Source organism: Taudactylus pleione, unplaced genomic scaffold (genome assembly GCF_031769625.1).
Source record: "Taudactylus pleione unplaced genomic scaffold, aTauple2 ptg000546l, whole genome shotgun sequence".
Taxonomy (NCBI): Eukaryota; Metazoa; Chordata; class Amphibia; order Anura; family Myobatrachidae; genus Taudactylus; species Taudactylus pleione.
In genome coordinates this window covers 960,786-1,032,874 of record NW_028284948.1, presented here as the reverse complement: position 1 = coordinate 1,032,874, position 72,089 = coordinate 960,786, and the positions used below count along the sequence as shown (strand labels likewise).

Below are 72,089 nucleotides of genomic sequence, written 5' to 3'. Positions count from 1 at the left end.
AAGACACCCTGCGAGAAATACATACTCCATGGCTAACTAGGTGGGGTACCACATACTCACAAGTTAGTGACTGGACAGAGAAAAGGACAGCTTAGTTCCATGAGTCGGCAGCGTGGCCACTATAAAATAAGACTTATGACCTTGAGTACAGGACAATATTGGATAAAAACAAAATCACAGGAGATGTTTGGTGAGCACAGGGTGGGACTATAATGTCTAATTAAATGCTTACACTCTATATGCCAGTATTGGAGGCTGTTCTATTTTCATTAATGTGCAGATGTGAGAGAATTATAATTATATTGTGCTTTAGCAATTACTGTTATTTTTATCCAATACTGGGCCTGATTCAAATGTGGACATTAATGCAATCGCAGATGTGATCCCGTACACAGTTGCCATGAGAAAATATGCTATTGCTGTAGCCGCTGGGAAATGTATTGAGACGCCCACGAGCAGCTTTGCAGATCCAAACAACTGTGTACAAATATTCAGCGTCCGTCCGTCGCAGATCCTTCAATAATCCACCATCTGAGTCACCCTATGGTTCTGCAGAATGGGCGAGGGAATTGAGACGCAGGCGCCATATTTTCTACGTATGAGATTACAGGTGTAGGCAAATATATGCCCTGAAAAATGGTCATGACACACCTGTGGTTTTGCCACCACTTACTGTAACCACCCCCAAACGGTCCCTGAATGTCAATCACTATGCAAAGAAACTGTGAGCGGCATCACTAAAGTATCTTGGCGCACGTGTGGTGCGACCGTGATGCATGCGCAGTCGGCTGGTAATTGCTGTGTAAATATTGACATTGCGACCACATCTGAATGATGTCATTAATGAAGGTTACAACTATATCATACTTTGGGCTCCATTTAAGACTGACACTAATTGCTGTCAGCATATTTTGTTAGTGTCAGTGTTTTACATAAAATATTCCATCACTTACCTGTCCTGCATGGTCCAGCAGTGTCACCCCCATTAGCCAATAACCTCATCGCTGCCAGCGTCTACTTATACACATAGAGCTCAAACCGTCTGCTTATACGCATAGATTGTCTGCTTATACGCATAGAGCTCAAACCGGGTGGGGACTTCAGAAAAAGTGGTAAGCATAAAGAAGCTATGACTCTTTCTAAAATGGAGCCCTAAATACTTAGGGAGTGCTACAGTTTCTTCTTTTACCCCCTTTCTCACTCACTATCTTGTCCCTCTCTCTCTCCTGTACCTGTCTCTCTCTCTTTTCTGTTTCTCTCACCATGGACATGCGCGCCATCAACGTGCAGATGCTTTCTTCACTGGCTGGATATAAGGTCAAATAGTAGATTTGGGATGACAGAAGGGATGATTGGGTTATGCAAGGTAAGTGGGTGAGTGGATGGTCTGGGCAAACTTAGCATAGACTCTTAATGCCTAGGGACGGATAGTCCTTCAGCCATGGGTCCCCAGAGGTTTCTTTCACAAGGGATTTTTCCTCTCCTTAGTGCTGAAGGATGACTCTTCATGAATCATGAGGCTTCCACCATCTTGTTTCTCTTTTAGGACAAGTTTGCAAGAATTCTGGACCAATCTTGATCCAAAATGCCCTATTTTATCATGCAGAGTAAATAAAAAGTTACATTTTACTTGAAATAAAAGCTTAAATCTATTTTTTAAATATATTTTGCTTGAAGTTGTCTTTATTTTTCTAAATAAATGCTCTCAAAAGAAGAGCCAGTAGTATGGCCTAGTGAGGTGAATTAGAGCAGAGTTGGTAATGGAAAGGATAAATGGAAAATAATATGGTGGTGAGGAGGCAGAGAACATGAATGGAAAGTAATATGGTGGTGTGGAGTCTAGAGGATGAATGGAAAGTAATTGGTGGTGGGGAGGCTGAGAGGATGAATGGAAAGTAATACAGTGATGGGGAGGCTGAGAGGATGAATGGAAAGTAATACGGTGGTGGGGAGGCTGAGAGGATGAATGGAAAGTAATACGGTAGTGGGAAGGCTGAGAGGATGAATGGAAAGTAATACGTTGATGGGGAGGCTGAGAGGATGAATAGAAATAAATACAGTAGTGGGAAGGCTGAGAGGATGAATGGAAAGTAACATGGTGGTGCGGAGGCTGAGAGGATGAAAGTTCATCTTAGATAAAATATAGGAAAAGGTGCGAGTTCTGCAGGCTTAACACCATACGGGCAGACACATTTCCGTTTTTGTAGCGATCTCCCCATTACCTCCCTCAAACACTGACTACCTGTCACTCAACTTGCGAGTGGATCCTCTGGGCAAGCGTAATTGCAATTGATGCGCATGCGCAGTGTAGCTTTCGGGCATGCAAAATGGCTAAAAGACACTCGGTCTCGGTAAATATCAGCATTGCATAAACTTTGGAATCAGGCCTATAGGTAATAAACTAGCACTGTCAATCTTCAGCAACTAGATCCAGCAGGATATTATATTCTACTAAAAAGCTTTGTCAGTTTACTCTGCAAAGCTATAATGGAAGCCATTGCATGATACTATGTTTAATGGTAACTATATGCTGCGAGTCTCCTCCTAATTCAATAAATACCCCCAAATTGTATTTAAAAACAAAGTAATGTGCATTTAGGAACATGCTTTATTCTGCTTATGAAAACAGGAAACAAAAAAAACAAAAAAACAACTTAAGAGGAACTCAAAAAGATAAAAATGACTTATCTTTTGAATTTCACAAATGCTCTCGTCTTTAAAGATAAACCTCAATAATTTTAATTTAAAAATAGGTGTTTATATCCTTCTCTACCGGTGCACAGGCAGGGGTCTATGTATTATAGGTAGGAGATCCCTAAATCCAGCAATAAATGTATTTGTTTTTACTAGAGATAAGACTTCTACCCATTTACAAAGCTCCAAAGTCAGCAAATGTTATCGCTGGGTCTTGGCAGCTATAGCTTATGGTTATGTTGGCCCCCTCTAGCGACAGCATCCCTATGCAAAATCATTGCTACTGTACGAGTTCGCTCACGATTTCCTTTGAATCCTCCCTAACAGCTCCTTGGCACTCCAGGATATGATGTGCAGCAAAGATCTGTCGTGCACAATCTAATGATTTGCATATCATGCAAGCATCTGTGTTAAAAAAAAATGATTCACAGATGCACGCACAGATCAGATCCTAGCATCTCTGCTAAAAAAAAATGTAAACAAGTGTAAAAAAAAAACAAAAACGTGGGGAGCTGGGGACCTCCGTCTCTCCTCACTGATAAAGGGAGGAGGTGTGGCCATGATCCGAAGATGTCCCAGCAGGCTCAGCATGGCTCCTCCCAGCATCAGTCAGTGAGGAGAAATGGAGCTGAATGGGAGAGAATATGTGCCTGCCCTATGCAGCACACTGCTGATGGAGGACGCGACTACGGAGAAGAGGTAGGTCGCGGAGGGGGAGGTGATAGTTTGGTGGGGGTTGTGGAGGGCTATTGACCTAGGAGGCCCGTGAAAATGTTGCTATGGGGCTCCCCTAGGTCTAGTTACACCCCTGCCCAAAGCAGTTAGTAAGATGTACATGTTAATTAAAACACACATTGTCTTTAAACACAGCTTGACAATGGAGTAAGGTGCCATCAGGGAGATTTACTAATAATCGAGTCTGATCGAGATGACAATCTCTGGTGAGTTTAGGCATGTTTTTCATCTCGCAAATTTACTAAAGGCAAACTCTGGTGAGTTTGGGAGAGAGTTCTCTCTTTTCACTCGTAAAACTCGGGTCTTATCACCATCGGGCAAACTCGGAAGTACTTGTAACCTAAAAGATACAGCTCACAAATTTACCAAAAATCAAGATGACAATCTCGGGTGAAACGACAACAACAAACTCTCTGCCAAATTGAAGTTTTAAATACTCACCTCTGGAGCTGCGAGTTTGCCAGAAACATACATCAGTGTGATTTGTGTATGTTTCTGTCTCTAAATATTAAAAATAGTGTTTTTTTTTTTTTTTTTTAAATTACGTAGCCCCCCCCAAAAGCCATAACCAGCCCCAGACTTGTCAGCCAGTCATGGATGCAAAAATTATGGGGAACAAAACAAGTAGGGTATTTTAGAAACCAGCACCAGCCTGCAGGGCCAATGTTGGCTTTACATATGGGGGGAAAAAATTGCATAGGGGTCCCCCTATTTTTAAAACCAGCACCGGACCCAAACTGACCCTGCCACAGTCAGGAGACCCTATTACCGGGCCTCCATGGTGAAAGCATTCTCACCCCAAGCCGGTCAGGCCAAGCCGGGGATCTCAGGGGAGGAGGCTTGGACTGAAGCCCAGCATTCTTCCCCGCACCCCTGGAGCGGTGGGTACGGGGGTAATAAAGTGTTAAATAGTAGTAAACTATTGTATTTTACAGTGGAACTACAGGTGCCAGAATGCCTACCCTTTGGCACTTGTGGAACTACAAGTGTCAGCAGGTGACTAGCACCTGTACCCCCACTGTAAAATAAATAGTTTAAAAAAGACAACAAACACACCATAGATAGTATAAATTTATTACACACCTACCTCAATCACACATACTTACCTTCTGCCAGATGTTTGCGTCCACTTGTCCCATGTAGAATCCGTTTGGATATACCTGAAAAAAAGATCTTATACTCACCTCCATCCTCGTGCTGGTCTCCATAGCATCCAGGGGGGTCTTTACAAAAAAACAAACCGGCACCCGATCCATATACTTACCATTAGCAGTGTATGTGTGTGACCACATACACCACTATCCGTCTCCCGACTGATCAGTGAGAACTGTCAGTTATGGGTGAAGTGACTAGCAACAGTATATTCTATTATATTTTATTGTTGTTTTTTACTACATTAAATGCTGTGTACTTTCACTATCTCTAGCTCACAGGTTCTGAAACTCGGTCCTCAGGACCCCAAACAGTGCATGTTTTCCATGTCTCCACACTGAATCAAGTGAAATAATTAGCTCCACCTGTGGACCTATTAAAATTTGTCATTGAGTAATGATTACACCTGTGCACCTGCTAGGTGACCTGCAAAACGTGGGGTCCTGAGGACCGAGTTTGAGAACCACTGCTCTAGCCCATAGTGTGTATGATACATCACTACGTCAAATGGTATTACGCCCACTGTATTTTACATATGACTCTAGAATCATCAGTCTTATAATTCTTAAAATACAGTAGACAACACCAGTACAGCACCAGGGGGAGCGCATTAGAATATTATTGTTTATTGTATTACTATTTACCCTTAGAGGGATTGGCACCCTCATATCTAAGTGCTGTATACCCCGTCAGATATAATCCAGTGCGCAGGAATACCGAATCTCTTATTGTAAAGTAGTGTAGAAGCAGCCTGGAGCTGAGCATTGTAGTGCGCCAGGTGACTGGTTGGCAGATGTTAGCACAATGCCCCCTCACTATAGCAGTGCTGGTGTAGTATACTTGTTGCAGTTTCACAGATGGAGAGACTAGATATCACTCAGTGTACCGGGCTGCTAGATTTATGTTGCCGGCCTTGTGAGGCATGTGCAGTAGCATGTCAAAGGTCTAACCTCGAGCCCTGGCAGATCCTAGAGACCACCGGCTCAGTTATCTGTCCGCAGCATTACTATGCCAATGTTTTCGCAGTTGGATTATTGGACGTCTGCACATGAATGAGTCGCATTGCGTATGTGCCAAAATACATTACTATAGTCGCAAGAAGCAACTCTTTATTCGCAGAGTGATTCACAGTTAAGGACCGTTTGGTGGGCTTTTCAGGGCTGTTGCTGCCTACATGTGATCCCATATGCACAAAACATGGATCCAACGTCTCAGTGCAGGTGGCCATTCTGAGTGACTATAGAGTCACTTGGGAGGCTGATTATCGAAGGGTCTGCCTATGCGGAGGGGAAACGTGTGCAGTCTCCGTCCGGAGCCACCTCCTCCCTCTCCAGCGGCTGGCAGCACACTGAGAGCTGCGCCGCAGCAGTAGTCTACTGCCACGCCATTTTCCCGGCAATTTCCCCACCGTGCATGTGGCAAACACAGTGAAAATGGGTGCGACAGCCATTTTGCAGGCAATTTTCACAGCGTTAATACCGCCTATGTGGGACTCCGGAGAGGAAAGTCTTAAAAATATGGGTGCAGGGTGTGCGGTGCGGGCCTCCCTGGACCCAGGGGCCCGTGTGCTCTGCACACCCTACACCCATTATAGATACACCCCTGTGTGTATGAGTGTGCGTATTAATGTGGAATTGCTTGGATTTGCAACGGTGCCTGTGGGCTTCTGGCATCTGCAACATTAGTATATTTTCACATATTCTATGCCTACACATACAATAGTTGCTTACTCTCCTGGAACAGCCGAAAGCCTTCCAAATATTGGGTGGCGCTCCTGGCCACCCGGAAAAGTGGTCGTCTCCCATCCACATAACCCCGGACCACCGCACCCCCACACCGTGGGGGCCAAATACACAATTTGCGGTGAATCGCGTCATTAAGGCCCCACCCTCTGCTTCCCAATGGCAGTAATCTAAGCAGAGGCGGGGCCATGATTAAGCAATCTCATGGTTGCGCCCCCTGCTCCGCCCCTAATGCAGAATAATGTCCCAGGCCATAGCCCCATATGCCACGTCCCTAATAGGAAGCCAATTGCTTCTCAACTGCCCAACAAACTTTTATTGGTAAATTGCATCAATAGATTTTCTATCGCTGCAATAAGTGGTGATCTAAACTTTTTACGGCCCACACATTGTATTAAGCATATCCGAATGTCTCTCATTTTAATAAACAAAAACAACAACAAAAGTACCAAAAACACTGTGTTCTTCAGAAATGTGTTATAAGGAAGTACAACATAAGTTGATTTATGCAATGTGTCTTCCTTTGTACACAAGATAAAAACACTATACAAAAATATGATGGTAATGATTATCAGCTTAGGCAATGAACTATCAGAGAATCTTGTCACTTCTAAAATTAATTTATGGTTTGAAGTAATAATAAAAATATTATTATTATTATTATTATTATTATTATTATTAATAAAAAACACATACATCGGCCCCCACAGGTTAAAAAAACAAAAAACATACATTGGATCCCACAAGCTAAAACATTACACATTGGCTTCGGTAAGAAAAAACAAACACATTTGCATTCAAAGAAAAAAATAAAATAAAATAATTTTTATTGCACCTCAGCCGGACTCATCACTGCAGCCCGAGTTAGGTGGATGGGAAAGGCATGGAGACATAAACACTGGTGACTCGGCAGGCATGGACACATACACACTAGTGACTGGGAGGGAGACATGTAGACATACAGACTGGGGCCTGTGGAAGCCATGGAGACATGCACACTGATGACTGAAGGAAGGGGGTATGTAGCCATATACACAGGTCAACCTGGGTGGGGGGAATGGAGACATACAAGCTGGTGACTGGGGTAGAAGGAGGACATGATGATATACACGCTGGAGCCTGAGGGTGGAAGTGGAGACATAGAGACTGCTGGAGACTGGGAGGTGAGTGTGCCATGGAGACATACACACTTGGGCCTGAGGAGCTACATGGTACATACACACTGGTGACTGGTGGGAGTCATGGAGACATACACACTGATGACCGGAGGTATGGGGGACATACACACGGGTGACTTGGGGGGACATGGAGACATACACACTTGTGGCTTTGGGGGACATATACACTGGGGTCTAAGGAAGGACATGGAGACATACAAAAAGGGGACCAGGAGGCTGGTGACTGGATGATGTACAATGTGAAGAACATGGAGCAGGAGGGTAGGGTGAGAGGTGCTCAGACAGAAACTGAGCTCAGAGGGGAGGAGGAGCACAATGTCTTACTGTAGTGTGTGGCTAGCTGGAGGTCCTGAATGGAGGAGCTCCATAATTTTCTGCTGTCCCGCCATCAGGTGATGGGCACAATACATCACCTGACACCCACCCCTCTAACTCTCCGTCACTGCTTGCGGCTCTGCCCACACCACGTCTCCGACTGGAAGCAGAAATATCAGCCTGCTTCAGAGGATGATCCCCCATGGGCAACTTTGTTTGTAGTGCAGTGAGTGCTGGACCCGCTGGCCGTCGCACTGCATCTACTATGGGTTGGTGCCCTTGTGCCAGGGCCGGCTTTAGGGATAGCCGCGCCCTGTGCCATGCCAGGTTCAGTGTGGTCTCAAGTGGTGCACGTGGGGGGGCGTGGCCTGATTACCATAGGCCATGTCTCCTAAGTGACGATATTTGGGTGCATGCCCTCCCATGTAACGTCAGGGTGGGGGCAAGCCCAGCACTCCGTCACTAGTTGGGCTTCCCCCAGCCCTCTCCTGGCACTGAATGAACGCACAGCATCCATTCAGCTACTCCGGGGATCCAGCTGTGTGGCAGTGGGGGTGCCCAACCTCCTGACCAGACGACCCGCGGAATACTTCGGCCCACGGGTGGAGCAGCGGGACATTGCTGTTCCGCTGAAATTGGGATGTTGGGAGGGGTGCACCCTCTATGGGGTAGCGCCCCAGTTTTCCTTTTGTGCTCTATTGTGTGATGGAGTGTACGAGCGCTGAGATGCCCACTTTCAGGCTGTGTGGTCTATGTTTTTGCAAAGTAGGGATGTGCAGGCTCGGATAGGTTCGAGTTTACACGCCGAGTTCGGATTTTTCCCTCCAAAAAAAGGGAACTCAGAAAGAGGCAAAATGTCATCTTGCATGGACAAACATCATCATTCCTGGACAAAGTCCACAGTTCAAGTTTTAGAGATATCCATGGTTGAGCACAGGTGGTTAAATAAAATTGACTGAGGTACTAATTAAGTCACCTGTCTTCAACCATGGATATATCTAAAACCTGAACTGTTGGGGAGCCTTGAGAACTGCGTTTGGGAACTTCTGTACTATATATCACAGGTTCTCAAACTCGGTCCTCAGGACCCCAAACAGTGCATGTTTTTCAGGTTTTCTCACAGAATCACAACTGAAATATTTAGCTCCACCTGTGGAATTTTTAAAATGTGTCGGTGAGTAATGAACACACCTGTGCACTTGCTAGGTGACCTGGAAAATGTGAGCTGTGTGGGGTCCTGAGGACCGAGTTTGAGAACCTCTGTTATATATTATTTTCTGACAGCTTGGTATGCCCTATAGCAGTGGTTCTCAAACTCGGTCCTCAGGACGCCTATCATTAGCCCCACTACTAAATCCTGACACACGGCTTACCGAACGAAGGTAAGCCAGGTGTCTTAACATGTAGCCGCGGGGGGGAGGGATAGCATTAGGGACCCCGGGGGGACTTAGGGTTAGGCACCACCCCTCAGGAGGATTAGGGTAGGGAAAGGGGGGATTACGGTTAGGCACCCCCCTAGGGAGGGTTAGGTTTAGGCACTAACGGGGGGAGGTTAGGGTTAAGCGCTAAAGGGGGAGGTTAGGGTTAGGCACCCCTAAGGGAGGGGAGGGTTAGACTACTTACCTGATGCTGTCGGGATTCTGACCCATTGGGCTGCCGCTGTATTTGATCCGGTATTACATACAGATTCCAAATGGGGGAGCTTGCAGCCCCTTAAGAACCAAAGACAAATCCCATGGTGCTACTGGTGGAACGAAAGGAGGCTGAACTCGCAGAACTCCTTAAAAAAAATTTCTAACATCTGGTAATGAAGCAATCTTCCTCAGGAACCAGACTGCTAGTGCAGAATCTGCACTCTCAAAGTGGCCAGGCGGAGAACACGATCTAAACCGGCCTGGAGAAAAGCCAGTACCCTGGAAATCCTAAACACCTTAGGATCATACTTTCTGTGGGAAAACCATTGACCAAAAGAATGCCAAACAGTGTAATAGATGCGAGCAGAGGCAGGGTTTCGTGCCCTAAGCATCATTTGAATTACAGAACTAGAAAAACCTTTTGTTCTTAAGATGGAAGATTCAAGAGCCATACTGGTCAAAGCCAGACGAGGCAAGTCCGGTAGCCGGCAGGGACCCTGTGTTAGCAGAACCTGCCATAGAGGAAGAGGATACAGACTGTCTATGGATAGATTCTGTATGTCGGTGAACCAATGACGTCTGGGCCAAGCAGGAGCCACCAGTATTACTGTTCAGCCTTCCTGCTTGAATTTCCTGAGCACTCTTGGGAGGAGGGAAATCGGAGGAAAGAGATATGCCAGCTTGAAGTCCCATCTTACTGCCAGTGCATCCACAAAGGCAGCTGATGGGTCTCTGGACCTTTGTTCAGATGGTCCTTCTTCAGCCACCACAGGAGGGAGTGACGAACCTCTGGATTGAGAAGGATCCTCTGGGACCTTATTAGATAATACTGTCTGTTCCACCTGGAGAGAATCAATCTTTGCAGAGGCCTGGAATGGAACTGAGCATACCCCACCATGTCAAAGGTGGATACCACTTGTGTAGCAGCTTGCGTGTTCGCAATTATAGGGCCGCTATCTTGTCCTCTGGCAGAAACACTCTCTGTGCCCGAGAATCCAGAAGAGCTCCAAGATGTACCATCTGCTGTGTTGGAAAAAGTGATGATTTCTTCCAATTGATGATCCAGCCATGCTTTTGTAGGCAGGCTATGGTCAGTTGAAGTTGGTTTTGTAAAACAATCGGAGTCTGCGCCTATATCAGAAGGTCAGCTAGATATGGTAGCATTCTGACTCCCTGATGCCTGAGATAGGCCGTCATGACTGCCATTATTTTGGTAAATACCCGAGGAGCTGTAGATAGGCCAAAGGGTAGAACCTGAAATTGGTAATGTTGCTGAAGGACAGCAAACCGTAAAAATTGTTGGTGGGATGGCATAATAGGAACATGCAGATATGCATCCTGAATGTCCAGGGAAAACAATCCCCAGGCTCCATTGCCAAAATAATTAACCGGAGAGTTTCCATATGAAACTTGGGTACATGGATAAACTTGTTGAGGGTTTTTAGATATAGAATAGGGCGATGAACCCCATTCAGTTTCTGAACCAAGAATAGATTGGAATAATAATCCCTTTCTTGTTGCGACACAGGAACCGGGATTATTACCCCCTCCTGCAGCAGGGAGTGAATGGCTTCCCAAGAGACCTCTTCTTAGACCCAGGCATCGGTTGTTGTCTGATGCCAGTAATCCGCAAACTGAAGAAGTTGGCCTTCCCCCTGGGATCCCCCAGGTCGAGGGTTTGTCGTCCGGTTTAGAAGCTGAACGTCTTGCCGGCCCGGACCTCTTAGTTTGTTCCCTAAACGGCTTAGAGGAAGACTGTTCCCTTGCTCATCCCTGAGGACGGAAGGACCGAAAAGAAACCTACCTAGACTTTATTGTAGATGAAGTATTGCAAAGAGAAAAGATTATTCCTATGTGGGGCACTCACGGACCAATGAGGCGGGAGCACAATCACACAGATTGGGAGAAAGGGGGACAATAACAGATGGGGAGGAGCAAAATAAAAGACAGTGAAGTGAACCCAGTGACCCCTTCACAGTGTGCAATTCTGAAAATATTAGGGGGGGGCGGCAGTCCCTTAGTTTTCCAGGGGTGCTCGGACCCTAGATACACCCCTGGGGCCAATGTATGTGCATTTTATTTCTCTCGGGCCAATGGATGTGCGTTTTATTCCTGTGGAGGCCAATGTAGAGAGTTTTATTCCTGTGAAGGCCAATGTATGTGTGTTTTATTGCTGTGGAGGAATATGTATGTGTTTTTTTATGTGGGAGCCAATGTGTATGTTTTTTTTATAGGTTGCACACGCCGTATTGCCGGATGGTGTGCCTTGGCAATTTTAAAATCTTCATAGTGTGCCTCGAGTTGAAAAAGGTTGAAAATCACTGCTCTAGCGTCAACTTAATCACCAAGAGTTCTTGGTCTCCAATGGGGTAATTCCTCTCTGCAAGTAGGAATCTTCGAGAGAAGAAGCCGCAGGGGTGTAACTTGCCAACATCAGATCATTGCGAGAGAATAGCTCCCACCCCCTCCATAGAGGAATCTACTTCAAGGATGAAGGGACGGGTCACGTCAGGCTGTTTCAACACTGGCGCTGAGATGAAAGCTTGCTTCAGCTGGTGGAAAGCTGAAATAGCCTCAGGAGACCACACACGGGGGTTAGCACCTTTTCGGGTGAGAACTGTAATAGGAGCCACCATCGAAGAAAAGCCCTTGATGAACTTGCGGTAGTAGTTGGCGAATCCCAAAAAACACTGAATGGATTGCAAGGTGGTAGGCAAAGACCAGTCGAGAACGGCTTGCAACTTCTGTGGATCCATTTGTAGACCGGTTCCAGAGAGAATATATCCTAGGAAGGGAATGGTTGAGGTCTCGAAGGTGCATTTCTCTAACTTACAGAAAAGCAGGTTTTTTCTTAGGCGAAGCAAAACTTCCTTGACTTGGGATCGATGCGTCTGAAGGTCTTGGGAAAAGATTAAAATATTATCCAAGTAAACTACGACAGACTTGTACAAAAGGTCCCGGAAGATCTCATTTGCGAAATGTTGGAAGACTGCCGGGGCATTGCTGAGGCCGAAGGGCATCACTAGATATTCATAGTGCCCATCCCTGGTGTTGAACGCAGTCTTCCATTCATCTTCTTCACGTATACGATTCAGATTATACGCACCCCTTAGGTCAAGTTTGGTGAACGCAGAAGCACCTTTCACTCTATCGAACAGTTCTGTAATAAATGGGAGTGGATAACGATTGTTGATGGTAATGTCGTTGAGTCCACGATAATCGATGCAGGGACGAAGGGCGTCTTTTTTTTCTTCACGAAAAAGAAACCTGCTCCTGCGGGCGAGCTGGAGGGACGGATAAACCATTTCTCCAAGTTCTCTGTAATATACTCTGACATGGATTGGATCTCTGGAAGCGAGAGGGGATAGACTCATCCACGCGGCGGAGTTTTCACAGGCACCAAGTCAATAGGACAGTCCCATTCACGATGTGGGGGGAGAGTGTCAGCTCCTTGTTTACTGAAGACGTCCGAGAAGTCCTGATAAGTCTCAGGAAGAACTTCTAGAGCTTTCATACAGGCATTTCGGATAGGAATAATTTGAGGAAGACAGTCCTGAAAACAGAATGGACTCCAGGAGACAATTTGCAAGGACGTCCAATCGATACGAGGGTTATGTCTTTGAAGCCATGGGAGGCCCAGAATCATTTCATGAGAGGCTTTAGGAATGACAAGGAGGGACATGGTTTCCACGTGAAGCGCCCCAACTTTGAGCTTCAAAGGTTTGGTGCGATGAGTAATTCTCCCACCGATGATTCGACTACTATCTATAAACAGTTAAAGAGACTGGTTGTGGTAGCCACTCGGTGGATATGCGATGTCTGTGAATGCAGTCCGAAGTGAGGAAATTCCCGGCAGCTCCTGAGTCAAGCAAGGCGAGAACACTTAGAAAGACTTGGTTCACTTCCAACAAGACAATGAGAGTAGGGTCAGTTTCCTTGTGTGATTCCATAGATACTCCTAACCTAACCCCTCTGTCATAGGTTAGGAGGGGACGTTTCCCGGAGGGGAAGGACAAGACCTAAGGTAGTGGTGCGAACAAGCACAGTACAGGCAGGGATTTTCTAGATGTCTCATTTGACGTTCTTCAGCAGAGAGTCGAGAATGATTCACTTGCATAGGTTCATCAGGAGTAGAGGGCGAAGCAACTCGAGGAACAGAACGATTTTTAGGGTGGTTGAAATGGCTTCTTTCCATGGCTCGCTCTCTGTGACGCAGGTCGACTTTATTACACAAAGAAATCAAGGTGTCCAATGATGAAGGCAGCTCACGGGAAGCTAGGTCATCCTTAATTCTCTCTGACAACCCATTCCAAAAGGCTGCAAGTAGGGCATCCTCATTCCAGGTCAGCTCTGAGGCTACAGTGTGAAACTGAATCACATATTGGCTGACAGTCCTGCTTCCTTGACGGAGACGTAACACATAATTTGAAGCGGAGGTCGTTCTCCCTGGTTCCTCAAAGATTCTTCGGAAGGTGGTTACGAACTAAGTATAGTTGGAAAGAATTGGGTCAGCTTTCTCCCAGAGAGGAGAGACCCAGTCCAAGGCTCGACCGGTCAGTAGTGATATGATGTATGCTACTCGAGTTCTGGAAGTAGGGAAGCTCTCCGCCTGTAACTCTAAATGAATCTCGCATTGATTTAAAAATCCACGACAGAGCTTTGGATTCCCATCGAATTTATTGGGAAGAGGTAGTTTAAGATGAGGCACTGGGGCAGAGGCCACCATGAGAGTGGTTACAGAAGTAAGATTACTGGACTGGGGGTCCGCTCTAGATATTCCTGAGAGGAGAGCTTGAACATTATCCAGACGAGTAGATATATCCTGAATATATTGTATCAACTGCACTTGAGCAGACTCTTGTCTACCCAGGCGATTCAGTAGATCCCGGACAGATCCAGGTCCAGGGCTCTGGGTACCAGACTGATCCATATGGCCAGTACAAACTGTCACGGCTCGAGATATCGGAAGGGGTGGACCCAAACTGGGTTGAGATGCAGAGACACCAGGACCAGGGGAGAGTTGGAATTTAGATGGTTTAATGTAATTCCTTTGCATACAGTAAAATGAGGACTAACGTGATATAATTATAGTCCTTAGTGCCGAGATGCACAACTGAAGACACTGTAACCAAAAGATAAAAGTCTCTGAGGTTCAGGGGGTACTGTGGAGAGGAACTGTAGAATTGAAGAAGGATAGCAATACTGGAGGGTAGTGTAATATAAATCCTGGATGGAGTACGCAGAATTGGTATATGAACTTGAGTCAGACTCCGGGACGGAGTACGCTGGATGGGATGAGCACACTTGAGTAGGACTCCGGGATGGAGAGTGCTGGATTGGGTGAAGCACTTTCAATAGTACTCCAGGACGGAGTGTGCTGGATTGGGTGAAGCACTTTGAATAGGACTCCGGGATGGAGTGTGCTGGATTGGGTGAAGCACTTTCAATAGTACTCCAGGACGGAGTGTGCTGGATTGGGTGAAGCACTTTGAATAGGACTCCGGGATGGAGTGTGCTGGATTGGGTGAAGCACTTTCAATAGTACTCCGGGATGGAGTGTGCTGGATTGGGTGAAGCACTTTCAATAGTACTCCAGGACGGAGTGTGCTGGATTGGGTGAAGCACTTTGAATAGGACTCCGGGATGGAGTGTGCTGGATTGGGTGAAGCACTTTCAATAGTACTCCAGGACGGAGTGTGCTGGATTGGGTGAAGCACTTTGAATAGGACTCCGGGATGGAGTGTGCTGGATTGGGTGCAGGAGTATACAGGAACTTAAGGCAGGCAAACTGGCAAGGAAACCAGCGGAGCTCAGGAACATAGGTCTTGCTGTAGCAAAGAGCACTATTGTACTGGCAATGAAAGAGTGAGGGAATGGCTTTTATACCCATGGTCGGATGGTGATTGGCTGGAGCAACTGGAGAGTGCTGCTGACTGGATGGATCTGGACCACCTGACTTGATCATAGATGGCCGCGCCCATGATCCGGAGGTCTGACACACTGAAGTGCATGGGAGTGTGGCTGGGACATCTAGGCAACAGCGGGGATGCAGGAAACCACCTTCAGGCAAAGGCCCCACTCGGGATTCCACTGATAGGAGCAACCGGCGACTCAGCAAGGCACGATGACATAAGCGCATGGAGAGATGCAGAGGTCTCAGCCGGAGGTCTTTAGCACAGTTTGTGACAGTGCTACTATAGATGCTGCTGATTCCTTAGAAGCTAAAATTCCAGCATCCACTGCAACTCCTCCCAGATAGGACGCTGCTTCCCGTATGTGGGAGATATTCATCATCTGTTCTATGGTAGCACTTGGTAGAGAATTTTATAAAATGCCTCAATCCATTCTTCAACAGCCTTGGCTACCCAGGCTGTAGCTATAGCTGGACGGGTAACAGCTCCAGATGATGAGAATATTGCCTTAAGACAGGCTTCAATCTTTTTATCTGTGGAATCCCTCAGAGAAGATGCTGATGGAATAGGCAATGTAGCATTTCTGATTAAATGCGTTACATGAGCATCCACTTAACACATACAGAAGGTGGGAACGGATACAATTATTTTTTCCTCCTATCTACATAAAACCGCTTATCAGGGTTACCCCATGTCTCCTCAATAAGCTCAGAGAGCTGTTCAGACACAGGGAACTCAGTTTTGACCACCTTTCGGTGATTATTAAACACCAGAGTCTTTGTACAATGAATATCTACGACTGATTTAACCGCCCTCACCAAAGTAGTAACAGCCACAGTAGATGGATGATCCTCCTCCCCAGAAGTAGATCCTGGAGAGGAATCCTGTGCATCATCAGATTCCTCTGATGAGGCGTCTGAATACATATGATGGGCAGACTGAGACAAATACAACTTGCCTTTAGGCGCTTTAGTCACTACTGGTCTGTTATTAACATTAGATGGTGCCATACTCTGACCAGCATGGCCATCAACATCCCTCATCGCGGAATGCATATGAGGTGAAAACATATGTGGACACCCCATCCAAGGAGGCATCGATGGAGTAGCCAAATGATCTACCACCTGCATCATAACTTGGGACAAAGACGTAATCCAAGACGTAACTCTTGTCCAACAACAGGTAAACCGGACTGGTAAGGTGGTACTTTATAACAGTCAACACACAAACCCTCCTTTATGTCCTGTGAGGCCATATAAGCCTTAGATTAAACCAGCACAGGTGGTTCCCCCTCCTGTTTACCTTTATCTTTTGACATATTCAAAGTAAAGGCACAATCGCAAGGTTATGCAACAGCCTTCACAAAAGCTCAATAAATGTGAAGTACTTCAGAAAGAAATAACAGTGATAGTTATAATTGACAGATATAAAAACAGTATCAGTCAGCAGCTAGCAAACAGTCACATACAATGCACATGTAATATAATTACAATTGGCTCTAAATCAGCTACAGCAACGCAAAGGAATGGTAGGACATAGAGCACCGTATACCTTAACCAAGAGAGAAGTATACAGGGAGACTGACCCAAACCCTCCTGAGACCACAGCTACCGGGTGCACTGTGTGGACCGTGAGCGTCTCATAAACTGCTGCTGATCCCCGATTTCAGACAATAGGGCCCCAGCTGGTGTAGTAAGGATGCATACAATCACTGGTCATTACAGCAACAGCTTCTGGTGCGTCTCTGACACCAGAAGCAAGGACTGCCATGCGTAAGTCCCCATAAGCAAGGAATCGGCCTTACCTGACATCTCCGAGCATCCGGTGCAATCCAAGTTGCAGCCTCGCTGCTAAGCTCAGCCACGACCCACCGAAATCACCAGCACAATTACTGATGTTGTGACCCAGCGGAGGTAGATGGAGTCGCAGTTCTCGCAGTACATGCGTCTTAATACAGACGCCTTGTACTGCCAACTCAAAAAACTTTAAATACAACAAAACATAAAATAAAAGCTTAGGACTGCTCTAAGCAGTCCTCCTGTTACAAAGGTGCGTCTGAGTCCTGCCGCACTAAACAACAAAACTGAAGTCCTACGGCTAGAGGCAGGGTATATATGAAGGAGGACCCTGGGCATTCTGGGAGGGAAAGCTTTAACTGTTTGGTGCTTGGTCTTCCAACCATAATATTCCCATGGTATCCATGTGGATCCCTATGGACCCCGAAGAAATACATATACCACACACTAATTTACCATCATAGACTCCCTGGATGGACTTGAATTAGGAACTTTAATCTATTGCAAAATAATTATCATAAGGTCTATCATATGACTTATTTTCGGTAGACATCACTGAAGCATTGAATTTGTTTATTTAGTCTGTTGAACAATGTTTATTAATAAATTATTGTAATATAATTGCAGTCCTTTAATAGTGTGATTAATTACAGAGAAATTGGTAGTTTCCAGTTCATTGGCGAAGAGACGTTATTATTTTTATTGTTATGCATTTAATTGAGGTGCTTTCTCAGACATTCGAACAATCCTGTGCTACAATATTGGATCAAGTTTTCTCTTGCAGCCACATCCAGGGTGGCTTACTACAGTGCCAAGTGTCTTCTACTTCCCGATAACATTACATATAGTGGAAATGGGAACAGAAGGGTCTATGATTATTTCTAGCCATGAGATTGTCCAGTCATGGCTACAATCTCCTGTCTGATCTACGCTGACAGTTCTCTGGTTTCCTATCTATTCTCCATGTTTAATGTGGTACACATAGTAACAAAGGGCACTGCTGCCCCCTGTACTGGCCCACAACACCCCCGTCACATGTGAAGACATATCGGCACAGAACATGGGGCAACTGTCCAGGCACCCCAGAAGCCTGAGACAGGTATTACCAGGGCAACGAGTGCCATCCCTTCATCCCTGACTTCTGGGCTGTATACCTAGTTGCACATCACTAGTTCTGACCTTAGACACAAATCATGAAAGTTACTGCTTTTCTAGATTGATTTCAGTTCCAATTATTGTAATAGAGAGATCCTACAAGAAATCAGTTTATAACTACAGGTTGAGTCTCCCATATGCAAAATGCTTCGGACCAGGGGTATTTTGGAATATTTGCATATCCTAATGAAATATCTTGGGAATGGGACCCCAATATACACACAATGCATTTATGTGTTATATACACCTTATACCCACAGCCTGCAGGTAATTTTATACAATATTTTCAACAATTTGTGGCTCAAACAAAGATTGTGTACAGGAATTAAATTCATTTATGTTTCATATACACCTTATACACACAGCCTGTAGGTAATTTTACACATTATTTTTAATAATTTGTGCATTAGACAAAGTTTGTGTACATTGAACCATCAAAAATCAAAGGTTTAATTATCTCAGTCATGCCAAAAAAATTCCGTATATATTCCGGAATATTTTAATATGGGAGACTCAACCCTGTACTTATAAAAACCTACTTGCAATCTAATTTTGAAGGAAGCGTGTGTGTGGAATAAGCGTAAAAATTTTTACAATTTCAACCATTTTCTAGAAGGAATGATGTATTAGAAAAAAAAAAAAAAAAAAACTGATATAGTGGCAATATGTCTGGCAAAGCCTGTTATAGTAACATGATGGTTTCTCAAGCAGAAGCCCAAGAACCAACAGATTATTCAGGAGCTTGTTTGCTCTTCTCACAGCTGAAAACAGGTTTGGGGATGATGTGGCGAAAAGGGGGGGAGAAAAAAAGAAAAAATTACCAAATCTATAAGGGGCGTGAAAAAAAACGCAGCTTCCGATTGGTCTCCCTACTACCAACCCTTTGCCATCAATTCACGATGAATGAAATAGATTTGCAAGGTCTGTTATAGGGAATCACCAGGTAAAATAGCTACATGGGGCTGCTTGCAGAGCTCCTGCTAGGGATTGAAAGAGGAAACCTATGCAAACATGGTAAAAACATGCATACAAAGTAAAGATACGAGTTCCCTGGTCGGGAATAAAACTCATGACCCAAATGATATGAAGCAGCAATGCTAACCACTGTATACTATGGTTATACACAAACAATGCAAATGATACAGTAGTGGTCTTTAAAAAATATATTGCATGACACAGAAGTGAAATGAAGACCTACGCATTGGGATGTAAAACACTGTTCCAGATCTTTTTTTTAATTTCATTATGAAGTCAAAAAAATACAATCTATCCTGCTCAATAACCGTAATTGTTTGGAGTATGCCTCTGTATTGGACTTCTGATTGCATCAGTGTGGCCAGATAAGTACGTAGCAAATGTAATAGCCAGGGTTGGTTTTGCCTTTTAAAAAAAGTGCAAAATTTCACGGCTAAATTGATGAAATGTTTGCATTTGCAGCAACTGACCGGCTATTACACTTGGTCCAAGATAGGTAAGAGACAACTTGTGTGGATTACCCTGCAACAGTATTGACACATCGTCACACGTCTATCAACTTTTTAGATATGTTAACATTGCCCATATTAAAAGATATCTGGCTGAAATATGGTATGTTTACAGTCCTTGATTTGAAAAGGAGGGGTAAGATAGCACAACACAAATGGCACAGTATGATATAAGGATTTTTTTTCACAGCATGTGCATCAGATGGGCCAGATTCTTATACAGTGGTTGCAAACATTTTGTTGGCTGAACCAATAATTAGGACAATGTAGTCCAGCGTTTTCCAAGCTCAGTCCTTGTGACCCCCTAACAGTACAGGTTTTAAGGCAGTGATTATCAACCAATGTGTAGCGACAGGTACAGCCTGGCCTGCCTGGGCTAGGTGGCGCAGAAAGACACTGGCCTGGCACAGAAAAGACACAGCCTGGGCACTCATATAGCGTGAGGCAGCTACAGCAGGAGCCCGCTAAAGAAGTCCAAGTATGACTGAGGAAACCTGGCCCGGTGAGTGTGGCATTGAACTGGCAGCACTGTGTGACATCGTGATCTAATGGGCACTACAAAGTGGCCAAATGAGAACTAAGTGCACTGCAAAGTGGCATAACATGAACTAAGGACACTGTAGAGTGGCATAAAATGAGCTAAGGGGCACTGGAAAGAAAATCTCTCCTTAAAAAAAAAAAAAACATGGCATTTAGTTTAATGTGCCGCGAGTTGAAAAAGGTTGACAATATGTTATAAAGATAGCCATGCTTGAGTACAGATGGTTACATCAAAATGACTGATATAATAAATTAAGTAACCTGTACTTATGCACTGGTAGCCTTAAAGTCTGAACTGCTAGGAGGGACATCAGGACCAAGTTTGGTAAACAATAGAGATTAGTGTAATTAGGAATCCCACAAGTTTCCAATGAAGAGATGGCCTGAAAATGGTTTAAGCCCACAAAATAGTGGTCGTCACATTACATAGACCAGGGGTCCTCGAGAGCTACTAACAGTGCATGTTTTCCAGGTCTCCTCACAGAATCACAAGCGAAATAATTAGCTCCACCTGTGGATCTTCTCAAATGTGTTAGTGAGTAATGAATAAACCTGTGCACCTGCTAGGTGGTTTGGAAAACATGAACTGTTAGTAGCTCTCGAGGACCGAGGTAGGCTATCTCTGGCATAGACTCTAACTTTACTTAAACACTCATTTGTCATTACTAAACATCCATAAATCTTTAAAAATTCTACAATTCTGAACAGTTAAAAATAATAAAGAAGGCAAAGGCTCAGAGAATCAATTTGCACCTATAATTTAATGTTCCTGGGACATTTTCAGTAGCCCTTGTACTGAACTTTAAAATACATCCTCCTTGGAGAATGACAGACACTCTGGAATAAATGGTGAATACAGGCATCCAACGCTTTGTACTCTGCCCCAGTACTGGACACTACAGGACATTCTTCAATTCCAGAAGCTAAAAAAAAAAAGGTTACATAAAAAGGCATGTACAAGAGCAACTCTGGGTAAAGAAAGACAGTAGGATGCCATTTACTAGTAGCACATGAAGGTTCTTGCGGAGTAATTTTAAATCATGTACAAAATGCAGCAATAAAATCCTCATCCTCAGAGGAAGGCCCCAAGCTGGACAGATGGTATGTTATAAGCAGAGTGGATTCAAGATAAGGGTGCAGGAGGGCGCACTCCTTGTGCTGTGAGTGCTACCGATCACCCATCCAAATGGTACAGGAAGGCACTTGGGTTAACATTACTATCCAGTTTCCGGACGGGGCTGTAAATGGCATACAGTTCGTGTTTGCTTTCCTCATTGGCAGTGTTGCTAGTTTAGCAAATTTATAACACTGTTCACAGATCTACAAGAAGCCTGAAAAATAAAATACATACCCTTGAACCTTTGCAGAAAGAAGGAAGTGGGTTTAGGTTTTCAATGACAGAGGGTTGCAAGTCACTGCAAAGCATTGAAGTATATGCAGAAAGAGCAATGCACTGCAGCCTTCTCTGGCATAAGGGCTGATTAAAACATTTTGTAGGAAGTTATTGCATTTCAAACAAACACTGATGTTGCCGTCAATGTCCAGTGAAAGTAAACGCTTGTCAGATATGCTGGATGAGTTTGGTTTTACTGTACAGGTCTATCCTCACAGTCAATTTTCCTAAGGTGTTTATACACTAGTTGGCGTGACTGGGACGGAGTACAGCTTGACAAAGCAACATGAGCTCAAAGGAGGGATCTGGTATTCTGGACAATGACCCAACAAGATGCTACAAGGAGGCAGCACCTGATATTCAGTCCATATACTGTATAAAAAGAAGGAAATGTGGCACAAGTGGGAGAACCTGTCCACACACAGTCATCATGTTGGATATACTTGGTCCCAATGGGTGTGTCACTGCAGTGGCTTTATCACAGAGCAGGAGCTCAGGTCCTAGTGTTCATTTCTGCGCTTTGGTCCAAGATATGAGGTCAGATGAAATATTACATGGCTGCGGTTTCTATCTGTACATACAGTTGCCTTACGCCAACCTTAAAAAAATGTAAAAAAAAAAAGCATAGAAGAGAAAAAAAATGTAAACATATTTAGTAAATAAACAAAAAAACAAAAAATTTGGAGCATTTTTATTAATACAGCTGAGGGTTCTCTCCTTCTTGTGCATAGCTAATGTTTTCTAATTTGTGCTCGTCACATTCCAGCATCATTGATTTTTTTATTTTTTAATGCAGTATCCACATAAATTACACCTTGGGGTATATTTACTAAAGTCCAGGTTTTTAGAAGTGGAGATGTTGCCCATAGCAACCAATCAGATTCTAGCCATTATCTTCTAGAAGATACTAGATAAATGTTAAGTAGAATCTGATTGGTTGCTATGGGCAACATCTCCACTTCTAAAACCGTGCACTTTAGTAAATATACCCACTTGTATTTTTCAGAAGACTTTGGGCCGGTTAGCGGTGAAAATTAAAATTTTTTTCGCCATCAGCGAAAACGGCAAACAGGTGAAAATGGAGAAAAGTTTTCTCCATCCCAGACCATGAGAAAAAATAAATAAAAAGAGAAATCCCTATTTTTGGCAAAAAGTTTGGGGATTTCTTTCAGAACCCTTTGGACACTCTCTCTAATGAAAAATTACCCCAACATTTTTTCGTAAGTGTCGTACTTTGGCAAAAAACGACGTTCAAAATTTGGGTGATAACAAAAACCTTTTTGTTGAAAATGGTTTTAAAGTATTGTGTCTGTTTGTTCGGAGAGGGAATGGATGAGTCAAGTGTTTTAAACAATGCATGCGTTCGCAGCAGTTCTTTTTACGGTTTTTAAAATTGCGTTTTTAAGACACAAAATATACCCATTTTTATGTACCCCCAATTTACGCGGAACAGTAATTTCCTGGAAAAAAATAGCTTTCTATAATTTTCAGAGATTTATTTTTTTCCCACCCAAAATTTGCGCAGTCGTTTTTTTCCAAAGTACGCAGCTTACGAAAAAAATTTGGGATCATTTATCATTAGGTGGGGAGGGGGATGTCCAAAGGGTTCTGAAAGAAATCCCCACATTTTTAGCCAAAAATAGGAATTTTGCATTTTTTATTCTCTTTTTTTTCTCCAGTTATTTTCTCCGTTTTCACCATTTTTTTGGCGAAAATGTCACAGTTTTCTTTTTGTTGAAAAATGGTTTTCGCCGCTAATTGAGTATGGCCCTTTGTATTTTAGGAAAATACCATTAGTTTTTTACTAATTTTAACATATCAAAACAAATGTAACCCAAATGGCCAAAAAGTGTACGTTATTTAAATTTCAAGAAATTTCAGTAGTATGAACACCACAACTTGTTTTGCCAGCAAACAGTAGGATTCTATGCGCAGGTTGATAAATTAAAGTGCACATGAAATGCAAATGAAATTATTTTAACATTTTTGTTGTCTTGATTTAAATGCTTCATATGTGTAGCGAGAATGTGAAAGCCCAACAAAGCCTGCCATATTACAAACCAGACAACCTACCGCAGAGGTTCCCAAACGTGGTCCTCAAAGCTCCCCGACAGTTCAGGTTTTAGAGATATCCATGGTTGAGCACAAGTGGTTAAATCAAATTGACTGAGAAACTAATTAAGTCACCTGTGCTCAACGATGGATATATCTAAAACCTGAACCCCATTAGTGAAGCACTTTTTTTTTTTATTTGACACAAGATGGAGGAGATATCCATCATTTCAGTTATTGTCTGGTGATCACCAGACAATGACTACTATAGGGGCACATTATTTGAAAGAAGAGACTCTTTCAAGGCAGGGTGTCCCCATGCGTCTGCAGGCCAGTATGAAGAAGATCCATCTATTGAAAAGTATTTTTCCCTGGCGCTTGGCAATATTGTCTGGTGATCACATTTTCAGGTGTAATTATGGGCATCATAGGACACGCAGTGCCCTCACATCAATATAAGGAACACATCTATATTCTGTAATATGGTCTGGTAGCTACTAGTGGGTCACATAATAGATTTTATATATTTTGGGTGAAGACATTCCTTTGGCCAACTCCAAACACACTTTGCAAAGGCTGTCCCGGGCCTATAGATCTAAACACATGGGGCTTCGTTTAGAACATAGTACACAGAATAAGCGCCACACAATTGTGCCCTTACAGATGTGTCCACATACACGGTGGCTCAAGTTGTAAATAGCCCCTTTCGGTATAACAGGGTCATTGCAACTCAGCTGTGTGGCTTATTGGCTCAAATTGTGCCTCTTATTCACACTGCTAAAACAACTAGAAGCGATAAAACTACATTGATAGCGTTCACTGACCACTGAGGTTTACGATACTTGTACATTTACGACGGAATCTCAAAACTGAGTAAAAAAAAAAAGAGTTTGGATACGAGCGACTGCGGCTCTTCCTCCTGCTTACATACTACTATGCATCATCTGCGACCTAGTATTTGTGTTATACTGATTACTGTGCAAGAAGAGTCCCAGCCTAGTGTCTCTGATACAATGCGAGCGGCTTTGTCTGCGGCTGCGGTGAGATTAGGATGCAAAATTTGAAAGAAAGATTCACTACACTATCTGCATTGGAGCGTCTCAGTAACACTGGGCATCCCGCACCATATGGTGCAAAGACGTTAAGTATAAGAGGACACATCTGTATGTGTGTACTTTGCATTGTACAAATAAAAAAGTATTGGGGCATAAACACAAGAAGACTAATATAAAGGTCTGTGAATAAGCCTCTCTGATATGCATCTATAATGTTGAGATCTGGGTAAGGCAAAGGCCTTGCTTAACATACCTGTGTGAAAATATTGTGTGTCTGACTCAGAATCCAGCGAGCATCTGCCTCAGGGCCTACCACCAGCTTCAGGGTCCCGATGTAAACATCCGTACAAAGCGTCCAGAAGTGTGGGTCATGAAGGTGGTAGACACCCTGTAACTGCTGCACCTGTAGAAATTCAATAGCCCAAGGTGTCATAACAGAACCAAAGGAAGATCAGCAATAAATGGATACTCTCTCCCATCAGACATCCCTGTTGTAAAAAAACCAATGGAGGACAAGTATTGTATGCACTGCCACAAAATCCTAATGTGTAATTAAATATAATGAGGTGAAAAGAATGACTGAAATAAAACAAATGCTAAATTTCTATAAATTTATGTAAATTCTGAACGGAACTATTTCTACCCTCTAAAAACGCTGTACACAGCCATATTTGTTTGATTCAAACAAAGCTGGTGGTGAAATCCACAACCGATATTACCATAAGTACGGTACAGCTTCTGTAAGTATGGGAGTATTCTTCCTTATGTGAGCCCCTGCTGACAAGCTTCAAAAACCCCACTGCAAAGACCTAATCATACTGGGGATTTATAAGACAATGATGTGAGACAGAGGACACACTGGTGGCGGTGGGTGTGCTCACACATACACAGGTTATTTTGTAACTTCTTAAGATTTTTAAACCAATGTAGGTACAGAACACGGCAACTCAACCCAAAACACCTAATCAGTTTCTAACTCAATTATCTAGCGCAGTCTTTGAAATGACAGGTATGCCGGGTACACACTAGTCAATGATTGAGCCAATTAACTGATAATTGGCTTATCGGCCTATTAATTGTAGAGTGTGTATGCAGGAGCGTTGGAGTGTTTGAAGCAGATAAACAGCTTAAATCGCTCCTGCAACAGTTAGATCTGGGGAACGACATTGCGTGTACTGCACACATGCGATCTTGTCCACGACCTCGCTATTCCGTTCAAAATATGGAAGCAAAGCACACGCTCAGTGTGTACAGGTGCGCACCGACCTGATAATTGCTCCAACGGATTGAAGCGTTTATCAGATCGGCAGAACGGGTCGTTAAAGTGTGTACCCGGCGTTAGGTGCTGTTTGCTATGGGCACTTTATCTCTATGCATACATTGATACTTCTGCCCTTGGATATGAACCATATCATACTGTATTCACAGGACTATTTGGGGAAATAATAAAGAGCACAAAGGAAAACAGGTCAGTAAGAAAGTCATTTTATGGCATTTTTGTTTCTTTTAATTAAATGTGTGTGCCAGAGGCAGACTGCAGAAGTCATGCTTCCATAGGACCCGTTGTGTCACGTTAGGCAAAATACATAAGTCTACAAAAGGTGGCTGAACCGTCAAATATGATTACATACCCTCTGGTAACACTGAGGCAGCAAGTAATCCAGGGTTGGTGGAGTCCTCTGCATCAGAATACCGATCGACTGCTTCAGCAAAGGAATAACACTGGAAGAAAAAGGTATTTTATTAGGTGATATCATAATTACATAATAAAAAGGTGCAAGAAGAAAATGGAGGATGAACTGCAAAAGTCAACCATCATTAGGTTATTATGTGTAAGGAAGGTGTTAAGGAACCCCCCCTTTTCACTTTCCCTTTAAGATAAAAAAAAATAAAAACACCTATCTGGAGATACACACCCCAGGGCACCCACCACAGTATTAATTATAGAATGAAGTGGCAAGAGGAAGGACTGAAAGGAGGAGGTTGCAATAGTCCAGGCAGGAAATGACAAGTGCATGGATGAGAGCTTATATTGTGAATCATAATTAGCAGTAATGATATTCTATTGAGAATTTGGGATACAAACACATACACCCATGAATGAAACTCGATTTTGTGTAACTACCATAGGTGCAGCTGCAATGGGACCCAGAGAGCTTTAGGGGGGGGGGGGGGGGCATCTTCCTTATCAATGTTACATGTGTTATATAAATTTCTCACTATTGGGTGGTACTTAGGGGTCCTTACAATCTTTTCCTATGGGGCCTTCAATGCCTAGTTACACCCTTGGGTTCATATACGCATAATATACAACAGGTAAATAATACAGAGTAAAGGAGAGTAAGGGGTCTACTCATTACCCTTTAATTTCTACTAAAGTAGGTGAAAATTTTAGGTATTGGGGCCATTCGTTACAAAAGGTAAAACAGGAGATATCATGGAGATCCCGTTACCTTTCAGTCCCGATCTGGTCCGCTGTCCCCATACTAATAATACATTTTCAGAGCTTGACAGGGGGTACCTTCGTCATCTTCGGATGGTGCCGATTCCCAGACCCCGCTTATTGCAGATGCCAGGTGCTAACACAGCTGAGTCAAACTCAACATTTGTCATATTCATTACTACAGAAGCTGTCCCTGCACTGGATCAGCTGTCCCTGCCAGGAGCAATGTTGACTTGCTCCAGTGTTTTAGTATCCACCTCTGCTACTCGCAGCGAGTTGGATACTTAATAATCAGGAGCCACTCGGCTCCAATAATGAAAAGGCCTCTTAATAAAGTGTTGTATTCTCTTTGTTATATTATTTTATATTGTAAGATTGTTATTGAAGATTGTATGTTAATAAAGGAAATAACACCTTCATGCAACATTTCCTGAAATAAGTATGATTGGCCTTATAATGTGTAATGTTAAAGTGTATATAGTTATTTACTTGTACTGTGAGAATGTATAGCAGAATCTGTGAGTGGCTGGAAGGACACATGACCAGTGTATAACCATAAGTACTGCTATAGTAGTAGTATAGTGTGTTACATTTGTCCATCACAGAGTTAATTTAAAGCAGAAAACGAATAGTATTGGAAATAACCTTTGCGAGATTAGCCCCTTTGTGCAATTAGTGCATCCTTTTACATTGGCCAAACCCCAAGTATTGGCATGTTTTCAATGACATAACTTGTAGGCAGATCGAACCCATGCAGTCTCCCTATTTTTATTACTAAAAACCTCAGATGTTATTTGATTTTAGTGTATTTCTGATTAAACCTTTATCTTTCTCCCAAGCATGTTTCAATCCTTCCACTATATTAGCCTTTCAGTATCGTAGTTATTCCTCAGATTCCCCCAAAACCTGTTACCCCCTCCAGTTTTACTTCATGTGCACTCTCTCTTCTCCTGCAGAATTATTTCCTACCATTAGAGATCTATAACTCCTCACTCAGACAAATGTAAGTCTCAGCATACAGACATTGTGACCTTAAACACACTGACAAGTCTCATGTTCTGCTTGGAGTGGAGTTTGGTAATAGCTGGCACCTGTAGCTTTAATTTGCGGTCAGTAAACAATTCTATATACAAGTGTCACTGGCAGCTGGAACTACAATAATACAATGTGTGTCACAACATAAGGTTGTGAGCAGTTACAGTTTGGTGGGTGGGCGATGCCGCTGGCAAGTAAGTACACATAAAACAAAACGCATTAGCTTCATTTGATGGATGTAATCTAATGTAAACTACAGCAGGGAGAACATTCAAATCAAATACAAAAACAAAGTCTCTAGATGTGCGGTAAAGTCAAAGTGGTATTGCTACTAGAGATGTGGTAACCACAGAATCACCACAAAGCATGTACTTAGAGAAACTGCTGAACGTGTATTTACACTGGGGATACAGCAGAGTCCAGGCTTAAATAAAACTGCAAGAAAAAGAAACACAGAAAATGACAAATAAGTGTCATTTACATTGTTAACACCGGGGCTTGATAATTATTAACTAATGAGTGAGGTTATGTTGCAGTGAAGAGGTTAATTACGGAGGGCAAGACCTTGCTAGGTGAAGACAACCTTTAGGATATTTTTAGGTTGAGTTCTACTTCCTCATTTTCGACTCAATTTCCCTTTTCTGCTCTCCACACAGCTGTTCTGAGGAATTGTCTTTAAACCTGCCCTCACGCAGATACTATAGCCATTATGTGACACGCAGAGGGATTACCAATCTTAAAATTAGGGGAAAAAAATGTTGGAAATCTGATGACTTGTTAGGTCTTCTGGGAGTTCTATTTTTTATTTAAAAAAAAAAAAAAAACAACCCTACTTTATATGCTCAACAAGATAACAAGAGATATGGTAAGAACTTACCTTTGTTATCTCTGTTTCTACGAAGTCCATAGGGTCCACAGGGTTGACCTTGGGGTATAGGTTGGGAACCAAATCCGGGCACCACGCAGTTAAAGCTTTTAGCTCCCAGGATGCACTTGGGTCCACTCTCCCTATAACCCCACCCCCAGCCAGAGGCACCTCAGTTTGTAAGTAGCCAAAGGCCGGAGGAGGAGAAAAAAAAAAAAGAGAGAAAACTGGAACACTCGATAACCATACTCACAGAAATGGGAGACGGAAAACCGGTGACCAGTCACACAGCCCATTTGAAGCCAGGTGCGTCAGGGCGGGCGCCCTGTGGACCCTATGGACTTCGTAGAAACAGAGATAACAAAGGTAAGTTCTTACCATATCTCTTGTTTTCTACTTCAGGGTCCATAGGGGGTCCACAGGGTTGACCTTGGGGATGTCCCAAAGCAGTTCAACCAAGGGAGGGGACGCTCCTGTGCTGAGAGGAGAATCCGCCGCCAAAAAGGAAGCATCCTGAGAGGCAAAGGAAAACAATGCCTAGAACCTTAAAAAGGTGTGGACAGAAGACCCCGTGGCCACCTAGCAAGGCAAAACAGCCAAGGCGCCACAGCGAGCCACCCACGAGGGTTACATGGCCCGAGAAAAAACAAGCAGCAACAACAGAAAGGCCTACCCATGGGTAGGCCCCTGAAGAAGACATACGAGGCCGTCCAGCCAACATATGGCCATAGGCCGGCCATCCTTTCCTGTTAAAACCAGAAATCTCAGACCACCAATAAGGAGTCCGATTTCCGTTAGGAACTTGAATGGATCACATAAATCCACAGAGGCCGGACCACAGTCAATGAGGCCACACCAGTCGAGAGGACTGGGGACTGAATGGCCGCACCATAAGTTCCAGAATAATATGGAACCTGAAAATCACTAAGAAGAAACACAGGGTGAGAGCAACTCACACCCTGACAAGATGCCCTCCAGAAGAGGGAGCCACATGAGAACGCTCCCAATTCCGACACTCACCTGGTTGATATAAACTCCCTGATAGAAAGAGAGAAAGCCAAAGCAATAGACCATGTAATGGCTATCACAACCAGCGGTTCCATTAACTTTCCCCGGAGTTAACGAAGAACCACTCCTAACTCCCAAGGAGTCCCTAGGGAGGACAAATGGAGGCATAATCCAGAAAACACTCCAAAGGATGAACTGGATATCAGAGCGGAGCAATTCCATAACCTAATCATACTGACAGTGTAGAGATCTGCACTGTCAGGAAGGCCAGGCCGAGGGTGAAACCCAAGCCAGCCGGAAGGAATGCCAGAATATCTGGAAATCCTGGACACCAGAGGATCGTATCGATAGGTATAATACCATAAGAATTATGGCTGCCACAGTTTGTGGTAGGTCCCAGCAAAAGCTGATCCATGTGCTCTAATCATTCCAACGATGACAAAGCCATGGAAGCCGTAAGACCACTGTAGGGACGTAGTCAAAGACAAACGACCCAGGTCCAAGGCAAACCCCAGGACCCTGAGACAACAGGTCTGGGTAGTGAAGCATCAGGAATGGAGTATCGATGGAGAGACTCCGAAAAACAAAGTACCCCTGACATCTGGGGCAATCAGGAGCCACCAGCAGGAAAGCATCTCTGTCTCGATTGAAACACTTCCCTCGAGGAAGAATGGAGACTGGAGAACACAGGTACGTAAATTGGAAGAACCCCTTCACCGACAAAGAGTCACTGAAGGTTGCTTCAGAATCCCCAGAGTTGGACTGTAACACCATAGTGTGGTAAGAGTCAGAAGGCCATGAGTGTCACCTCAGGAGGGCCCCCCCCCCCCCCCTGCTCACCAGGAGATGAAACCTCTCTTGGGGAAGAGACTAGTCCCCGGGATGCACGTCGTAACGACTGAGGACTCCCGCTTCCCAATGGAGAGCACCTGAAATGAACACTGTCGAGATGGTCGGGAGGAGACCCTCAGACAATGTCCGAATGTATGACATACCTGACATTGCCACCCAACGAACAGTATTGCTAAAAAGGAAGCCACTGTTCTGACCCTGTCGGACTGAACTTTTTCAGGTTCACCGGGAAACAAGGGCTATGCCAGAGTGAAGGCCCAAGACAGGCTAAAGTTCCAACAAGTTAATTGACAGGGTGGAATCGACAGACATCCAACTGCACTGAAATGGATGCGAACCAGACACTGTCCTTAGCAAAGAATACCCTGGACGAGATGGTCATAGTCACCCGAAAAGGGACAGACTTGCCTCCGGGGAGAGCAGCATCATTTGAACAGTGATCAGACAGAAAAAAACTTGTTCCATCTGGAGATAAGCCAATTATGGAAAGGCCTGGAATGGAACTAAGCCCATTCCACCCTTCCAAAGGCAGACACTGAATACTGGACCATGCATCCCAGAGTGCAAAGACATATGTCGACTGCGCAGACATCCATGTACTCCTAATGGAAGAGTGGAGATGCCGTCTTACGCCAGAAGAATTCTCAGATTCTGAGAATCCAGCAGGGCTCCTATGTGAAGAATACCCAGAGAGGGATGCAGGGAGGACTTTTTCCCCATTGATTAAACTTCTGCACCCTGAAGAAGCCACAGTCAACCTGACCCGGCTGTAAAGTACCCCGGTGATCCTGCTAAGAGCAGGAGGCCATCCAGGTACAGGAGCATTGGGATATACTGAACAGAAGAACTGTCAGAAAATCCAAAACGCTGGTAAACCCCTGTGGGGCTGAGAACAGTCCCAACAGGCAGAGCCCGAAAACCGTAAGTGCTGTGATACAGCAAACCTCAGTCCATGCTGAGGCAAGGTCTCTGTAAGTGCCCGTAGGCACGCGTCCTGTATATCCAGTGATACCATAAAGTCCCCAGGTTCCAAACATAGTATGATGGAGCATAGGGATTGCCTCCTGAGCCCAGGTAGCTTTAGGAACTGATTCAGGGAATTGAGACAGAGAATAGGCCAAAGAGGACCATTCAGCCACCGCACCAGAAAGAAAGCAGAACAACCAGTCCCTCGCTGAGAAAGTGGGGATGGCCCAATTAGCTCCGCTTACCCCAACAACTGTATAGCTTTCTGGATTCGTAAGGCCCTGTTCGGGTCCGAATAAGGGCCTGCGTACCATCACATGGAAATAGGCCGCCTGAGCAAAGAGAGGGCGTACCCTCCTACCCACGTAGCCGCGGCAACTAGACACCGGGCGAACTGAGAAAATCGCCATCTCCCAGTGGTAGGCCTGTCTCGTCATGCTGACGATATATCCGTAGGTTCAGAAGCAGGATCGGCTGGCAGTCCAGGCCTGCTCGGTTGAAGAAACAGACCTTTAGGCTGACCCAGAGGACAAAAAGACTTAATAGACTTAGTCTGAGGCCCTGTAGTGGGCATAGCTGAAGGCGGGAAATTTGTACTGCCACTGTCAAGGTCAGGACCCAACAAGATCTACCCTATAGATGGTATCTGCACCTCTGCATTCCCAGAGCGCAGCCATAGGGTATTACGGAGGATACCGTCGCAGCCGGAACTCTGAAAGTTAGGAGACTGGTATCCAATATAGGCATGTCCACCTATGACAACTGCATATATTACATGAGCGACCAAATACATTTGAACCCCCGACGTGTTGGTGGGGAAAAAACATTACAAATGCATCAGCTCAGTATGCAATAGTATTAACCAACCATGCTATAGCCATGGTAGGATGGGTAACAACCCCTGAAAGCGAGTATACTGATTTCAGGCAGAGTTACCACCTACGGATCAGAAGAATCCGACCACGCAGGAATGGGATGCATAGTAACGTCTGTAATCTGACGAGTAACACGCCCATCCACCCCATGAGGGGCTCGTGATGACCCTCAGGGAATTTGGGACAGGAGGCCAAACACTGTTGTAATACCTCATAACTGACAACAGCCAGAGTCCCGCCATGCGATCCCCCCGCTAGTCAGCAACAGGGAACCAGAAGGCACGCAATACTGAGGGTGTATGATACAGGTGCAGGTCAACATTCACTCTAACCAGAATGGACCTGCCACCAGCCCAAAGCAGGGATAATAATACTTGAAATAGGCTTCCCCCCGTGTAAGAGCCCAAAACAGTATCCAGTTCACACAGAGCCAACTGGGAAGTAACCACAGGGCGTCAACCACGCCAATTTGCGTTTCGTAGAAAACGACATCCACCAAGGGTGGCCGTGGGAATCCCTGCAAGGGGAATGACAGACTATGGTGGCACCAGGGGGATTTCATATACTGCGAAAACCCCCTGCAGGGAGCAGTAGTCTGTGTCACAGGGGAAGAGTGCAAGAAACTGCGAGATACCCTGAGATGAAAAGGGCATTATGGTGAAGTAACCCCCAGGTGAGGTAAAACAATGGGGCCCACCCGGCGATCCGCAATTGAGAGGATCCCGAGAAAACAAACCTACCAAGGGGGTCGTGAAAGGGGCCGGCACCAGATGACGCCACACACAGAACCCTTTATGAAACAAATCCTCCGCACCAACACCTGCAGCACATGACTTGCAGGATAGCAAAAATGGGTGCAGTATAACGCTCTATCTCCTGGTCAAACATATCTGACCAATCTTGGCGGAAATATCAAGCAGTGCTATACTGGTCCTGACTGATGCTAAAATTAGCCGCAGGGACCCATTTTCAGCGTATGCAACACACAGTTCCAACGAAAATGTGGCAACGTGCAGCACGCAACAGTATGTGACAAACCTCACAAATATCAACGAGTATATAAATGTGAGGTCTCAGAACCACCCTAAGTACAGCTGTATTAGGGCAGATAAGGAAAAGGGATAGATATACACTGACAGGTGAGAGAATTAAATACAGACAGTCAGCACTAGCATAAGTCACATACCATGCAGATATATACATAAACATGTCATATAATATACTGCACCATTACACTGCATTCAACCTACCCAGATTCAGTGTCTGGGAAGGCAACAGCGCTGTGTACACTGACCTGATGGTGAGGTACGCAGGGGGACTGGACTCACTGCCATCTCCGGAGCTCTGCTGCTGCACCACAAGAAAATGGCCGCTGGAGACCTCAGAAGAAGCGTGGCCCGCGGAGGAAGCAGCTCAGCGACGCCAGACTATACATACTGAAAGGCGCGCTGAGCTGAGGGGAGGAGCCGCTGTAACAGGGAAAGCTTCCTCCCCTGGCCGGCTATTAACCTCCCGGGACGCCGGCTCCCAGCTCCGATCAGTAAGTCCCTGGTGGTCTAGTGGACACACGGGGTATGGGGGGCCCACCGCCACTGCCGGCGCCTCCGGTCTGTTCCCGGAGACCGGAGGCACAGGACTGCATATTAAATGCGCGGATCACCGCAAGCAGTGATCCGCGACCTTACCTGCTCCCCGTAGATCCGGCAGCAGTCCTGGGCGCCCGCAGAGTCCGGCTAGTACAGACTCTGGGGTCCCGCTGAGATCCTCAGATCTGTACTGGCGTCTCAGCGCCGGCGGGGTGACGGAGCGGCAGCTTAGACATCCTATGGACAGTCCGACGCTGCCGCTCTGAAAGTCCAAAGTAAAAAAACTCTGTACTTAGAAAAAATAAAGCTTAGGGGCTGTTAATCAGCTCCCCACTGCACTAAACGGTGACCCGACTCCGGCCGGGCACAACTTAAACTGAGGTGCCTCTGGCTGGGGGTGGGGTTATAGGGAGAGTGGACCCAAGTGCATCCAGGGAGCTAAAAGCTTTAACTGCGTGGTGCCCGGATTTGGTTCCCAACCTATACCCCAAGGTCAACCCTGTGGACCCCCTATGGACCCTGAAGTAGAAATATGGTTAAGATCAATCACCTCTTTATTCCTGATTGGTCAACTAGCTCCTTGCAAGTAAAGAACCTAAAACTTTAAATTTAGTATTGTGTGGCATTCACCAGGTGAAGGTACCAGCAGCCTAGAGTTGCTCTGTTCCATGTTACTAAGGTGAGCTTGTTTCAGACACACAGCAGATGAACACCTTTGTAACAAGCAAGCAGCAATGAGAGAGACTAAAAATAACGCTGAACCATTGGTGCCTCCAAAAAGACCTTCTAGATGACAGGATTGCAGTCTATGTACATGGGACTTGTCTTTCTGGTGAGTTGAAGACTATGAACTTGCCTGTATTGAAACAGTCCTTAGAACAGTTTCTTTTTGTATTGGATCAAATTGATTGCAGTAGGGCTATAGTTATGAAATGGTCCAAACTTCCAGTAGGTGCCCATACGTGCTGCAATTTGGATGACCTGATAAGCCATTTAAGGTAAAGACGTTTGGATGATGACCGTATCAGAACATGTGAAGTGCTAATATAGCCCACTTGGATTTGGACATAATGGGCCAAATGTAATAGGGTGAGAGTTTAGAAAATGTGAGTGTTTAGCAGTAAACTCTCACATTGGTTGAGTTTTATCTTCAAAATGGGAAAACATCTGAATGAGATTTTAAATCTTGAGAGTTTTTTAAGTCTAAAAAAAACATGCAAGTTCGCTCTGTTACTTTGTTTTTGGACTCTATTACATTGGCAAAGTTTAAAAAGTGTCAGAAACTCTCACTTTTCTAAACTCTCACCCTATTACATTTGGCCCAATGTGCCTGAGATCTGGCCGCCAGATCACGCAGTATATAGCTTTCAAAAGGTAACGGTTTAGCTGTAAGCTGCTATGACTGAAGTATTCTACAAGAGATTTGTAAATGGTCCTTAACTTTGGACTCTTTCCATCATTTCCTACCCATGCCTTACTTGACTTGCTATTTTTACTAAAAAAAACAGGCGCTACCCCTAACAAACATGGGAGGAAAAAGATGCACCTACAATTAGGAATATGCTGCATGTTATATGTAGTCTTTTGTTCCACTTGGTTTCTTTGCTGGATCTTTAATATGTATCCCCACAATGAAGGGGAATAGAGCTATGGTGGTAGACTATATAGCCTGGGAGCAATTTGAATAGTTGTCTAAGTTAGCATCTGACTGAATGGTAAAGGACACAACTTGAGTTTACCTTTATCTAACACAAGTTCTCTTTACTTCCATAGCCACATATTACTGTGCAAAGCGTTACGTATCGGGGCTGGCAGCCAGTGGCGTAACTAGGGTATTTGGAGCCCAGGGCTAATGTAAAAATGGAGCCCTCCACCCCATGTGCGCTCACGGTGAAAAATGGGCGTGATCAAAAGGGGTGTGGCCACTTAAAAATGGGGCGTGTCAACATGACACACATACCCCTTTCTCGTCACTCTGAACATTCCTTTCCATTCCATATGCACCTTAACCCCAGTAGTGCCCCTTATACAGTCCCCCCAATGCAGTGCCCCCAGTAGTGGTCCCTCTTATGCAGGCCCCTAGTAGTGCCCCTTATACAGTACCCCCAGTAGTAATCCTCCTTATGCAGTGCCCCATGTAGTGGTCCTCCCTATCCAGTGCCCCCTGTAGTGGTCCTCCCTATCCAGTGCCCCAGTGCAGAGTCCCTTGTGCCTCCAGTAGTAAGCACCTTATATAGTGCCCCCAGTAGTAGACTCCTCTATGCAGTGCCCCCTGTAGTGGTCCTCCCTATCCAGTGCCCCCTGTAGTGGTCCTCCCTATCCAGTGCCCCAGTGCAGAGTGTCCCTTGTGCCTCCAGTAGTAAGCACCTTATATAGTGCCCCCAGTACTAGACCCCTCTATGCAGTGCCCCCTGTAGTGGTCCTCCCTATCCAGTGCCCCCTGTAGTGGTCCTCCCTATCCAGTGCCCCAGTGCAGAGTCCCTTGTGCCTCCAGTAGTAAGCACCTTATATAGTGCCCCCAGTACTAGACCCCTCTATGCAGTGCCCCAGTAGTGGTCCCCCTATGCAGTGCCCCCGGTAGTGGTCCCCGATGGGAGTGTCCCCAGTAGTAGTCCCCTCCATTAGTGGCCCCAGTATAAGTCCCCTCCATTAGTGCCAACAGTATAGGTACCCTCCATTAGTGCCCCCAGTATAAGTTCCCCAGCATAGGTCCCCTCCATTAATGCCCCCAGTATAGGTCCCCTCCATTAGTGCCCCCAGTATAGAAACCACCCCCCCTTCCTGACAAATACACACTGAAAATAAAACAATAATAGAAAAAAAATACTTACCTGAAACCACGCTCCAGCCCCGCCGCCGTCCGCACGTCAGTCCTCCCGGGTTGGCGCGCTCTGCATTATGGGAGAGACGTCATGACGTCTCTCCCATTACCCACTGCAGGAGCCGGCTCTTGCAGTGGGCGCTGCAGCAGTCAATGAGAGTCTGACTCTCATTGGCTGCTGTTTAACACACACACATCGCTGCCAGCGCTGGCGGCAATGTGTGTGCAGCAGCAGCAGCCGCCAACGACAGTCTGTCTGACTCTCATTGGCTGCTGATTAACACACACATCGCCTCCGGCGTGGCGGCGATGTGTTATAATGCACAGCATGAGCCCGCCTGCCACCCTCCTCCTGGCGCTATTGGGCAAGCACTCAGGGGGAGAGAAGGGGCTCGGCTGTGCAGCACAGGACCGGCGCTGGGAAGCCTAGCTCCGATCCTGTGTAAATGTGTAGTGCTGACCGCACTCACTGCGGTCGGCACTACACTGGCTAACTAGGACAAGCCGGTACCATGGCCAGCGACAGCCCCCCACGCCGCCGGTCCCACAGCGCCCAGGGTACGTGCCTCGCTCGCCCTGCCCTAGTTACGCCACTGCTGGCAGCCATGTACACGGAGATGCTGAGGAACTCAGAAAACAAGTATCTGCAATGAGTTGCAGGTGGACAGCCCTTTCAGGGGTAGATTTAGTAAAGCTTCTAAAAATGAAAGTGGTGGTGTTGACCTTAGCAACCAATCAGCTTCCATCTATCATTTTCGATTGGTTGCTATGGATATCACCACTTAATTTTTCGAAGCTTTAGTAAATCTACCTCCTACAAGGGTATTCAATATGGGTGTTTTTTGCGTTAATATCGCACTTTTTATCGTTTTTGCGTTAATATAACTTGTTTTAGTTTTACACTGTATTCAATATCAAAGAATTATCGCAGTTTTGAAAAGTCTTTGATAAAAAACTGTGATAACTTTTCACCATTGAATAGGTGTCGAAAAAAAGTGCAGAATTGGGGTTTAGGGGCGCAGGCTTAAAAAAAAATAGCCTGCACCCCTGAGATTGACATTTAAAAAAGAACTGTGTAAAAAAAAAAATAGGGACACCCCAAAAACTTAATTTAAAAATTGGGGTGCAAAAAAAAAAAAAGGGAAAAAATTGTTAAAACAATAGGGAAATAGGTTCAGGGCTATTCTGCAAGTATACGGCAGGTGTTTTGAAGAATAGAATTATAGCGGCAGGTGCACAAATGCAGAATTTTTAAAAACTTACTTTAGGGACACCAAAATATGCTAGTACCCATTTTCATGTACCCCAAATTTGATGGGACCACTTAAAAAAACGAAAAAACCTAAGTGCTCTTCTGCATCACTTCTTCAATGTTGGGAAAAAAGCACCTGCTGCGCCTATTTAAATCCCCGACTTTCAATTAAAGGCTAAAACGGGGGTACCCATAGTGATCCCCCATGTTTTTACAACTTTAGGGGGGTCTTACAATTATTTTAAGGAAAAATTCGTAACTTTATGCAAATTCAACTTCGGAGTTTCCCGTTTTCGTTAATTTTATATTGAATACGGGGATAAGCGGGAGCGCGCACCAGACTTAACGCAGAAAAAAACCTCCGATATGAAACGATATCTTCGCCAGGGAAGTTAACCTTTCATATTGAATACCCCTCCTAGTCTCTTAAACAGCCATAAAATCTGATATTTGCAGATTTTTAAAATTGGGGAAGTAAAAGCTTAACAAAAAAAATCCTCAAAGAATATTAAAGGATATATATTCTATTTAACATATTATTGATTACTAAACAGGCTCTTAATTGGTATCTAAAGTCAGTGTTTACTTCCACTCACCTGACGAAGATGAGCAAAGCAATGAGCATAGAACAAATAGGATCTGCGATCATCCAGCCATACTGCTGCATCAGGATTGTAGAGATGATCACCCCAACACTTCCCAGTGCGTCAGCAACAATGTGCAAAAAGACACCTAAACAAAACAACACAGAGTAATGACATACTTATACCCTATATCAGATGAAAGAAAGTTACAGAAAAATTAGACCTCAGAACTTCTGGAATCAGGAAATCCAAATGGATGTTGCAGTGTTGTCTAGAATGTTTTGTGATATCAGGATAATAATGGGGGGGGTATCCACTAAGCGATATACAAATGAGAGCACAATTGCGACATTGCAATCGTGCTGTCGTTTGTATAGCTAGTGATGTGCTTGGACTGAACGTTCACTCGTTCAGTCCCGGCACATCCCTCATCCCCGCACATGCAGAACCTGACGAGATTGTCAGGTTGACCTGCATGTACGGGCGATGTCGGAAAAGACCCGGGGGCACGCGCATCGCGGGTTGCTTCCGTCCAAAACATGCCCAATGCAGGCGCGATTTACAAGCGATTGCATGATAACGACATTGTTATCGTGCAATCGCTTGTTTAAATCGCTTAGTGGATACCCCCCTTAAGACGTTGACTGAAACCCAATTGATTAAAAAAATATAATAATAAATAAATGGGGGATGGAATCATTATTTTGAATACTTGGTAGTTTTCAAAATAAGGATTCATCCATAATATGGGGCACCATGTCACATACATAATAATCCCCAAAATACTCTGCTCTCTTTTCAATCCTGATGAAATATTTATCAATGCGATATACAGTAACTAAGAAAACCTATTACCATAAGCAATTATTAACTACTTTTCCCTTTCTGGTTTCAGATAAGAGGTCCTCTGTGCTAGTCTGTCTCCTGGGAGTTACATAAAGCTGCTCAGAGAGGAGGCGTAAGGCTCTGTTATACCTGGCATCCATGCATGCAGCGCAATTAAAGTTTTTATCACTTGGGATGAACAAAAATTATCTTGGATACTAAGGGCCGTATTCAATTAGAGGCAAAATCGCCTGTTTTCGCTGTCGTTTGCGAATTGGCCCATTTGATCGGCCGATATATAGGCCACGACGGCGAAAAATGGACGGTTTTCGCCTAAGAACTGGAGAAAACTTTTCTCCAGCCTAGGGCAGGTGAAAAAAATAGCAAAATCTCGATTTTTGTGTAAAAATGTGGGGGATTTCTTCCAGAACCCTTTGGACAGCCCCAATAATGATACTTTAGCAAAAAAATAATTCGTAAGTTGCGTACTTTGGCCAAAAATGGACACTGAAATTTCAATCTAAATTTTTTTTTCCCGTGAAAAATGCGTTTAACGTATTGGGTCTGGTATTTCGGTGGGAAAAAAAGCCTGCGCCAGCCACGTGCGATGTTTAAAACACTTGGCGCATCTTTATGTCCCTCCAAAATACCAGCCCCAATACATTAAAAGCATTTTTTATGAATAAATTTTGACAGAAATTTCAACGGTCGTTTTTCGCCAAAGTACGCAAATTTACAAAAAAAATTTTCCTGCTAAAGTATCACTAAGGGGGTTGACCAAAGGGTTCTGTAAGAAATCCCCACATTTTTACACAAAAATAGGGATTTTGCAAATTTTCCCCTTTTTAAAATGGAGAAAAGTTTTCTCCATTTTTACCTGAAAAATCAGCGATAAATTATCGCCGATGTGATATCGCCGAAAAAAACGTCGATATTATCGCGTGTGCGATAATATTGCTGCTAATTGAATACGGCCCTTGGGATTAAGTACTTCAACATTAATATTTAATGTGACGCTAATGTTAAAGACATTGGAAATAGTTTTAATCAGTTCAATAGGTTGAATATTTTGGTGTGTTTTAGCACTCAAAAGGGCTTACCACTCTTATGATGGGAGCAGCTGTAGGTACAAGAGGTAACCACCCTCAAAATAGAGTAATCTAAGAAGTAATGTTGTATCGCAGCGCTCTACCTATATTTAATGGCTCCCTACAAAGTAACTTCTTTCAGTCAGTGTTTCGTTATGCAGTAATTATTTTATTTAAAATAGGATGTAACATATGGTTTAAAATGTTACTTTTTGTAGTAATTACAGTATTAGAATGTGTGCTCCCTGTTACGGCCGGCTTTGATTGTTAAATTAAAGAACCACATAACATAACAGGACAAATTTCTTGTAATACACACTCCCTCCCTCCGTTATATATTTAGTATTTGGGTATGTGTAAATGACGAGGACAGTTGTGAGACGTAGTGAGGGATTGGGGGAGATGCGGATGAATGAAGACATGTCCTTCTAGTGGTAGGAATGTATATACGTTGATTAGTTGGTCCGGTTTCGTGTGTTAAATGACTGTTCAAAAGTATTTGTCCTGTTAGCACTTTGGTGGTGAATTGTGGTTTGCTTCGTAATTGGGAGCTCCCTGTTGATGATACTCAAAGGTTCCTTAGCTACTCAGCGGTGCTGCAGATATTGTTTTGTCAGCAGGGGCGTATCTAGCTATTGGCCAGGATGGCACTTGCCAGGGGCGCCTGCTGGAGGGGGGGGGGGGGCGCCACCTGACAGTGCCACCCTCTGCCTGGGATAGAATCACTACACTCCATCCCACCATAACACTTTAATGTCACCCTAACGTGCAGTGCGGCACCCTAAAGTAAGAAGACTACATGTCCCAGGGTGCAGCGCAGCGGTCAAAGCCACGTGTGTGGTGAGGAAGTGGTGGATTGGCTGCAGCAGTGCTCTGGGCTGGCGGCGGTATGGAGACTGTGCCGGCAGCGGTATGGAGATTGCTGCGCCCTCATCTTCATAAAATACTTTATCCATGTGACTTCCCCAACCTTGGTGTCTGGGGAGCTCTCGGGTCTCTGTAACCTGTACACCATCCTCTTTCATCACTGCACGGCGACTGCTGACACTGAGCGATCCCTGTGCTCCCTCCACACCCTTTGATGCCAGTTTCCCCTCCTGTGCGTCTCACGTTCTGCGTAAGTGTGTCACCTCCTATGTGTATCACCTCCTATGTGTGTGTATCACCTTCTCTGTGTATCATCTCCTGTGTCTCACCTCCTATGTGTGTGTGTGTCTCACCTCCTATTTGTGTCTCAGCTCCTATGTGTGTGTGTGTCACCTTCTGTGTGTGTGTGAGTCATGTCCTTTGTATGTCACCTCCTATGTGTTTGTGTCACCTCTGTGTGTCACCTATATGTGTATGTCACCTCCTATGTGTGTTTGTGTCGCCTGTGTGTCACCTATATGCGTATGTCACCTCCTATGTGTGTTTGTGTCACCTGTGTGTGTCACCTCCTGTTTGTGTCACCTATATGCGTATGTCACCTCCTATGTGTGTGTTTGTGTCACCTCTGTGTGTCACCTCCTGTTTGTGTCACCTATATGCGTATGTCACCTCCTGTTTGTGTCACCTATATGCGTATGTCACCTCCTATGTGTGTTTGTGTCACCTCCTGTTTGTGTCACCTATATGTGTATGTCACCTCCTGTGTGTGTGAGCTCCTGTGTGTGTCACCTTCTCTGTGGCACCTCCGATGTGAGTGTGTCACCTTCTGTGTGTGTGTGTCACCTTCAGTGTGTGTCATCCAGGGTTGTATCTACCCCTAGACCAGGATGCCACTCACCATGTTTGCTGGCACTAATCTCTATTTTGTCTTTTGTTTTTCTGAAAATATGGGTCTGTGGGGGAAGGGGGGCAGCAGTCCCTTTCTTTGCCAGGGGCGCTTGGACCCCTAGATACACCCCTGTTTGTCAGGCTGCCTTGACCTGTCGATACTTACCCTTCCCCGCCAGGCGGGATGTTGGTCTCTTTGTACCGGGGTCTATAGCGGCTCCTCGCTGACGCTGCGTTGGTGATCTTCTTAGCAGTCTCATCCTGCACTGCCTCGGTATGCTCGATTCATGGGCAGTGTCTCGAGTCTGCGGCGGCTCCCGGCTGGTGCTGCATTCGCTGCTTCCCTCAGATCCCAGATCCTGCTCCTTGAAAAAGGTTTAACAAAGCCGAAACGTGTTGGTACACGTCACACACATAAAACCAGCACCAGGGTTCCCAGAGAGATTATTTGGGAACTGAGACACATGGAAGACAAAAGTGCACGAAGGCGGAGCAGGATCTGGGAGCTGAGGGAAGCAGCGAATGCAGGACCAGCTGGGAGCCGCCGCAGACTCGAGACACTGCCCATGAATCGAGCATACTGAGGCAGTGCAGGAAGAGACTGCTAAGAAGATCACCAGGAGGAGCCGCTATAGACCCCGGTACAGAGAGATCAACATCCCGCCTGGCGAGGAAGGGTACGTACCGACGGGTCCAGGCAGCCTAACAAAACAATATCTACAGCACCGCTGAGTAGCTAAGGAACCTTTGAGTATCATCAACAAGGAGCTCCCTATTACGAAGCAAACCACAATTCACCACCGAAGTGATAACAGGACAAATACTTTTGAACAGTCACTTAACACAAGAGACCGGACCAACTAATCAACGTATATACATTCCTACCAATAGAAGGACATTTCTTCATTCATCCCCATCTCCCCCAATCCCTCACTACGTCTCACAACGGTCCTCGTCATTTACACATACCCAAACACACACTCCCTCCCTCTGTTATATATTTTATATTACAAGACATTTGTCCTGTTATGTTATGTGGTTCTTTAATTTAACAATCAAAGCCGGCCGGTAACAGGGAGCACGCATTCTAATATTGTATACCTGTAATTACTACAAAAGTAACATTTTAAACCGTATGTAACATCCTAATTTAAATAAAATAATTACTGCATGACGAAACACTGACTGAAAGAAGTTACTTTGTAGGGAGCCATAAAATATAGGTAGAGCGCTGAGATAGAACATTACTTCTTAGATTAATCAGTTCAATGACAATTGTTTCAGATACACAGTATGTAGTTTAAATGTCATAAACATGGAATACATTGTAAAGAAATTGTGTCTAAACCCATGTACAGCAAACTGTAGACCAGTGATTTCCAAAGTGGGTGGTGCCGCTACCCTGGGGGTGCTGGATGCGGCAAGGGATCTTCTGTGGGCACGGCAGGGATAAGGATAAGGCAGTGCACGTGGCACCGGTCTCACCTCGGATACCCTTTTCCTCCACACTACAGGCCGCCTGATCCCACTCAGCTGGTAAAGTGTTATTGTGACTTTCAGCTCTTATGGAACTGCAATTCCCAGCAGGTACCCAAAGAGCAGATGGTAAGAATAGCAGTCGTGTGTGCCTGTACAAAGAAGTCCAAATAAAATGTAAATTATGTCTGCAAGAGTTGGCAGTAGGGCAGTAAATACCCATCTGTCACTATTGCTTTTTGTGTTAAATATGAAATACAAATTTTTAATTGATAGCTTGAAGTTATTAACGGAATAAAAACGTTAATCAAATATTTTGTAATTAGTAATTATTTCAATGGGAGGGGAGCTCCGGAATACATTTATGGAAGCAAGGGGACGGCAGCCTGAAAAAGTTTGGGAATCACCGTTCAATGCCTAAACTTCACTTTCAAAGAGATTTGCTGACCTTAGACCTCACATGCTCACAAACCAGATTAAACAATTCACACGACTAGGGTCAATATTCAGGTTCATCTCTTTAAAATTCATTCATGCATTTTTAAATAAAATACAGTCAATGTCTTACACTAGAAGTTCTGAACTGGAGAAGCCATTATTTCATATTTTGTAATATAAGATTAATTCAAAAGCTGCCTTCACATTGAATAGGTTGATCTGACCATTTGGTTTTGTAAGATATTTTCACAGCAGATAGCATGCGCTCTTGGTGACTTTTTGTGAAGTCCAAATTAAAACTATGCATTGCATGCTTGTGCTGCCCTCTGCTGGACACTTGTAGGTAATGACCAAACTCAGTGGTTAACAGTTAACAATGACTAGTTCAAATAAAGGTCGAATATAAATTGCATGAGAAGTTAACAAAACTCCGGCCCTGATTCAGAGCCGGACGCTCTGAATCAGGGCCGGTCTTTTTTTTTTTTTTTTTTTTTTAGAACGGCCTCCTGGCCGCTCGCATAGCTGTGGGTTACCACCCACAGCTATAGCGAGCGGCCAGGAAGATGGTCGCGATGGTCTTGCGACGAGACCCTTGTGGTAGGGTCTCGTTGCCGCAAGCCCCAGAGAGGTTTCGGCTCTACCAAAATCAGGATTTTGGTACTTACCGATAAATCCCTTTCTCCGATTCCACAGGGGACACTGGAGTCTCAGTACAATGGGGTATAGAAGTGGGTTAACCGGGAGCTGGCACTTTAATAAATTTGAATAGTAAAACAATAACTTATGCAGGTAGAACAGCGCAGGGTGGGTGTCCAGTGTCCCCTGTGGAATCGGAGAAAGGAATTTATCGGTAAGTACCAAAATCCTGATTTCTCCTTCATCCACTAGGGGACACTGGAGTCTCAGTACAATGGGGACGTCCCAGAGCTCACATCCTGGGTGGAAGAGCGCTGAGAACCCTGCAAAACTGCACGGCCAAACTCTGAAGAGGCCGCAAAAGTATCAATACGATAAAACTTTTAAAAGTAAGCCTGCCTGACCAAGAGGCCGCTCGACAAAGATGGTTTAAAGAGGCCCCACGAGCAGCTGTCCAAGAAGGACCTACCGAGCGCGTTGAATGCACCGTAACGGAAAAAGGTGGTTGGCTTGTAGCTGCCATAAAAGTCTGTCTGATAGTCAGACAAAATCATCTTGAATGGTTTGTTTTGAATCCGGCCAACCTGGTCGCGCCGCATCAAACCGAACAAAAAGTGCATCCGACTCTCAGAGAGGAGCAGTTCTGTCGACATAAATCCGGAGTGCTCTAACAACATCTAAGGATAAAGAGGTTGAATACTCGTCCTTGAACAATGGGATCACAATTGGTTGGTTTATCTGAAAAGCAGATAGAACTTTAGGAAGAAACGACATCTGCGTACGCCACTCCGCCCTATCCTCATGGAAAATTAGATAAAGTGGACAACAGGATAGAGCCCCCAACTCCGACACGCGCCTCGCTGAAGTGAGCACCAAAAGAAGAACAACCTTCCAGGTTAAATGCCTTATCTGTACCCTCCGTAACGGCTCAAAGGTATCAGACTGGAGAAAAACCAGGATCAAATCCAAGACCCATGGTACCGTAGGAGGCACAAAAGAAGACTGAATTCTGACTACTCCCAGTAAAAAGGTCTGGATATCCGGCAATAAGGCTAATTTTCTTTGAAAGAAAATGGACAGCGCAGACACCTGTACCTTTAAGGAACCAAGACAAAGGCCCGCTGATCAAGAGGCCTGAAGAAAAAGGAGGCGTGCCATCTTAAATTCTGACGGAGATGAACTGCGGCGTTCACACCGAGTTACATACATTTTCCATATACTGTAGTAATGTTTAGACGTAACCTCCTTCCGAGCCCGAATCCCGGTATGAATCACACTGGACGGGATATTCTTCTTTCTGAGGATGGCCCTTTCAATAGCCACGCCATCAAACGAAAGCGCCTTGAGTCCTGATAAATAAACGGACCCTGAAGAAGGGGATCTGCCTGTAGAGGAAGCGGCCACGGCTCGTCTATCAACAGACTCCATCTGTGGGAGTACCACGCTCGTCTGGGCCAATCTGGAGCTACTAGTAGCACTCTGACATTTTATTTATTTATTTTTTTCCTTTCGCTTGATTCTCTGAAGCACTCGAGGGATGAGCGGTGTTGTCAGTGCATCCACTGCGGCAGCCTGCGGGTCCCTTATTCGGGAGCAGTAACCTGGCACTTGGTTGTTCAATTTTGCCTCCATGAGGTCGGCCTGAGGTCGACCCCAATGCAGAGCGAGTTGGAGAAATACTTATGGATTGAGTGACCATTCTTCCGGATGAATGTCCTGCCGACTGAGGTACTCTGCCTCCCAATTTCCTACTCCTGGGATGAAAATCGCAGAAATCGCCATTGTAAAATTCTCTGCCCAAAGCAGAATTCGGCTAACCTCCCTCATGGCAGATCAATCTCTTGGTGCCGCCTTGCCTGTTTATGTATGCCACCGACTTGGCGATATCGGGTTGCACTCTGATTGCATGGCCCTTCAACAGGGCTGTGCGATCTGAAGAGCATATAACACGGTCTTCAACACAGAATCTTTATGGGCCGTTCTGCCTCCGGTCGAGTCCAGCGGCCCTAAAAGTGTCTTCCCTGAGTCACTGCCCCCCATCCTCTCGAGACTGGCGTCTTGCTGATGAAAGACCAAAGGGTGAAATTGAGAATCCCGACTGCGTGTAGGAAAGCAAATAGGATTGTGGAGATAGGCATGGTGCCGTGACTCGGATGCGCACAGAGGTTACTGCGGACACAATGCAGAGTACTAACTACTGTACGAACACGGCCTCTCTTTCGAGACCTGCAATGACAGGCTGCAGGGACTATATCTTGAACCTGAAGTTCCGCAAATAAGACTGAAATGTTACAGGTTCAGAATGGGTCTCATTGAACCATCTGGCTTGGGAACTACCACCAAGCTGGAATAGAAGTTTTGACCCTTCTTGTATAACAGTCTGTCTGCTGACGCTTGAAACTGCGAAAGCGAGCCCACACCTTGGGGTCCCGCATGTCATGCCGGAGGCTTAACTGCCTGGAAGAGGATTCAGTGGCTCTACTGTCTCTGGAACCACGTGAGATAGTGGGAGCTCCTCTGGGATGATAGTCCGAGTAGAAGGAGCAGCAGCTGGGAGATAAGTGTACTTACCACCTGTGACTTGAAAGAACCACTTGTTGCAAACAGAGCTTCCCCTCTGAATGGAAGAGCCTACACAGCTCTTTTAGATTCCTCATCCACCTGCCATTGTCTCAGTCACAGGACTCTGCAGCTGAGATAACCAAAGCCGAGGATCTAGAGGAAAAGATTCCAAATATCTTTTGAATTCTCCCTGAGAAAAGTAAACAGACTCTGCAATCTGTTCCGTTAAAGGAACCAGATCCTCCACCGGAACACCAGTTTTAAGGCCCTTGTCAAGCTGCGTAGCCCAAGTTTCCACAGCCCTGTTGACCCAACAGCTGACTAGTGCGGGTCAAGTTACAGTGTACCTAGATCCTTGAACTCAGGTTGTCTGGGTGCCAGACAGATGTGCCCTGAGCTATTCCCTAGGTACACTAAAATATGGTAGTGACGAGAACTGCTCCTAGCTGTACAGGGAGCACAGTCTCTTTAAAAGACGTGACATCGCATAATTTCCTGCACTCTTCAGGAAAGTGTATTCACAAGATGGGACGTGTTGAGAGTGGTGTGGCCGTAGGCTTTTAAGCCTATAGCACCAGGTATTTCCAGGCGGTTTCCAAGTACTAACCTGGCCTGACCCCTGAGATCATCTCATATATTCTCTACACCCTGAAACACAGGCTTCTATTGCCTGTCCCCCTCCTCTGTATTAGGCATGTCATCCGTTTTCCGGATCATCCCACATAAGGGGATTCGGTATCAGACCCCTAACAGGGACATTAGAGGAATATGCCACAAGGAGGGACCTGGGCAGACGTATTGTGAGTTGTTCTACAGATCTGGCTAAAAACACGCCCAATCTGGCTCAGAGAAGGCAGACGTTGTCTGTTATAGGATAAGAACCTATGACTCTTCGATCATAATGGGGTTAGAACCCCTAACTCTAGCACCATAGAGGACAAGGCTACCAACTGAGCCATCTCAGATCTTATTCCACTCCAAATCTTAAGAACATGTGCACTAGCCCATTGCTGAGTTTTGGCAACCTTTCTTCTCTGTGAGAAGCTTCCAGCTCTGTAGACAGGGCTGGGCATTAGCTCATTAGGCTACAAACTCCTGCTGTGACATGATATAAATTGATCAGCCCAAGGTTGCTGAGGTGATTACAGGAGACTCTGCTAAACCTGTAACACCTGGCATGTATTGCTGCAATCAGCACTGAAACACATGTTTGCACACAGCAGGGAAGTAGCCAACTGTCCCTGTGTCAAATCTCTACACAATTTGCAGGAGAAAATGTTATGTGCAGCTTTAAGTCATGCTACAGTACCCAATCACTGGCCACACACACACACAGTACAGAGTGAAGGGACAGTGAGACACATAGAGACTGTTAGTAAGAAGAGATAAGGGCATAGAGGGTTTTGTTTTAACCCAGCCCAACCAGCACTGATACAATGACCAGCATGCTGTAAACACAATGTAAATGTGCTATTAATGGCTGTGCACACACAGTTTTAATGTCTCTTCAGTAGCCTAACCACACTGTGTAATCACAGCCTGGGACAGGACAGTCTCTCTGCTGTTTTCAGCATCTTGAAGCAGCATACTATCTTTAAAATGGCCGCCAGCCGTGGAAATGCTGGGGATGCTGGAAAGGCAGGAGCAGAACTCAGTGTTAGGCTCCGCCCCCCCCCCCCGCTATGGCGCCCATTTACAGCGCTGAGCGGGCTGCATTAATGATGCCCGCGATATAGTATTCCTGGCCGCCCTGCAATTCGGGGTGCCAGGAGTTACTAACCTTACCGCTGCCGAGGAGGGTCTGCTAGTGGGGAACTACGGCGTACGCCGCATGCAGCGCGTCTAGGTAAGCCCCAGAGACTGTGGTCTCTGTAGCTGAAGACCCCAGCGCACACCGCAAGCAGCTGCGGTGGGGTCTCCCGGCAGCTCCAACGATGCAGACAGGCAGGGGCAGGGAGCTGCCTGTCCATGTCCTCATATGCTGATCGAGGAATCTAATTAAAACAGAGAGCTCTGCATAGTGCAACCAGCTCCCAGAGCACAAAATTTAGACTGACCTGTAGGGGGGTATAGAGGGGGAGGAGCTAGCTACTATTCAAATTTATTAAAGTGCCAGCTCCCGGTTAACCCACTTCTATACCCCATTGTACTGAGACTCCAGTGTCCCCTAGTGGATGAAGGAGAAATCTCTCCCACTGACATCACTCGTGATGTCAGTGGGGCCAGCCCCAAACGGAGGCGTTCACATGGGAACGCCTCCGTTTGGGCAGCCACTGCCCCGGCCCGCCCACCAAAGGGGGCGTGCTGTCACTCAACATCGACAGCACGCCCCCTTTGGTACGAGACCCGAAGCGACGGATTTGCCGTCGCTATCTGGGTCTCGCGCATGCGCACGACGGAGCCTGCTCCGTCGTGCGCATGCGCTCTGGGCCACCATCGACCCGCTTGCGAGCGCTCAGCGCTCGCGACCGGGTCTGAATCAGGCCCTCTATGCGGTGTTGCTCATTTCTTTGTTTTGCCTAATTTTCAATAAATCCATTTAATTTTAGGTTACAACAAAGGCCTATATATTAATCTACAGTATGTCAAATGAAGCTATAGACCAGTTACAGCAGGGGTCTGGGAACTTTTTTACCTTTTACCCCAAAATATATTAAGATACGCCGACGTTACCCCCTTGATTTGAAAGGAAGAAACTCCTGTAGTAGTGCCCCCATATAATGCCCCCATAGTTATGCCCCTGTAGCAGTGCCCCCATAGTTATGCCCCTGTAGCAGAGCCCCCATAGTTATGCCCCTGTAGCAGAGCCCACATAGTTATGCCCCTGTAGTACCGCTTGTACAAAAAAAAAAAACACACTTACCTTAATCCCCGCTCCTGCATCCGCCGCCGTCCTGTCCGCCTGGCTGCTCCTCGGAACTATGGGAGAGACGTCATGACGTCTCTCCCATAGTGCGCATGGGGAGAGCCAGAAGTTGGAGTTCAGAAGAGAGCTCCAGTCTCTGGCTAACGCGGCGCTGCAGGGAAGGAGCCGCGCGCCCGCTGGTAATAACATCTCAGCGGGCGTCCGGCTTAGAGCCTCCCTGCGGCGCTGGGTGCAGCGGCGCACCCGGTTCACGTGCACCTCCAGCCCTGCATCCATTACCCCCAGGAATTTCAGTTTTACCCCATGTGGGGTAATTTACCCCTGTTCCCCGCCCACTGAATTACAGGAATATGCACCCACTAAATCTATTAACCTGTCATTACAATAAAAATAGAGGACAGGGGTCAAAAACATCATATTAACATGTATAACTGTAGATGGAAAATATATCTGAAGACACATACTTTATGTAAACACCAAATACATACCCTCTAATATCTGCTTGCTGGGCCCTCTATTTTCCTCAGGCGGCTCATCTGGAATTAGAGTATAATTAGGGCAATTTTACATCATAAAAGGGACATTCCAATAGTCATTGTTTGTTTTTATATTTTTCTGCTAAAATTTACAACTATGCTCAGTAAATCTGATTAAATAATATCAGTTTTACAGCTCTAACTCCTAAAGACATTTATATCAAATAAAACAACCTACTTTAAAATTGTTGGTTTGATATACTATTGATTAAAATTAAGTTGTGTGGTGTGTTAACCCCCAGTGTTATCAGGAGAATGATCTGCTGGGGCTGGTTTACAATGCATCCGGAGAGTATTCACAGCGCTTCACTTTTTCCACATTTTGTTATGTTACAGCCTTATTCCAAAATGGAATAAATTCATTTTTGTCCTCAAAATTCTACACACAATACCCCATAATGACAACGTGTAAAAGGTGTTTTTTTTGAGATTTTTGCAAATTTAATGAAAAAAAATAAAACTAAGAAATCACATGTACATAAGTATTCACAGCCTTTGCCATGAAGCTCACAATTGTGCATCCTGTTTCCACTGATCATCCTTGAGATGTTCCTACAGCTTAACTGGAGTCCACCTGTGGTAAATTCAGTTGTTTGGACATGATTTTGAAAGGCATATACCTGTCTATATAAGGTCCCACACTTGACAGTGCAAGTCAGAGCACAAAACCAAGCATAAAGTCCAAGGAATTGTCTATAGACCTACGAGACAGGATTGTCTTGAGCCACAAATCTGGGGAAGGGTACAGAAAAATATCTGCTGCTTTGAAGGTCCCAATGAACACAGTGGCCTCCATTATCCGTAAATGGAAGAAGTTCGGAACCACCAGGACTCTTCCTAGAGTTGGCCGGCCGTCTAAACGGAGCGATCGGGGGAGAAGGGCCCTAGTCAGGGTGGTGACCAAGAACCAGATGGTCACTCTGTCAGAGCTACAGCATTCCTCTGTGGAGAGAGTAGAACCTTCCAGAAGAACCACCATCTCTGCAGCAATCCACCAATCAGGCCTGTATGGTAGAGTGGCCAGACAGAAGCCACTCCTTAGTAAAAAAGCACATGGCAGCCCACCTGGAGTTTGCCAGAATGCACCTGAAGGACTCTCAGACCATGAGAAACAAAATTGTCTGGTCTGATGAGACAAAGATTGAACTCTTTGGCGTGAATGCCAGGCATTAGGTTTGGAGGAAACCAGGCACCGCTCATCACCAGGCCAATGCCATCCCTACAGTGAAGCATTGTGATGGCAGCATCAAGCTGTGGGGATGTTTTTCAGCGGCAGGAACTGGGAGACTAGTCAGAATAGAGGGAAAGTTGAATGCAGCAATGTACAGAGACATCCTGGATGAAAACCTGCTCCAGAGTGCTCTTGACCTCAGACTGGGACGGCGGGTCATCTTTCAGCAGGACAACAACCCTAAGCACACAGCCAAGATATCAAAGGAGTGGCTTCAGGACAACTCTGTGAAAGTTCTTGAGTGGCCCAGCCAGAGCCCAGACTTGAATCCGAATGAACATCTCTGGAGAGATCTGAAAATTACTGTGCACCGACGCTTCCCATCCAACCTGATGGAGCTCGAGAGGTGCTGCAAAGAGGAATGGGCGAAACTGCCCAAAGATAGGTGTGCCAAGCTTGTGGCATCATATTCAAAAAAGACTTGAGGCTGTAATTACTGCTAAAGGTGCATCAAGAAAGTATTGAGCAAAGGCTGTGAATACTTATGTACATGTGATATTAGGTTTTTTTTTGTATTAAATTTGCAAAAATCTCAAAAAAAAAACTTTTTACACGTTGTCATTATGGGGTATTGTGTGTAAAATTTTGAGGGCAAAAATGAATTTATTCCATTTTGGAATAAGGCTGTAACATAACAAAATGTGGAAAAAGTGAAGCTCTGTGAAAACTTTCCGGATACACTGTACATATACTCATTGCCTGTCAGTGAAATGGTTCATCTGTTAGTTCAGTGATAAGCTGTCTGACACTATGGTGGTCACTCTTGTGGCCCTCTAACCTTCAAAAGGGCCACATACAACTCTTCGGGGTATATTTACTTAAGTGTGTGTGTGTGTGTGTGTGTGTGTGTGTGTGTGTGTGTGTGTGTGTGTGTGTGTGGGGGGGGTTATAGAAATGGAGTTGTTGCCCATAGCGACCAATCAGATTCTAGCTATTAGAGGTGCTAGATGTAGCTATGGGCAACATCTCTACTTCTTAAAACCCTCACTTTAGTAAATATACCACTCCGTCTCAGTGAGAGGTTAAATTAATAAATTTAATCAATGAGAGACACCAATCTGCAATAAAATATTAGCACACCTTTTAAACAAGCACTGCTAGCTGTAATGACTGAAGGCAGATTACAATATATTATAAATATAAAAAAAGGCCCAAGCTATTTAACATACACATATTTGGTCTGACACGGGCAGTCTTATGCAGCTGTTGCAGTGCCTACATTACATATGCTCTATTATATTGCTCTTGTGGCACAACAAAGTGTAAGAGAGAATATTTCTAAGTGGGATGTAGTTGGTATCCCGGCGATCAAGATGCTGGCGGTCAGAACTCCGACCGTCGTATTTTTAAAACACAAACAGTACATTAAGCTGACTGGTTGCTTCTTTCAATTGATCAAATAATGTTAAATGTTACATTCACGTACCAGGGCAAGATGAACCAAAGCCATGGCTATGTTTATGGCTGTGATCACCTCCATGGGAATGTCCATGGTCCCCTCCGTGACTATGTCCATGGTCCCCTCCGTGGCTATGTCCATGGTCCCCATCATGGCTGTGACCGTGACCTTTTCCATGACTGTGTCCATGCCCGCCACCATGGCTCAAGGAACCATTAAACAAAGAATGACTGTGCCCATGGCCTGAAAAAGAGGACAGTGACATTAGAAAACCCTATAAATACACACAGTAAAATGAATGCAGTTCTTATACTTATTAAGCACCAGCTAAATTCACTTTGTAACTGATTGCAGACAGCTACCCCAGCAGGCAGGGAGTTATGATTGCAAGCCTTAGATAGTGGTCCCTAGTTACAGCTCCTCTGCACTCCCTGGCAGCCTACAGCTCATTTTAATGTGATAGCACACACGATGAGTGATACTAAACTAGCAAAATGAAGTGTCCTAGCTAGACACTGTTACGTTCTCACCACAGGTGGTCCACTGATGGCGACTAAATCAAGTTTTCAGATACATTTGCTAGGATGAAGGCCCCACACGGGATTGATCACAGCACCTGAGCTTCATTTCTCCCCACTGACCCAATTCACTGACGCAAATCCTATTAAACAAATCTACTTTGAAATTTGAAAACCACAAGCACAGCCAAACATGGAGAACATAGGTCAGTGTGCAGGGTGGTACCATCATATAGGTTTAGGATGCTCATAAGGCAGGAGTGAGTTTTAATTTACAAGTTTGTCATACCTCCCTCATGCGAGTGTCCATGACCTCCACCATGCTGGAACACAAATATTCCAATAAGGTTTACAAAGAATCCTAGGACAGACACTGGAAGTAAGCGCTCATGATGGACCTCAGGAGTGTCCAGGGCTCGCTGAAGAGAAACAGAAAAAGAGGTCACTCATTAGACTTGGAGCACTAAAGGGAAGCAGAATCCTGTATCTTATTTCAAGTGGGGAGGGAGCAAAAGCGCACGATAGTATACTAGTCTTCACTCTAGCCCCCTGCATCTGTCACGGCCCATGCAGTTCCTCTTTCCTGCCTGTGGTGTCGCTCACTGCTCTGGTGCTTTTAGCTGATGCAACAAACTTCTGATATACAGAACAGTGTGTGCTAGAAGCACCAGAGCAGAGAGGGACACCCCAGGCAGGAAAGGGGAACAGCATGGGTTGTGACAGATGCAGAGTGCTAGGATGAAGACTAGTATACTACCCTTAAATATATTTTTTACAAATATAAAATATCATAAAGAAAAGCATAAGGGATGGAAAACAGTCTTTTAGGAGGGTATTTTAGCTACAAATGTGAAAATGTGAAATCTAGTAATTTCCTCAGGAGAAAGGAGGTTACAGTGCAGACAAGTGATTACACAAGGATATAGAAAATATGATTCTCTCTAATGTAGCTTGTACCTTAGTGTTTTTCAGTAACTAGCCATATTGTGCTTGTTAATAAACCTATAATCTTTAGGGGCGTGGCTTTACCACCGACTGTGATGGCTACGTTGTGCCACTTCTCCTGCCTCGGCACCGAGTGCAGACACTTTCTGGGGGCTACACACCCTTCCCTCTGCTGCCACCTGCCCTGCCTTGCAGGCCCGGATTAAGACCTTACTGGGCCCTAGGAAAGATACTGGTTTGGGGCCCCCACACTGATCCAAGCAAAGAATACACCTTTTCTAGGCAAACTGGAGCTTAGAGCAAAGTGGTTTTTAAACTTTGCCTTAAGTAAAGCAATAAAAAATAAATGATAACAGCTCTTTGCCAATAGACTCAGGACTTTCCTGCCCATACATTTTGACCAAGGGCTGGATTCAATTAGCCACGAAAAGTGCCGTTTGGAGAAAAGTTTTCGCCGATTTGCGCTTTTTCACCTGTTTTCTACTTTTCTCCTTATTTAATTCCAGGACGCTTTCACCTACACGAAAACTTTACATGGAAAAATAGGCGAATAAGTTTCTCCACATATAGGCAGGCGAATTGGAAATGCAAAACCGCTATTTTGGGGTGCAAACGTGGGCAATTGATCCAGAACCCCTAGGACACCCCTCTAATGACTAATCAGTAAAAAAAAAAAAACACCCCAAAATGACATGTCATCTTTGGGGCAAAAATGTGAAAGGTGGGGGGGCTGGTATTTTGGGGGCTATAATGATGAGACAGGTGTTTTTGAGATTGCAGGAGGCTGCAGCAGGTGTATTTTTACGTTATTTTAAATCTTCATTTTAGAGATATCAAAATGTACTAGTACCCATTTCATGTACCCAAATTTAACATTACTTATTTTTCTGAAAAAAAAACATTGTTTTCTATCATTTTTCTACACATATGCAAATATGCTTATAACAGCCCTTTGCCTCAAAGTAAGTTCACTAAATATTTTTATTAGGGCTACTAATACTATTCTATATTGATTCCCAGGGTCATTGTAACTTTATGGGGTACAGACTGATTTCCCCCCCAAAAATTTCCTTTTTGCTAGTTTTGCTTTGTAAAACATTCACCTATCTACGTTTTCACCTGTTTTATAATTGAATATGGTGAAAAGCAGACAGCACTTTTCACGGCTAATTAAATTCAGCTCCAAGTGGGGTCTATGCCAGACCATGAGGTGTGGGACAACACCACTAAGGTCACTGACCTTATGCACATGACCTCAATGACCCTCACCCCGACTATCAGCAATGGTACCCAACACGGATGTCTTTTATCCCCTATTATCTTTGTGGGAATCTTGCGTGTTGGCCAGCTGGTTAGCTCCTCAAGTGTGTTGCTCTTTGGTGAAATTCAGGCTATATGGTCTCTGCCAGACTCTGAGGTTTGCGCTATCTTCCCACCAAACATTTTCTAAAAAGCAGGCACTTACAAACATGATTCAAAGACCCCTGTCTTTGAATCCCGTTGTTTAGCCCCACAAGCCCTGCCCAATTTTTTTTCCTTGGGCTAAAAGCTTCTGAGCGCTCGCAACCGGGTCGATGGTGGCCCAGAGCGCATGCGCGAGACCCGGATAGCGACGGGCAACCGTCACTCCGGGTCTCGCACCAAAGGGGGCGTGCTGTTGATGTTGAGTGACAGCATGCCCCCTTTGGTGGGCAGGCCGGGGCGGTGGCTGCCCAGACGGAGGCGTTCCCATGAGAATGCCTACCGTTTGGGAGCGGCCCCACTGACATCACAAGTGATGTCAGTGGGAGAGCTTTCGGCTCTGTTTGAGCCGAAAGCTCTCTGGGGCTTGCGGCCACGAGACGCTACCACAAGGGTCTCGTCACAAGCCCAATGGTCGCGATGGTCAAGAACAACACTATCATCATCCTGGCTGCTCGCATTAGCTGTGGATGGCAACCCACAGCAATGTGAGCGGCCAGGAGGCCGCTCCATAAAAAAAAAAAAAAAAAAAAAAAAAGACACCCTAATTCAGAGCGAGCGCTCTGTCAGATGTCCTAGTGTCCTTGCACGTATGTTCTCTGGGGCTCATAACACCTATTGGAAATGCAACATTGCCATAGGCACCCTTCCCCACATTTGGAGGAAATGTCCAGCCTTACGTCCCTTCTGGGACTGAACGCCGAGATCAAAGTTGATGCTGGTACAGGATGTTCTTCTAGATCCATCCTTCTGGATTCTGCACAAGATTGGGGGTTCTAGATCTCCATATAAGAATTCACACTTTAAATATCTAAACAGTGCTACGAAAGCAGTTTTTCTGGTATATTGGAAGTCCACTTCTCCACCCACGATAAAGGATTAGTTTACTAGACTGGACCATTATATGACCATGGATAACCTTCTTTTGTTGGGCACAGAAAAACATGCAGATTTGAGTGCTATCTGGTACTCTTGGTTGATGTTTAAAGAATCTAAATGCAACTTGCTCCTGCTCACTGCATTCCTGATTTTGGTCACTTCTGTCATTGGTTCCTTATGCTTTTCAGTATCTACATTTCCACCTTCGACGGTTTCATACTCCCCTTTACCTTGTCCAAACTATCTTTGCCTGGTTATGTTTTATATGCAAGTCAACTAACGGTTATGGCTTTGCACCTGGCTACAGAACCAGCTTTAAATCTTCCTCAGGATTTTCACGATTCTACTATTGGATTATTGTTATGCAGCTTTCTTATGTTATATGGACTGGTGTTTTCCTAGGTCATGCCATGTATAGAGATATATATTATTTGCTCTTTGTGTATTTCATATATATATATAGCTTAATAATAACATTAAAAATAAAAAAAATTACAATTTTTAAGAACAGAAGTCACAAACCAGCACAACAAAGCATAACACACATCAAAAGAACCAAGCCTCTACAAATCTATAAAATAAGGGATTTTCCTATAGCTTATAAACCATGTCTAGGACAGTGGCAGGCATCAGACACTCTCAATGGGTGCCACATGTGCCCTGTGTGACATATAATCGGGTGTACAATGGAAGATATTACTGAGGTTACAGAATGAGTGGGGAGCACTCACAGAACACATAACTTTCATCAACAGTCAATGCGTCGCCAGTGAATATGCTGACAAGGCTGCATTGCTACTTAAAGTATTATAACTTTAAATATGATGGTAAAGCATCATGTTTGAAGTTATAACGTCAACACGATTAAAATGCTATAAGTAGCATTACAACCATCTGTATAATACCACCAGCATTCTCCCGTCGGCATATTCACTGTCAACAAAACACGTGTATACCATCTTAAACCTATACAGAATATTAGAATGAAAAAGTTTTTGAATTGTAGAAGGAGTAACTAGAACAAAAAACAAACAAATTCATCAACAACGAAAGTGCCCTGGTCAGGACTGAACTCAGCAGTACTAAAACCATTGTGACTTCTATTTGTGCCAAAGTATACATGTAATATCACTAGACTCAAAAGAGCAAGGCTATTACAGCTGAGGGTACTTTTTTCATTTTCACATACATTTTATAAAAGCAACCACGGGAAGAATATTGGAGGAAGATGTGTTTTGGGATTTTTGACTCTTCTTTCATGCTAGAAATCTACACAATACAACATTATCTTAATAAATAAAACAGAATACTGGTGAAACAAATTATAACAATGTGAAATCTGGTCTGGATAAAGAATACTGTAATAAAGTTATATAATGTCATAATAAATGCTACAATTATAGCAAATTGCTGAACACATTCACCTGACCAGTGCTCAATTATTTATTATTTTAACAATAGCAGTTATTCACAAGCTAAAAGGAACATGTCAGTAAATGAGTGCGTTTACATAATACACACCTCTATCCCCTCTGAGAAGATGAAAAAGGCTGTAAAGATTAAGAAGAGACCATTCACAAAGCCTGCCAGGACCTCTGCCCGGACATAACTGAAAGTAAGAACAAAAACACAGATATAAAATGAACATAAAAAATAACTCAGTTATGTAAACATGTCAGAAAAGTAAACATGTAGTTTTAGGCAAACACTGTCACTAGTTGGGATTAATTAACAATAAAGAAAGCGCTTATCATGCAGATCCGGTTTCCATTACTAAGATCCTGAAATAATTGAGTAAACACACTGTAAAGAGATGGTAGAACTGAGCAAGCCGCAAACCTTCTGTACGTGCCCAATTACTGCTGTATTAAGAAAAACTATCCGTATGATTACAGGGCTACTACATAACTCAACACCAGCAGGTGGTACTGTATGTTACATCTATCAGAATCTTCTATCCAGGCAAACCCAGAGGAAGCTACTACACACCATGACTAAGACCACCTACAGTATAAGGCAGAACACCAGTGTCTTACACATAAACTCATTCAATATCTGTCAAACATGGGAAGGTTTACTTGCAAGTAAAGTTTATTAAATTAATAACTACTAAACTATAAAAGATACATAGTCGAGAATCAGAAGTGAATCTACCTGAACTGAAGCAGTGATCAAAGTGGGGGCAAACGGGATGATTATTACTGATATGTACACCAGAACTCTAGAAATAAGAAAGGAGTAACTACTTTACACACCGTATTAGATTTATATAGGTAGATATATAGCTATATTTTCTATCTACACGGTTGGTGCAATAGTTAGGATTACTGCCCAACACCACTGAGGTCTTGGGTTCAATTCCTGCCACGGCTCTAACTGTGTGTGGTTTGTATGTTCTCCCCTTGCTTGTGTGGGTTACGTCTGGGCAATCTGGTTTCCTTCCACAATCAAAAAATTTACTGGTTGGTTAATTGGCTCCAGACGAAAATGAACCCTAGTATGTACAGATTCGCCCAGTTACATTGTGGCTGATTGCGCCACAAACGTGAGCCGCTTGCCTAGCAACAGAGGTTCATACACAGTGTGCAGGTCCATATTTGTATTACCAAAACAAAAAGTTCAGTTTCCTGAACTCCCATTTGCTGGTTGTCAATCACAAGTGTTTAGCCAATACTGACTGTTTGTAGGGGATTGGTTACATTGCTCAGCAACAGTAAGAAAAAAAAGTTTTGTTTTTGTTTTGTTTTTTAATTGGCATTTTACAGGTCCCAGCTTCTCTCCCTAAATCCCATTTGGATTACAACAGATCAAGATATTAAATATAAAATAATATATTCTAAAGAGCTAGATGGAGGTTTGAGGAATATATATGCAAAGTTTAATACCAATTTAAGTGTATTTTAAAATTGTATGTGGTATAGATATATATACATATATACACACAGAAGTGCCAAAGTCATGGGATAGCAGTATGTAAAGGTTATGGTAGGTGGTGTCACCATACTCCGACGTCTTGGAAATTCCAAGACCTGCATCAGTTGTAAATCGGACAACTCATGAGCACCGGCTAGACTACTCATGGCAAGGCAACATGAATTATAGGAGTTTGAACAGGCATGATAGTGGGTGCCCGATGGATGGGACATTCCATTTCCAAGGTTGCGTGGACATTCAACATTCCTCGATCTATGGTGTCACATGTGTACTGGGAATACCTCATGGAAGGCATTACCACCCAGCGTTGAGAGCGCAGTGGGAAACCAAGGGTGCATAATGATCGTGACCAGCAGCGTCTGGCCAGAATAGTCAGTGGTAACAAATAAGCAACACTGGCTCAAATCAAATCCATGTTATTTTTATATGGTTACATAAACTCATGAATAGCCCTTACCCGTATGAGAAAGCTTCATTTGTTTTCCACCGGGAAATTACGGAAGCCGCCAGGCCAGCTAGTAATGCAGTACAATCAAAGAACATATGGAAGGAATCGGAGATCAAACCTAAACTGAAATCGACACATAAGAAACAAATCAATATCATGTACTATCAAAGTTAATCTAAATCTATGTTAGGAAAGGTTAAAAATAGATACTTGTTATGAAACAAGAACTGAACTTTAGTAATTCATGTTTTTTTTCATTCTACAGCCTTAAGTACCAACATTAATCTGTAAAGGGGAATGTAGTCAGGTGGGAGCGCCAACAATGCAACAAACACAATAAACAGATTCCCTGAAATGAGCATGCAAACTTCAGCCAGGGACAATCTTCAAACAAACAGGCTTTCCATATCGGAGTAGAAGTATTGTGGCCTTGTCATCGGCCAGCTGTGACTTCGAACAGCTGCAGCTTGGGCCTTGGTTACTCAACAACAATCAGCAGACGACCTTCATGTTCCAAGTAAGAAACGTTGAAAGTGAAGTCCAATATGAACATTTCAGAGGAGCACTCACGTAGGCCAATGAGAGAGAGTGGGGGGACTGTTATATAGCAGCAGGCTTGGGGGTGGCACATTAACTAGGGCGACAGGTTCGCTGAAGGATTTTACCTACTGGAAGAAGTCAGAATATGTGTGTGTGTGTGTAAACAATGATTCATTATAAAATAAAGTGATATAGAAAAATGAAAATTAAGTCTTATTAGTGACATTTGTGCTCCACATATCTAAAGATCTATTGCTGTAAAGTACTTTTTATTTTATCGCACATAGGCGCTTTTGCATGTTTTACAATTGGATAGTGCGAAAGCGGGAGCGCGCATTAAGTACGTAAAAAGTTTGCAGCAAAACTGGCGAATGGAGCGATAACTTCGCCATGCGAATGCTTTTCGCCAAACGCAACTTTTCGCACCTAACTGAATAAGGCCCTAGGTCTCCTGTCCTATAAATTCTCATGTATTTAAGCATGACGCTTTGCTGAACCATGTATTAAACTGTCTATACCTGAATGTTTCTATCAATTCACTTCCGTTCTTTTGCCCTTTGAGCAGTAATCGTTCAGCTGTACATTTGATTTCTATTTAAATTTGGATGGGCTGCATAACCTCATTAGCCGTTCTCTGAATGGATTTTAGTATAATGTATTAACATATTATATTTTAGGAGATTGGGCCTCAAACTGTACACAATAGACTAAGATAAGTTTCACTATTACCCCAGCCCCACCCTACCACCACTCCCACACACAGGTCTCTCTAAAGCTGGGTACACACCGATAGACATATCGTCCGTTCCATTGAACAGGTTACATATCTATAGTGCATCGCCAAGTGTGTACAGCGCATATGTTTGAACGTCGTCATCCACAGACGTATCCGATCTGCTGTGCAGCAAAGCAGATGGCTGATATATATCTGAAATATATATTGGCCATCTGCTGGTGTATACGGGCGACCCGCTGATCACCCGTACATATGATGCGGTACCCGGCAGTGAGCGACAGCTCAACTAGGCAAGCAATTTAAATACCCGCCTATTTGAGTTCTCAAGCCCGGTACATCGGGCAGACAAATTTTGAAGTGTGTATACACTTGGCAATCACCAGATGGGTCGGAGTTTCGGCCGACCCGTTGAACTAGTGTGTACCCACCCAGCTTTACTCCCGACTCACACCTGCTATTCTGGGGCTGGATAGCCATTGAATCTGTAAAATTACTGCTGTTTCCTAAGTTTCTATTCTGCTCAATTTATACATTTCTTATTTGGCTCCTTAAAATTGCTTGCTAGCTCTAAGATTTGACTGACAGACTCCTGAGTTGTGAAGTATTTCTTCCACCACGAGCTATGTCCCACATCTCTAACTACTGCCCAAGTCTGTACCACTATTTCCAGTTGTATCCAATGATTAAATTACCGTTAGTGGGAAAATACACTAAACGCTCCCTTTGAAGCCATACAATGAAAGTTCTGCATGGAAAGATGTAGGTCTGCCTCATGTATATCTAATGGAATCACACGATGATAGTGGTTTAATGCAGTGCATAAGCATTTAATTAAATAATGGATTCTGCAACAGGCAAAGCATCATGTCTGCTGTCAGTGAAGCCTGCCATTGGTATATGCCCAAGCCTCCAAGTAGGAGACAAATCAAAAGCCATCTAGCGCCTTGCAATACGTGAGCACACCCCAGTATGTAACTCTGCCGCTACCATACAATTACTTCCACAATAATCAGAACAGCATGGGAAGTTAGCGCACTTTGTATTACCATGGTGACATTTGTCCAGGCAAAGTAAATCCAATTGTTTATGTAGATGTGTACTCCATCGTTGTTGCTGCAGGCCTCCTGGTCGTGCCTAGTCCCGTGCGGGTTTACTCATGCCAGGCATCCTTTACGCCACAAATGCATCTTATTCACAATGCAATGCAAATAAGACGCACAAGCAGACTTTACCGATTAAATTGATAGGTTTTGTGACATTTTAAATGATTTCTAGACTATTCATATTCCCCAGAAGTGCTCCTTATCCCACATAAAAAAGGGAGTCAAAACAAAATGAAAAAAATAAATGAAATCAGCATACAGAAGTCAAAGGAAAAACCTCCCGCTTTTGTCACTTTTCCTTCAATTTTATATAAAGACACAAATGCTGGTTAGCGATCATAAGCCAAACACATTTGAATTAGGCATGTGGTTCACTGGCGTCGCACAAAACAAAAGTCAGGATATATCCGACCTAGGGCCGTATACAATTAGAGGTGAAAAGCTGCGATCGGCGAAGAACATTCACCGATGTGATGTTGTCGCCACATTCCAAAGTATCACCCTATTCAATTCCAGCACATTTTCGCATGTGCGAAAAACTCCATAGGCAAAAACAGGCGAAAAAATGTATCCAACCAAAGTCAGGAGAAAAGATATGCAAAATCCCTGTGTGTGCCTAAAAAGTAGGGACTTGGTTCAGTACCCTTTGTAATTTTTGGGGAAAACGTAAAAAAGTGTTTGAAAATGGGGCAAAAGTACTGTGACAGGTAGTTTGGGGGGCTGTATGGATGGGACAGGTGTTATTAAGATTGCTGGTGGCTGCAGCAGGTGTATTTTTTTTTTTATTATTTTAATCTGCACTTTACAGAAACCAAAATATACTAGTACCCATTTACATGTACCCAAATTTATCTGCAGCAATTATTTATAACAAAATACAATGCTTTATAGCATTTTTCAACACTTATGCAAAAAAGCATACAACAGCCCTTTGACTCAATATAAGATCCCAAAATACTTTTATTAGGGCTATTAATACACTTCTATATTGATTCCCTGGGTCAGTTAGGCTTTTTATGGGGAAGACACCGATTTCCCGCCCAAAATAACTGTCCTTTTCCCTAGTTTCACTAGTCGCTGCATTCGCACATATGCAGTTTCGCCTGTTCTGCAATTGAATAGAGCGAAAAGCGGCATTGTGTAAGTAGGCAAAAACTTTGTGCTCACAGCGATCTCGAATTTTTCGCCGCTAATTGAATCCGGCCCTTAATTGGAGTTTGAGATTTTTAAAAAAAAAAATCTGTACAATGCTTGCAGATCTATCCTAGAATTCCTCTCTCTATATAAATAGCATGACAATTTAAATGTTATATTTATGAATATCCCCCCAAATGTCCCCCCCTCGCAAACTGCAGTGTCCCACAGCCACAGGTTAATCATCTGTCCATTTTGAAGATTACAGAACCTTTGTGCTTTCCTGAGATCTCTTCTCACTACACCATAGACATACTACATTATCATATAGATCACACTGTAATGCGCAGGAGAGGGAGGACCCTGGGTAATAATGCTACAAAACTGGTAACAAGAAACATGAAGAAGCATTATTTATTCCCATGCATAGTGTGTGGGTGACACAGTCACTTGTGCCCCAAGAGCTGCAAGCATAAGTATTATAATAGCACCCTTCATGTGCCCTAACTACAAATAATGTATGTTTCTCAAGAATAAGTAATATTTTCAGTTATTTGTTCTGGTCATAGTCCAAAGTAACCGAGCAGCAGCAGCATTAGTATCTTGGAAGATAAAGGCAAAGATAATTATAACAGTTGTTTCATGTAACAGGCAGTATAATAAATAAATCCATTGATAATATCAGTAATACCAATACTGCAGGTGATTAACAGCACTGTCAAACTACACCAGAAATATTTGGTGCAAGTATTGTTCAAAGCATATATGTAAAAAACATTTGTGCATACATTGTAATGACCAGATTCATGTGCATACATTGTAATGACCAGATTCATGTGTCACATAGTAGTGCATTCAATAATTCAGAACAATTGCATTATAAATAATCATCATCCTTTATTTACATAATAACCACTGTATCAGAGAGTATGCGTTCGGCATCCTGGCGGTCGGGATGCCGAAACTTTCATTATCGGTGCCAGAATACAGACGCCGGTCAGAATCAAGGCACCGACATTCCAACAGACAGGATGCCGAAGGTAAGTAACGGGTGGGGTTAGAGTTAGGGGAGGGTTAGGTACTAAGGGGGGAGGGTTACGTTTAGGGTGCGGGGAGGTTAGATTCAGGCACAAAGGGGGGAGGTTAGGGTTAGGCACCAAAGAGGGAGGGTTAGCATACCGACCAACAAGTGTCGGTATGTTAACCCTGTCGGGATTCTGACCACCAGGATCCCGACTGTCGGCACTTCATACCGATTCCCATCAGAGCAGCGGCATTAGTCTCTTAGAAATTAAAAGCAGAGATACTGGTAACAGTTGTTTCACTTAACAGGCAACATAGTAGATAAACAACATATTAATAGTGTCAATAATACAATGTTGCAGGTGATTTACAACACTTACAAACTTCATCAGAAATATTTGGTGCAAGTATTGTCCAAAACATAAAGGTCACAGTTTTCATGCATATATATGTGCAAGATACAGATTAAAAAAGCAAGATGTCAAGGTCTTGCGGCTATATCTGTCCTGTTTCTGCTACTCCTCTGTGTGCAGAATAGCAGCGTACAGGAGAGAGAAGGCACAGGGAGGTATCCAACCTTAATAGAAAGAATAAGTTGGATCTTCTTTTGACTGTGCCCCTGTAACAACTTCTGATGGGGTCAGCCCAGCACAGAGGTGTAAGAGCTAATGCTCTCAATGAGAATACTTCCAGAAGGTAGAAAGCGATAAATGCAGCTATTCATGTAGATTGCAATGTGTCAGATAACTGTTCAATTAATTGTATAATCTTTAGTCAGAACAAAAAAGTAATCCAGGGGATACCAGTTAGCGGATTAATCTGATACATGGGGGCATAATCTGCATACAAAAAAAGGTTACTAATAAAGACTACAACGTCTCGTCCAATGCGCATTTCATTACGTCGTTCGTTAAATCTGTTAATGTGTACTGGCAATCATGCGGTGTCCAGGTTGAAGGGAAATTGCTATGATTGCCGGTCGCTCCATTGTGTACCCAGCTTTAGAGGGACATCATACACCCAATACAGGGACTGAATACTAAACTCACTGTTGGTTTACTGAATCTTTTCCAGATTTAAACTATACACAATTAAGATCTTGTACAGAATTATCCTGCCTTTTCTTTACTGTAAAACTGGTAAATTCTATGCTGGAGGCCTACGCAAGCACAATGCATGCAAACTAAGGAAAAGAACTAAAATTAAACTTGGAATATGATGCTGAGAGTTAAGCTATTGTTATTGGTAACCAGCTTTTGGGAGACTAGCGTACTCAGGAAAGAACAAAGTTCTTCAGAAATATCTTCCTGAAACATTAGCTTTTGGTGGAATTAAAAGGTGTGTGTTTCTACACCAGGCTATAGAATAAAAGAACATAAGCTAGTCTTGGGAAACGCCTGTGGTAAATTAGAGACTTCTTACATATAATGTGTATCATTATCTTTTTATTAAGGTCACGGATAACGATTTAAATGTCAGCCTGGTAATAAGGACAATACACTTTTGTACAGTAATGCAACAGGACAAAATACACATAATGGGGCTGGTGAAGAATTGAACACGTCCGTTTAGCAGACAGACCTGGCATGTTTTTGCTCTGTCAGTGCCTCAGAGCTGAATACACGGAATTATTGGTGATTTGCAGACTACTCAAGTCGTATGTCCATTTGTAGCTGATGGGGGGGAACGGAGTGATAATGTAGGTAAAGTTTAGCAAGGGCATGTCAATGAAATTGCGAGCTTTGCAGAGTTGTATGTACGTGGAGATATGCCAGTTTTCAGATGGAACAAGCAAAGTGATGGTGCAGGTATGCACCAATAATGACTATGGCTATGAAACCAAGCATATAGATACAGTTGGCTCAAGGTTTTGTACATATCTTTAAAAAACAGAAGAGACTGTCCTCACCCTATATTAAGCATTGATTGTCATGCATCACTGGCCAATATGGATAAGAGACCACCAATTTACACATTGGCCAAGCAGAAAGATTGTTCCAGCTCTAATGGGAACTGTTGGGGTGTTCATTTTCCAACTGCAGATCAGTAGCAGTAATCTGATTGCATTTACTAACATGCCCACACATGCATATGTCTATTCATTCTTCGCACTTCTGCACCAAGACCTGAGCGTGTTAGAGCAACCGTAACCACAGTCAAAAGAAAATGCTGTAACTATCAGTATTTGGTAAGAACAGAGGCAGAGTTTGGTTTTAATGAGCAATGGTCATGCTTTACATATTAAATACAGGCTCAACAGAATACCAAAAATTACATTAAATTGGCTTGTGTCTAGATTAGACCATGTGTGTTGCTGTTTGTGGGAGAACCATATAAATAATAATTATCACCAAGATATGCTTGAAAGCATTTAAGATGTATACTATTACCTGTTGCTCCATATCCCATAAAAAAGTTCTACAAATGCAAAGGACAGATTCAAACAGAGGAAGCAGAATAGATTCCTGGATGTAGTATCGGAGAAGATTGACCTGAGGATGAAAGAGAAAAAATCATGTACTGATGAAATGATGAGCAGTGTCACACACACAAAGTCACAGCTTCAAAAGACACCCACCATCGAGTTAGGTATGGGATAGATAAAATATATATATATATATATATATATATATATATATAAAACAGAGGCAATGTGTGTGTGGAGAATACAGGAATTTGTGATGTATGGGCAGAGGATAAAAGGTATATATGATATAAAGATGATGTGCATACATGTATTTTTGAAGTGTGGGGAGGATACAGGTATATATAATGTGCATGTGATGTGTGTGGAGAGGATACTGGTAGAGATAATGTAGAGATGATGTGTGGGGAGGATAAAGGTAGAGATGATGTGTGGGGAGGATACAGGTAGAGATGATGTGTGGGGAGGATACTGGTAGAGATGATGTGTGGGGAGGATACAGGTAGAGATGATGTGTGGGGAGGATACAGGTAGAGATGATGTGTGGGGAGGATACTGGTAGAGATGATGTGTGGGGAGGATACTGGTAGAGATGATGTGTGGGGAGGATACAGGTAGAGATGATGTAGAGATGATGTGTGGGGAGGATACAGGTAGAGATGATGTGTGGGGAGGATACAGGTAGAGATGATGTGTGGGGAGGATACAGGTAGAGATGATGTGTGGGGAGGATACAGGTAGAGATGATGTGTGGGGAGGATACAGGTAGAGATGATGTGTGGGGAGGATACAGGTAGAGATGATGTGTGGGGAGGATACAGGTAGAGATGATGTGTGGGGAGGATACAGGTAGAGATGATGTGTGGGGAGGATACAGGTAGAGATGATGTGTGGGGAGGATACAGGTAGAGATGATGTGTGGGGAGGATACAGGTAGAGATGATGTGTGGGGAGGATACAGGTAGAGATGATGTGTGGGGAGGATACAGGTAGAGATGATGTGTGGGGAGGATACAGGTAGAGATGATGTGTGGGGAGGATACAGGTAGAGATGATGTGTGGGGAGGATACAGGTAGAGATGATGTGTGGGGAGGATACAGGTAGAGATGATGTGTGGGGAGGATACAGGTAGAGATGATGTGTGGGGAGGATACAGGTAGAGATGATGTGTGGGGAGGATACTGGTAGAGATGATGTGTGGGGAGGATACAGGTAGAGATGATGTGTGGGGAGGATACTGGTAGAGATGATGTAGAGATGTGTGGGGAGGATACAGGTAGAGATGATGTAGAGATGATGTGTGGGAAGGATACTGGTATTATATGATGTACAGACGATGTGTGGGGAGGATACAGGTATATGATGTACAGATGAAGTGTGGGGAGGATACTGGTATTATACGTTGTACAGACGATGTGTGGAGAGGATACTGGTATTATATGATGTACAGATGATGTGTGGGGCAGAAATAGGTATATACATACACTGGTGAAGTGCACATACAAGTGCAGTGCCACGTGTACAGGGCGCACCTACCTCACCCAGCCGGACACTTTGCGCAGCAGGTTGAATTTGGGTGGTTTGTACTCATCGTCCTTTATAGACAGCGGCAACATTCTGACACCCGGTGCTGGGGACACCCGAGCAGCGCGGCACCTGGTGACAAGTCACCTTAACCCTTCTTACGGATCCCAGAATCTGCCACCACCAAGACCGGACTGCCTTCTCTTTGGGCGCCCGGTAGCCTGATAGTCAATCCTCCGTACACACCGTGCTGAGCTCCGGCTCCGGGCCGCTTCCTCCTTCCGGGGGAGTTGCGGACAGCTGACACACAGGCACTTAGCAACCAATCACATCACTCAACTCTAGTCTGACTTCCGCGGCACGGACACCAGACACAGAGCGCTGACGGAGCCTTACATTGAGGGCGGGGAGATCATGGCAGTTGCCAGGATCAAAGATGGCGACAGTGAGTCTTGGCTTGTTGATGTTTCTATGAATGGATTAATGACAAGGGCGGGGACCGGATAGACCGGTCTGTGTGTCATAACACAGCGGTCATCCATCGGTTATAGCTAGATCCCCTTCCGCAGATTGACTCTGACGTCATCGGTTACTGTCAACGTCATCCATCAGTAGATTTCTCTTTGTTTGTAGTCTAGTAATGAATGCTTCCGTAATGAATGGGACCCGACACTCCCTGCCCATACTACTGTACATCTGAGCTTGCTGCCCCTCTCTTGTGTGTAGGTTACAGCTAGATCCCCTGTGTATCACCGAGTTTGCTTTGCCTCTTCTCCTTTGCCATTAAGCCTACCTCACACTTCTACTGTACCACTGAGCCTACCCTGCACTCCTACTGTACCACTGATCAGGGTAGTCTGCTCAGGGTCGTCTTATCTTAACAGCACTGTATGTAGGCCCCCCTGGGCAAAACAATGCACTGGGGCTATACTTACTGACTCTCCCGTAGTGGCCGAGCATATTTATAATGGGTGCAGGGTGTGCGGTGCACACGGGCTCCTGGGTCCAGGAGGGGCCCGCACCGCACACCCTGCACCCATAATATACTTAGCTCTGCTGAGTTGCACATCGGCACAGGGGTCTACCATTGTATAAACAGCTGGAAAATTGCTGCCGCTGCCATTTTCCTGTCGTTTGCGCATGTGCAGTACAGGGAAAATGCCCGCCGTGGCCATTTTCCCAGTGGCCTGCGCATGCGCTATAGACTCTGGGCACACTCTACCTACCCTCCAACATGACCCGTTCCATTAGGTACAAAATGCTCTGTTCCTGGACTTCCCACCTAATGTCTGATTGCAGTCATCTGTGTTGAGCTAGGTAATTGATGAGACAGGTGTTTCAGCACAGGTGGCTGCAATCATAAATTAAGATGGAAGTCCAGGAGCAGAGCATTTTGTACCTAATGGAATGGGTCATGTTGGAGGGTCTGACTCTAGTGCCCAGAGTCTATAACTACGGCACTGGCCGCGCACAGCTCAGTGCGCTGCCGGCCGCCAGATGGAGACTGCACACGGGCCCCCTCCTCTCTAAAAATGCCCATGGCCGGGAGGCTTCCGAAAATCGGGTGGTGCTCCCGGCCGCAAAATAAAGCAAGTGTCCCAGTCCACCCACGCAAAATACCTTCCACCATCCTTATAGCCGCCCATCTTCCCCACAGCCACCCACACTCCCTCCTAGGGATGGTCATCGATGGTAAAACATAATCGAATAGGTTTTTTTTGCAAGGTGTCGGGAGATGGAGATTAGCCCCGCCCCGACAACCGCTTAACCCCACCCACAAGGTTCTGATTGGCCCACAGGCCAGTCAGTCAAAGAACAGAAATTACCATCAGTTGGTTAAACCATCGATGGTCATCCATTGCATAGTTGGTTAGCATCGATGGCCACTTGCTATATCGCCATCGATGATAACCACACTGATGGCCATCCCTACTCCCTGCAACCGTCCACATAACAAGTGAAAGTGGGTGGTTCTGGAGGCCGCCGAAGCAATTTCTTCATTGTAGCCCTGCCCTCTGCTTTACAATGCCGGTAATCTCGACATTGTATAGCGAGGGCCGCGATTGTGCCACCACACCCCCGCACCGCCCACCATTGCCGCTGCCACAACCCCGCACTGCCCTGCCGCCGCGCCCTGTGCAGCACTGACCTAGCTGTTCCAGAAAGTTGGCAAGTATGACTACCTACCAATTTACAGGAATAAAAATGTAAACGATCAACACAATTAAACCTTTGATTTATTGGTACTTTTAACAAAATCAATGTTAAACATTTAAAAAAAAAAAAGTGAGAATTAACAGAAACTTTTAAACATTATAAGCCTTGAAAAACAAACTTTTTAACATATAAATGATAATTGATTGGTAAACCGTACAGTATGAATGAATTAGATTGTAAGCTCCTAGGAGCAGGTCCTCCTCCCCACTGTCTCACATCCTTCTTCTCTAGCACTTCTATGACGGCCTTCACCTTGTGTTCTGTT

The 72,089-nt window shown here is 44.4% G+C and overlaps 1 protein-coding gene across 1 annotated transcript; it reads right to left on the bottom strand.

The window, feature by feature from the left end:
* Positions 1 to 21,079: 21,079 nt before the first annotated feature.
* On the bottom strand, positions 21,080 to 70,053 carry SLC30A7 (solute carrier family 30 member 7). The gene is made up of 11 exons (XM_088451297.1): positions 69,620 to 70,053; positions 68,048 to 68,149; positions 61,131 to 61,244; positions 59,261 to 59,348; positions 54,744 to 54,873; positions 53,964 to 54,179; positions 51,259 to 51,306; positions 39,137 to 39,272; positions 26,469 to 26,559; positions 25,091 to 25,240; positions 21,080 to 22,328 (listed from the first exon to the last, which is right to left on the bottom strand). The coding sequence occupies exons 1-11, from the start codon at positions 69,697 to 69,699 to the stop codon at positions 22,281 to 22,283; spliced, it is 1,203 nt and encodes a 400-aa protein (XP_088307423.1). The 5' UTR covers positions 69,700 to 70,053; the 3' UTR covers positions 21,080 to 22,280.
* Positions 70,054 to 72,089: the final 2,036 nt, after the last annotated feature.

Coding starts and splice junctions, on each gene's coding strand:
- SLC30A7 (XM_088451297.1), bottom strand. CDS start 69,699: ATGTTGCCGCTGTCTATAAAGGACGATGAGTACAAACCACCCAAATTC. Junction 61,245..68,047: donor TATGGGATATGGAGCAACAG/GTAATAGTATAC, acceptor TGTCGATTTCAG/TTTAGGTTTGATCTCCGATT. Junction 54,874..59,260: donor TCTTCTCAGAGGGGATAGAG/GTGTGTATTATG, acceptor GTTTCTCTTCAG/CGAGCCCTGGACACTCCTGA.